This window comes from Cygnus olor, chromosome 24 (genome assembly GCF_009769625.2).
Source record: "Cygnus olor isolate bCygOlo1 chromosome 24, bCygOlo1.pri.v2, whole genome shotgun sequence".
NCBI classification, from domain to species: Eukaryota; Metazoa; Chordata; class Aves; order Anseriformes; family Anatidae; genus Cygnus; species Cygnus olor.
In genome coordinates, this window is record NC_049192.1 from 5,060,405 (window position 1) to 5,121,352 (window position 60,948).

Consider the following 60,948-nt stretch of genomic DNA (forward strand, 5'->3'; position numbering starts at 1 on the left):
TTTTATACATGCGGTTTTAAATAAAAACTTAAATCACTTAATGCCCCGGAGACACCCCTTTTCTTGCGGGGAGGGAAGAAGAAGGGGGTACCGGCGACCGCGCCGCGTCGTCCCCAGCATCCCGCGGAGAGGAGGGAGCGAGCGAACGGCAGCGCCCACCACGGCCGGGACCCAAATCAGTGCTCCTTAACCGGGACTCGCCGGTCCCAAAGCAGCACGGGGAAGGCCGGATTGGGCCCTCCGCGGGCGTCTCCAGCTCCTGGGAGAGAGATCAAAGGGGTGTGGAGCCCTTTCGTCTCCATTCATCCGCGGGCGGCCGCGCCGAGCATGTGCTCTCGGGCCGGCGAGTAAACAAACATCAAAGTGCCCTTGCGAAACGCCGGATGTTGTCAGCCAAATTAAATTTGGGTAACGCGGATCCTGTTGCTCCGGCTCTGTCAGCGAGGAGCGTGCGTTGCATGCCGGGTGCCGGGTGGGTGAAGAAAGCCGCCGGCGTGCTGTCCCCACCTCCAGCGCGGCTGCGGCCGCCGCCGAGCGAGAGGAAGTCGATCTCCGGATTACGAGAAGTCGGTCGCTATCAGGCAGCAGCGGTAATGCTTCGCTCGAGTTTTTACCCTCCAAACTGCCCAAGCTCACTTCCCAGCTCCTCAGCGTTTCAGTTTTGGGGCTGTTTTTTTGTTGTTTTTTTTTTTAATTTTTTTTATTATAATTTTTGCTTGGGACTTTTTTTTTTTTTATATTGACGTAAGGAGAATTTTCAAGCCCTGTTCCCACCCCCATGGTTGGCACCGTGATGGGTTGGAGGGCTCCTGCCCCCACGGAAAGGGGCACTGACCATCCTGCAAAGTACTCACCCAGACCCCTGGCCAGACCTGACACAACAGGGCCATCCTTTCCTTGGCTCACCCCACATATTTCTTGCTTAAAACCCCCCTCCCAGCGCGCGCCCCTTCCCCAGGTCACCCCAGGTGAGCTCTTCTCCAAGCCGTGGGGCTGCTGCGAGGGGACTGGGGGGCCCCACAGCCACGTCCCCAGCTTTGCGGTGACTTCGTGCGCTGTGTCACTGCTGCACCTCTGCCTTCAGCAGCAAGCGTTAACTCGGTTTGTTTGTTTTGCTTTTTTTTTCTTCTCTTTTCTCAGCTGCATCTTTCATCTCCTCCTCGAGGCTGCTCGGAGCAGGAAGCGCAGCTCCGAACGGCTTCAAAGTTCAGACCTATTTTGAGATGCGGTTTGCATTTAACCTCCTCTCTTGCTTTTTCCTCCGGACCATCCGGGAAGCTGCTCCTTACACGAAAGCAAACCTCCTGCCTCACCGCCAGCTGCAGCGAGGGGGCCTGAGCCCCCCGAAACGCTATCGCGGCCGCCCGGGCTGCGCACGGCCCACCCTTCCCGTAAACGCTCGCTAACTGCTGCGGCGTTTCTTAGAAAACTCGCCGCAGAAAGGCCGAGCGGGTCCGGCACGCTGCACGGGGCTGGGGCGCTGATAGTCGCCGCGTTTCCGCCTGCTGCTGACGATTTTGCTCGCACCACGGCAGGGGAGCGGTGCCATACTGTGGATGTGTCCCCCCCCACACCCCGGGCACCCAGCGCTGCCCGGGTGCCTGCTGGTGGCACGGGCTGGGCGCGAGTTTTGGGTGCTGGAAGCGTGCGATCCCTGTGCGCCAGCCTTGCCGAGGGTTAACGCCTCCTTCGTGTGTGTGGCTGAGAGCTCGGTGCCCACGTCCCGTACCTCTGGAAGGGGTGGGTGGGATGGGAGACCCAAAATCAGCCCCAGCACCATCACTGCCCATTGATCTGCACGCATGGGTTTCCCTTCTCCCTCCCGGAATGGCAGGGTTGGGCTGAAGATGAAGGGTTTTTTTGTTTTTTTTTTTTTTCCTTCTCCAGCTCTTCCTGCTGCCTTTGCATCAGGGTGAGGGGTGCTGGGGACTCTGTAAGGAATCCATCGCAGGCTGTGGGCTTCCTCCTTGCCTGCTTTTCTTTCTCCTTTTCTCTCAGCTTGCTCAGTCTCTCACTCTTCCTTCGCTGTGTCTTGCATGGAGCAAGAGACCCCCCAGGAGAGAGCCCATGAGCCACCTGTCCCTAGCCTATGAGTGGGAAAGAGGGGCTGGAGAGAAGGAAAAGGTCCTTTTGCCCCTATTTCTCCATGTTTTAGGGCTGTTTGCTGCCCCTTGGGGACACCAGCTATGATGGAAGCCACAGGAGCCATCTATCAGGAAGCAATCCAGAGCCAGCATCGCTCTCCCACCTCCCTTTCACGACTGCTCCTCGCTGCCCTTTTTCGGTGTGGGAAGCACCCACACTCAAAAATAATTAAAAAAAAAAGGGCGGAACAGGACCAGGATGAGATTTCAGGCCGTTCAATCTCCCCTTCTGGGAGCATTGGGGTCACGCAGACATTTGAGGGCTTGCAAAGCGCTCGGCACACCTTTGGCTTCCCATCCTCACAGCCAAGCACCTTGGCTGGGGATGGATGTGTAAAGGACTGGCCGGGGAAGCCGCAGCAAGAGCAACATTTCTAGTTTCCACATCCCTTTCTGGGAACGGGAGACGAGCGGCAGCCAAACACCTGACACGGCCGGGAAAGCACACGGGAGCCCTGCGGAGAAAAGGCTCCCGGCGAGCAGGAGCCGGGGAGCAGAGGCTTGGAGGCGGCAGCTCGCCCCGCATCCCACTGCGAGGAAAACAGCCCGCTGCCCCCGAGGCGGCGGCGGAAACCCTTTGGCCCTTCTCATTGCTGTGAGTCACAGGAGCTATTTTAAACACCTGCCTTAGGATGAGATGAATTATCAGCGAGCCGCGTGTCCCACGGCTCCAGCTCCTCGGTAATGAAGCCTCGTAGGAGTCGGTCTCGGAGAGCTTCGCTGACGTCCTGTGTGGCAAGAGGATTATCTCCACGGGGCATGTGGGGAAACTGAGGCACGGTGCCCCGACTCGCCGGAGACCTTTTGTGGTGGAGCGTAAGAGCAGGGCTCAGCCTGCCTGCTTTTCCCTGCCCTATCGCTCCCAAAAGTGAAATGACAGCAGCCTGGAGAAAGTGCGAGCGTGCGGCGAGAGGTTCCCGGGTTTGTTCATGGCTTGGGAAGGAGCAAGCTGTGACCACGAGGAGAGGTGGCCTCAGTGCTGCCCGCAGCCTTCCTCGGGTGGGACTGGCCACCAAGCAGCTCCCAGCCTCAGCCCCGTGGTGTCCCCACATCCCCCAGGCAAGGGGATTCGTCCTCCAGGAGCCGTGGCCAAAGCCCTGCACCCATCTCAGCTCTAGAAAACCGCATGAATTTGGGGTGAAACGCCCCTTCCCAGACCTCCAAAAACCCCGTGGTGTAAAGGCGAGCAGGGCCAGGTGCTGGTTTCAGGCACCTGGAGCCCTGCTCGGTACCGGAGCCTCGTGTTTCGGCTCGGTGATGCCACTTGGGGTTTACAACAACCTTCCCTAGAGCGGGATCTGAGCTAATGCTGCCTCCGTGACACACCGAAACTGCATCACGGCCCGAGAGTTGGTGGGGGTTTTTATGCGGAAGAAACACTTTATTCACCATAAAAAAAAACATACCGCAAAACCTTTCCAGAGTGTAACGTTGAGTCAAATTTAGCAACTTCAGCTAAAGAGGGATGTTTTTAAAAGAGGTCATCAGTGTTTTTCATCCTTCTCCAAGCTTTTTGTCCCCTTCCTCCAGGGTAATTTTCATGTTTTTAATCACCGTGTTTGTTACAGTTAGGAGGGGGTTAAGCGACCCGAAAAATGAAACAACAGCTCTTGTTTCACATTGAAGCAGCCATTTCAGTTAACCTGAAATGACACATGGGTGCGTGTCAGCGTTTGAAGGGAGAGAGGGTTGCAAGAGCGGAGATCTCACCCTGCTGCGAAAGCTGTGAGAAAAACAGAAGCAGCAAAATGTCATTTCAGGTCAACCCACACTGAAATCCTTCATGTTCTCCCCTAAAACGTGCAGGCAGGGCTGGTGAGAAAGCAGGGCAGGGCACCCCAGCACAGATATAACCCATCAGTACCGACCCCAATGGAAACTGCCCCTGTGCTCCCCACCGCTCGGCACGGATGTGCCACGGAAGCCGTGATCTGTACCAGGCTGCTGCCCATAGCTCAGTGCTTGCTGTAGCATCCCCGTGCATGTGCACGGGTGCAGGAGTGCACACGCATGCTTGGATGTATGTCGATGCCCCCTGAGCATATGGGTCTGGCTGGATTTGGCACATGCTGGCCAGCTGAGACCTGACAGCAATCAAAGCTCAGCCACGGATGTGGAGGGCTTGGATTTCAGTCCTTGGCATCCTTTTTGTCCCATCGCTTGGATTTCAGTCCTTGGCATCCCTTTTGTCCCGTCCCATCTTTTGGGGAGGGGAGCAGAGCCAGTGAGCCACCCTCCCTTGTCAGGCCGGAGAGGTCACTCTCCTGTTTCTCTAGCAGGGTGTTTCCAAACAGTCTTTGATACAGCCAGCAACCCAAGCATGAGAAGATGAGCTGTGAATTGCTGTTAAAAAGCAGGAGGGAGATCTCCAGGAAGGATTTATCCCTCAGGCTGGGGAGGGACAGCAAAGGGAACCCACCCTGCCCAGCTGGAGGGGACAGCAGGCACCTGGAGGAGGCTCTGCAGGGACCTGCAGGTGCCAGAAGTGACTCTAGGACAGCTGGACACACTCAGCCTCCCACCGACACCAAGGGCTCCTGCTCCGATGCGGGATGGTTTCCATTTCTCGGTGTGCAGACGCTGAGCTTTCACACTTCCTCACCACCGCCTTGCACGTGCGCGTGGAAATCAGCCCTGCGGTGCCTCGGACCTGCACGTCCCAAACCAGGGAAAATTCCTTGCATTTGGGCGGCGTTTGCAGTCGTGTTACGGGACGAGGTGATTTGCGGTAACGCTGCTAGTCACACCTTGTAGACCACACGTGTTTAGCCACGTTGCTCTGGCTGGAAGGAGCAGTATTTCTGTCCCTGTTCAGACCAGCCCCTTTCTGGAAGCCCTGCTTGCCCTCCTGACCAGGATGGCGCTGATCTCCCTGCAGCTGGGAGCCTCAAAATGCTCTATTTTTGCTAGTTTTAAGTTTCCTTTCTCCGCTTCAGCCTCAGGGTGGGAAAAGGAACCGATTCTTCTCTCTCGGCTTTCATTCTTGTTCAGAACCGAAAGCTGCCACGCTTCTGGGCTCGCTGCTCTGCTCCTGGCCACGCTGTGCCTCGAAACATCTCCCTGCGTCCCCAGAGCACCTGACAGGGAAATAGCAGCAACAAGTCGAGTTACACCACGGCACCCAGGTGCTAGGCCAGGCCTCGTGGCTGCGACGAGCCTGTGCCGCCCTCTGCCGTCAGCCCCGTCCTCGGAAAAAAATAATTTTCTGCAGAAACGTGCCTGCTATTTTTATTTTCCTCTCCCTTTACGAGCACACGCAGCCCTCCCGCACCCCGAAGGGTTTCCCCACACTGCTCGGCGGAGACGGGCGGCGATGCTGAGGGGACAGGGACAGCAGGGCTGGGGGTGGCAGCCATCCCTTGACTGACTCGGGTGTCCCAGCGCCTGAGGCATCCCCGAGGGGCTCCCATTCCTCTGCAGGCAGGGGAAACTGAGGCACGGGGTGCGGCACTGACTCATGGCCCTGCCAGCCACCAGGCGCTGCTGATTGAGGCCAAGGCAGCAAGGGGCCATTGCGCCTTGCCCCCAGGAGCAGGACGTCCCCATGTCCCCAAGGCCTTTGGTGACACAATGTGGCCTGCGCCTGCCGCCATTGAGGCCTGGTGCTAGGGGCTGCCCCCATGGTGGGGTTTTCTCCTCAGGGACGCCAGGGGGCTGCCAGGGTCCCATGATGTCACCACAGAGGCTGTTTGGGGGGGGTTATTTTTTGTTCGGAAGGTTTGGGGGGTTATTTTCTTTATTTTTGTGTTTAGTTTTTTGGTCTCTACAACTCCCTGAAAGGAGGAAGGTGTGGGGAGCTGGGGGCTGGCCTCTTCTCGCAGATAACCGGCGATAGGACCAGAGGGAACGGCTTCGAGTTGTGCCAGGGGAGGTTCAGGTGGGAAATGAGGAGACATTTCTGCTCAGAAAGGGTGGTCAGGCGTTGGGACGGGTTGCCCAGGGAGGTGGTGGAGTCCCCGTCCCTGGGGGTGCTCAAGGAGAGGTTGGACGTGGTGCTTGGGGACAGGGTTCAGTGGGTGACAGTGGTGGCAGGGGGTGGTTGGACCAGGTGATCCTGGAGGGCTTCTCCAACCCTACTGATTTAATGACTCTGTTTCTATTTGTTTTGACACCAGCGCTTTTTTTCCACTTCATCCCGCTTTATTCACCAGGTGACCTCTCACACCTCACTGAGGCCTCCCCTATAACGCCCGCCCCCGTTACGAGGGGACGTCCCCTGGGGGCTCAGTGAGATGCCCCCGACCCCCCCCCATCCCTTTGGGTGCCATGGCAACCGGGGGGGGCACCCCGGGGACCCCGCCACCCCTCAGCCCCCCCCTCTCCCTCATGGTTCAGCCCGCCGCCGCCTCCCCCCGTCGCGCCGCGGGTGGTTTAACCCGCTCCCCCTCCCCTCCGTGGTTTTGCCGGCGCCCCCCCACCCCGAGCAGCGGAATGGTCTCTCCCGGCCCTCACGGCGCTGTTTAACCCTGCCCGCTCAACCATGCGCGGGGCGGGGGGGGGGGCTCACGGGGGGGGTGTTTCCTCCCGCCCACAGCGCCCATTGCCAGTCCCCCCCCCCCCCGCTCCCCTCGGAGCTATATACTCCTCCCCACTCCCCCCCTACACCAGGCGAGATGGTTCATCCCACCCCCGCAGTAACCGAAATGGTTCATCCTTTCATCCTCCCCCCCCCCAGCAGCCGAGATGGTACATCCCACCCCCGCACAAGTACTCCCCCCCCTCCCCTCCTTCCCCAACCCCTCCCCTCCCCGTACAACGTCACTCCCCCTCCCCGCTCCCCATTGGCCCGGCCTCCAGAACCGGCTCGCGGGCGACCAATGGCGGCGCTCTCCACGCCCGCAACCAAAATGGCGCCGGCGGCGGCTTCAAGCGGGCGGCGGTGAGGGCGGAGGGGGGCGGGGAGGGGGGCGCCGGGGCCTTCTCAGCGCTCCGCCGCTGCGCCGGGGCCGGCCGGGCCCTGCCCGGCCCCGTCCCCCCCCTCCTCGGCCATGGCCGCCGAGAGCGGGCGGCACTTCTGGAAGCGCAGCGCCAAGCTGCCCGGCAGGTGAGCAACGGGCCCGGCCGGTAACGGGGCTGCGGGGGGGTCTGTGGGGTCTTGGGGGGGGGCTGGGGGGGTCTTGGGGGGGGGTCTGTGGGGTCTTGAGGGGGGCTGGGGGGGTCTTGGGGGGGGGTCTGGAGGGTCTTGAGGGGGGCTGGGGGGGTCTCGGGGGGGGTCTGTGGGGTCTTGAGGGGGGCTGGGGGGGTCTTGGGGGGGGGTCTGGAGGGTCTTGAGGGGGGCTGGGGGGGGTCTCGGGGGGGGGGCTGTGGTTTTTTCGGGGGGAGTTATGATCTTTTGGGGGGGGGGTCTGTGGAGCTTTTGGGGGGTGTTTCCTTTGGGGGGGGGTTGGGTTTTTTTTTTTTTTGGGGGGGGGGGGGGTGGGGTTTTTTGGAGGGTGGAAGGTTTTGGGGAGGAGGGGAGTGGCGTATGGGGGGGGGAGGGGGGACGTGGTGCTGTGAGGCAGGGAGGTCTGAGGGGGGGCCCCAAGGTTTGGGGTGAGGGGGGGCCGGGCCTTCAGCCCCCCCCGGGAGACCCTGCACAGAGACACCGAGGAGACCCCAGCCCCCTGCTGGGCCCCCCCCCCGCTTTTCATTAAGGCCCCCCCCCAAGTTTCCCACCGAGGCCTCCGCCTTCACCCGGGGACGTCGTGGGGAGCCGAGGGCACCCCGCTGCGGGACGAGGGGGCGGTGGTGCTGCGGGGTCGCTCCCTGCCTGGCCCCGGGAGCAGGGCACAACTCGGGGGGGGGGGCGGCTGCAAACCCCTTGCCCCAGACACAAAACCCCGGTGTCCTGGGGGGTGTGTGGGGGGGTGTGGGGCCGGGACACCCCCGCTCCGAGGAGCCTTCTGGGGTTCTGTGCGCGTCTGGCGCCCCTCGGGCCGCCTTCGTGCTCGTTTGCCTTATCTGAACCCTGCCCTTCCTCTCCCGGTGCCTGGGCACGGTGCGAAATCAGCCGTTCGATCCCGCCGGGCCGCCTAAAGCTCTCCCCGATGGGTTTCCGCTCGGGCTCTGTCCAGCTCCAGCACCCTGCTCTCGGTGGGACAGCCCGGCCGGGGCACGGCGCGTTTCCCCCTCTCCTCTCCCGGGGGAGGCCGGCGCCGCGCAGCCCCCCGGGTCCCTTCCCGTCCCCTCCCCGGGCCCGCGGCCCTCGCCCCGAGCTGCTGCCTCGGAGCCGCTTCGCCTTGGGACGCCGCAGCCAGGTGAACCGGTCTGGGAGGCAGGCGGCCCTCCCCGGACGACGCGCTGCAGCGACGAGTCCTTGGCAGAGCTCTCCCCTGCCTCCAGACAGGTTCGTAGATCCTCCCCCCCCCCCCGCTGTCCTGCGGGGCGGAGGAGGCGCGTTAACCGGCCCCGAAATGCCCCGCGCGCCGTCCTTTCCAGGGACGCTTACGGGCAGGGCTCGGGCCTCGACCCCGAAGGGCAGCAGCGGTACGGAAAGCGGAGGTGGGACGTCACCGGGCGTGGAGCTGCCCCTCGTGTTTTCGGTGTGAACTTCGCAAGGTCTCCCCCTGCAGATTCTTGGCTCCCTCCTTCCCTTGGCCCGACAAGCGGGCAGAGGGAGGCTTCGGGACGATCGGGAGGCCGCGCTTGGTCCGTTTGCCGCGGTGGGGTGAATGGGGTCGCTTGGGCTTATGCGCTTTTAGTTGGTGCTTTTCCCCTGTTGATTTAGGGTCTTGTGGCAGAAGCGGTAAGCGTGGTTCCACGTCTCCCGTGCCGCCCCGTGGCTCCTGCATTGGGATTTCTCCCCCCCTGTAATTTTTTGGGGTGCGTTGGCGGGGGTTGGTCCCGTGCGCTGTCCTATGCGATGTTTATTCCCTGCTCTTCAGAGAGGTGGGCAGGAAGGCGCTGTGTGTGTTATTTACATGCTGGTGTAAAAAGATGGGGGGGGGGGGGGGGGATCAGAAGCTGCTCGGGTAAGTTCTCTGGGATGGCACCGAGGTTCTGTGGGCGCGATTCCTGCTGCGGTGTCAGGAACCCCGGCCCTGCTGAGATCCCCGTGGCACCGGTACCGCAACACAGCTGGGTCACCGGTTGTACCGGGCGCTGAATGTAGAGGGGACGGAAAATGGCCTCGTCCTGCAGGGCTCAGGCTGCAGCAGGACAGGGGACGTGTCCCGGCAGCGTGGGAGCGCGGCGGAGGTCTCGCCTCCTCCCCAGGGGCGCTTGCTGCGGCGTGGTGCCTGCCCCGAGCCTTCCACCCGTGCGCAAGTCAGGCGGAGACGGCTGCAGGCAGGGTTAAGCCTCGGAGACGGCGAATTCGAGCCGCGGTAGGGGAAAACCACAGAAGCAGGGTGAGTAAATGAAGCGCTCGCCGAGTGCCGCCGGGCGCCGTGGCTGCCCGGCCTCGGGTTTCTCAGCCGCAGACGCGGGGCGTGCTGGTGTGGAGCTCGGGGGCCCGGACGTGAGCTCGGGGACCTGCTCGGGTCGGTTACGGGGACGGGAGCAGGCGCGGGGCGCCCCGCGGGCCCAAACGTGCCACCTGGCAGCTGTGGGTGTTTGCCCAGCTCGGAGGTCACCTGCCGTGAGTCTCAGCGTTGGCGCTGCTTCCTTCCCAGCTGCTTTGTTTATTTCTATACGCAGACAGCGCTGCGTGTGCGCGCGTGCCCGCTTCTCCTTCCTCTCCAGCCCGTTCCGTAGGGGTTGCGTGTGCCAACCTCTGCGTAGGTGCACGGGGAGAGGGTGGGGGGGGGGGGGGGAGGCTCAGCAAACCCGAGCGGTCCAAGCGTGGAAGGCAGCCGCTCCGTGCGGCAGCGGCGCTCGCCGATGCGGGACGGTGGCAGCCAGCTCGGCCCGCTGGAAGCGAGACGTCGCCTTCAGCTGCTCGTCTGGGAGCCCAGCCCGGTGCTCTCGGAGCAGCCCAGGGAACCTCCTGCCCTGTAAAGAGGGCTCCGTGGGAGACGAGACCCGCTGCTAGCAGGGAAGGCGTCGAGCGACTGCTTCGGAGCACCAGGGAAGGGTTTCCTCACCCCGAGCTGGCTCACGCCGTTCCCGCGGCTGGCGTGCGGACCCGCGTGTAGTTTTCGCCGGAGCGGTCTCCTGCTGGCAGCGGGGTCGGGGTAGGGGGGGGCTTTTCCTGGTCCCCGTGCGGAGAGCAGCGCTGCGCCCGCTCTCCCAACCCAAGGTGCTGCCAGCTCGGCGCTGGGTGTCGCAGAGGCTCTGCTGCGAGGAGCTGCCGCGAGTCAGTCGGAAGCGGCGCCCATCTCGGGGTGGTGGTGGGGGGGGGGGGGGGGGGTGCGCGCGTGCGTGTGTTTTCCTTACTCCCGATAATCCGCTCGCCGTGCCCACCCACGAGGGCGCCTCTGTTTAGCAGCTGCCCTGACTCCCCGATGCTAATTACCCAGCAGACTCGTCCCCGGGCCCGACGGCTGGCGGGTGAGCGCGGCGAGCCTTTCCAGCGCTCCCAGGCACGGAGCACGGCCGCCGCCGCAGCGAGCCCACCCCTCGCCGGCCTCCAGCGCCAGCCCCTTCTCCTCTGCGCTCATTTCCAGCCCCTGCCCCGGGTCTCCACGTCCCTCCCGTCCCCCCCCCCCCCCGGACCCGTTGCCGCCGCCTCCCTGCCACCCGCTCGTCCCCCGCCCGCTCTCCAGCTGCGCCAGGCTGCGGCCCCCCTCCGGCACGGCCGGGCTCCATCTGCAGCTCCTGGAAGCGCGGCCAGCTCTGGAGCCTTGTCCCTCGTGTGCCAGCTCTGAACGGGCCCTCGTCCCCGAGCTGCGTGCCGGGGGGTGGCGAAGGGCTTGTTTTTCCCCCAGACCCGAGCTTGGTTGGCGGGGCGGGGCGGCTGTGAGTAGTTACCCAAAGGGAGCTCACGGCTCAGGATCCGTCTCGCGTCCAGAGCCTGTAAAAGTAGCGGTGCGCACGTGTCTGCCAGCTCCTTTTCGAGGCCATGCTCGCCGTGCAGCCCTCGGGCTCCCTGTCCCCTCGCAGGCAGGGCCGGGGACGCGTCTCACAGCAGACCGCGCGGGAGGTGGCTGGTTGAGCTGGGATTTGGACCCGCGTCGAACCCCGGACCGTGCCGGCGGCTGCTCGGCTCTGGTGCTGGCTGCCAGCCCGAACGTCGGCGTGGGGAGCGAACCTCGAGCGCTGAGGTGTCCCAGCGTCACCGGACAGAGCCCTCCCCTGCTCCGGAGGGCTCAGGAGTGTGAAATCCCAAAGGCGCAAAGCCCTCTGAGGGAGGAGAGGCTGAACTTCGGGGTTTGGGGTGGGCGTCGAGACGCGGGGTGAGGGGGAGGGAGGCGGCGGTGCAGCACGGAGCAGATCTCTGCCCCCGGCTCGAGATCCCAACTCCCAGCTCAGGCTGGAGAGAACCTAAGAGTTTAAACAAGGCTTCTCTTTGCGGCTGCGAAGGCCAAATCTTCAGCCGACTGCGGCGCTTTGGATCTGAGGCTTTGAAGGCAGAAGCTTATCGAAGTTGCTTTCGGTCCGCGTTTGGCTCCCAAAAGCGCGCAAGAAGCGTGGCCCCGGTCTCGGCTGAGCAGACTGCTCGTGGTGCCCTGTGGCTTTTTGCACCGTCTCCTTTTTCTTTCCTCCTGCAGCATTCAACCTGTCTACGGAGCGCAGCATCCTCCTCTGGACCCCCGCCTCACCAAAAAGTGAGTGTCGCGTATCTCCCGGGGACGCAGCCCGTTTGCTGTGCAGGTTTGGGGCTCGGTCCTGCGGCAGGTGGAGGGCTCCAGCGTCCCCTGGAATTAAAATATTCCCCTTCCTCCCTCTCGCTGGCAGTCCTTGTCCCAGTCCGTGTTGCTGGGAATGTAGAAATGGCCCCGCAGCTTCTGTGCATCCCCGCGGGGTTTGGGCACGTGGAGAAAGAGCAGCAGGGGCGTGCGGTGCTGCCCTGGGCTCTGTGAAAGCTTGCGGGGGAATCTCGCCTGCTGGCGCCCTTCGCAGGCAGAAATCTGCCTCAGACACAGCGAAGGAGACGGGCACGTTCCTCGGCACCCGTGCCTGTGCCCTTTGGAGAGGGAAGAGCCGTGGGAAGGGCGAGGTGAAGGCGCCCGGCAGCAGGATGGCAGCATGCGGGGAGAGGCAGCGCCGCTCTGCGCGGCCTCCTCGTCCCTGTCCGGGCCGTGTAGCGGTGACGGTTCCCCTCTTTGTGACGCTTCAGCCGGTGGACCTTGACTTGTGCGGCGTAAGGGTGGATGCCAGGGCTCCTCCTGCACCCGAGGGAAGGAACAGCCCGGTCGGTCCCCTGGGAGTGTCGAGCAGCGTCGAGGGGCGCAGCCGGGCTTTGTCCGGGCTCTGCCATTGCCTCTGCCCCGGTCGCAGGGCTTTTTCTGTGTGTTAATCTACCTGGGTTTTTGTAGGGAGGCGGGGGAGGCAGAGCTGGGGGAGCTGTGCGCCTCCCTCTCGTTTGCCCTTCTGAGCCGAGGAGCCTGGCAGCTCTCCAGCTGCTCCTTGGCACCGTGGCCTTCCGTGCCCTGACAGCGCGCCGGCTCGGGCGGGCTGGAGAGGCTTGGCGCATGCCCTGCGTTTGAGAGGAGCAACCGGGAAGCTGGAAGAAGCCTCCTTGGAGCTAGGACACGGGGCAGGAAAGAAAATAGGCTGGTCTAACGGCACTGCTCTGACGCTGTTTCTCTCTGGCTTCCAGCTTCATCAAGGACCGCTCCAAGGTCAACGCGCTGCCCATGAAAAGCAAGAAGGCCTCCAGCTTCCATGAGTTCGCCCGCAACACCAGCGATGCCTGGGACATCGGCGACGATGAAGACGAGGACTTCTCTTCCTCCTCCTCCTCCTCTTTGCAAACTCTGAACTCTAAAGTGGCCAAGGCCGCGGCGGCCCAGGTCCTGGAGAACCACAGCAAGCTGCGGGCGAAGCCCGAGCGGGCCCCGTCTGCGTTCAGCGACGTGCCCACCAACTGCAAGGTCGTCAAGTCCAGCAGCGAGGCCCAGCTCTCCAGGACGGCTGGTAAGAGCAGCCTCCGGCTCCTGCGCTCTCCCGGCTGACTGCTGAGCCCAGCCCCTTGCTGCTTCTCGTGTGTGGTGGCCAAGAGGCTGGGGCACAACGCGTGTGCCCAACAGCGGCGTTCGCTCCTTCGTAGTATCCTGCGCTCCAAGGAACCGTTCTCTTCCACTTCCGCTTCGGTCTCTGCTTCGATATCCTGCATACAGGCATCCCTGTCCTCCAGGATCCCGTTTTCTGAGCTCTCAGGGGTTTTGGAAGCTTGTTAAATTCTTGGTCGCGATGTGCTGCCTTTAATCGAGGTTGGGATGGAGCCCTGTAGAGCCCGGCGGGTACAGCTCGGGCAGGGAACCGGGCATCAGCCCCTGCTCCCTCTGCCATGCCCCAGGCCGTGCTCCGGGTGTAGCTCAGCAGGTCCCCGCTGCCAGCAGGTGGCATTGGCAGCCCTCCGCTGCCTCCCTCTGCGCTCGCAATTAGCTCAGTTGCTGATTAAATGAGAGATGAGAGAGGCAGATCTGGAGGTCAGTTCCTTTGGGGTTCCCGCAGCTTCCTCCTGCCTCGTCTCGTGTGTCCTGCCCGCGTCTCCTCGCACGTGGTGGGGGAGGTCTGACCGCGGGCGGGGAGACGTCTGGAGGGATGCAGGAGGAAGGAAGGGAAAGAAATGAGGGGGAGCGATGGAAGGGCAACAGCAGATCTCTGCGGGCCACCTGAGCCGTCAGAGTGGGCCACCAGTGCTCTGTGCGCTGGGACTGGGGAAGAGAGGCGACACCTGCAGGGGCGAGCCTCTGGCAGGGGTCAGCGGAGCACGGTGGGGTCGGAGAGGTGCTGTCCCCTTCCTGCTCTCACCCTGGCCTCTGTTCCTCGCAGAGGAGGCCTGCGTGCGGACCCCCCTTCAGAAGCAGCAGTCCCTCCCCCTCCGGCCCGTCATTCCTCTCGTCGCCCGAATCTCCGACCAAAACGCTTCGGGTGCTCCCCCCATGACGGTGAGGGAGAAAACCCGCCTGGAGAAGTTCCGGCAGCTTCTTTCCAGCCACAACACGGACCTGGGTGAGTGGCAACGGGGGCGCCTGTGGGTGGGGAGGAGGAGGCGGAGGGGGGACCCGTGGAAAAAGCACGGTTCAGGTTGAAACAGCGTCTGCTCCAGGCTGGAAAAAGCTCCTGCCAGCAATGCTACAAGCGGGGTAGCTGCATGAATCGCTCTGTTGGCAGACGATCACCTCTTCCACCTGCTGCCTGCCTGTTTCCGGCCTTTCTCCGTCTCGCAAACGATGCTGGGGCCACGGGGGGGGCTGTTGGGTTCTGCATGAGAGCCGAGCCCAGCTGTGAGGGGAGCGGTGGCTCGGAGCCCCGGCAGCCCACACCGAGCTGGAAGCGTCCCTGCACACCCACGTCCCCGGTCGCTGCCGACCTGGAGCCTTCCTGGGGGCTCAGCGTCTCCGGAGCCTGCAGGAGCAGACTGGGCTTTCCTCTCCTTCTAGGTGTAGTGGTGCCTGGACGTGCCTAGGATCTAATCCATTGCCACCACTGTCCGTTTGCAGATGAGCTGAGGAAATGCAGCTGGCCCGGCGTGCCCAGGGAGGTCCGGCCCGTGACGTGGCGTCTCCTCTCAGTGAGTACTCGCAGCTGCGGCGCGGGAGTCGGGAGGGGAAATCTGGCAGCCTGGGCTGAGCTAGGGACACGCGTTCCTGCGCCTTCGTGTGTCCCAGGGCCGGGTTTGCTCGTGTTGTTCCTGTGCCCAGCCTGCAGGGGAGCTGTAGGTTTTTCGGCCAGGGGGCGTAATTGCCGAAATCCTCTTGGAGCAGGTGCTGGGAACGTGGTTTGTTCTCTTTTGGGAAACCGAATCCTGGAAAGTTGGGTTGTGCCAGATCAGAAAAGGCACTGGGGGCTGGGAAAAAGCCCAAACCCACAAACGCTCTTTTCCCCAGCCCCAGGGTCCGCGTACCCGACGCTTCCAGGTGCGCAGCAGCCTGGCGGGATTTCAGGGGCTGGTTCGTGGCCAGGGTTGAGGGTCTGCCCTGACGTGGGGTTTCCTGCCGCAGGGTTATCTGCCCGCCAACATGGAGCGGCGGAAGCTGACTTTGCAGCGCAAGCGGGAGGAGTACTTTGGCTTCATCCAGCAGTACTACGATTCCCGGAACGAGGAGCACCACCAAGATACTTACCGCCAGGTACCCCCCCTCTGCCCGGCTTTCTGCCCCGCTGCGTCCCTTTCCTCCCCTTGGCTGCTGCTTGCCCGTGCACTTGGGGTCGTGCTAGGCTGACTTCTGCCCGTTAGCTACTAGGAGCCTTCTCCTCAGGGACAGGGCGCCGCGTTTCTGTCCTTTTCCTTACAAATTCTGGATTAATCCTCCCCTTAATAGACCAAATAACGGGATTTCAGGCCCCAGCTCTTTCCCAGCCCGCCTCTGATCGCCAGACCTGAGCAAAGGAGACTGGAGATAAAATTGTAGATGACTTTCTCAGTGCAGCTGCCAGCTGTACCCTCACAATGCTCGTCAGCAAGCCCAGCTCTTGCCTGGGGGGGTACTGCAGGGTAGCCTGTGTTGTTATTGTGCCCCTCGGAAGTACGGCTGGTGCGTATAACCCGTGCTGTTTTCCAGATCCACATCGACATTCCAAGGACCAACCCGCTCATCCCCCTTTTCCAGCAGCCGCTCGTCCAGGAGGTAAGGGGGAGCGAGGCTCCTGCCCCACGTCGCCGTGGGGTCGGGCTGTTTGTGTGCGGGGTCAGACCAGCGCTGCCCTCAGACTGAGTGAGCTTTGTAGGATCTCCCTGTCTGACAGCTCCCGATGGCTTCTGATCAGCAAATTCCTGCTTAAAGTGCCTGGTTGTGCCCCAGGTTTGGGAAACGTGTCAGCCTTAGAGACTGAGGATTATGAGGTCAACCTTTTTTTTTTTTTTGACAAAACGTAGCCAAGGGTTGGTCGGAGTCCTGAAGCCGTCTTTTGGAAACACATTTTTGAACCAGAGCAGGACATCGCTCGTGTTTTTGCTACAAAACCACTTCTGTGTGAAGTGGTTTGTGAGGAACCCGGGCAGGGCCGGGTGCGAGAGGTGGCCAGGAGGTAATAACAGACCGAGGTTGTTGGCGGAGAAGCTGCTGTGGGGGAACTGCCCTGGTCCGTGACGTTTTGCTGGGAGCACTGCGCTGGTAGCTGCTGCACCAGGAGCCCAGAGAACGACCGTAGGTGTCCGTGTGACGTTCAGCACAGCGTGTGGCTCTTGGAAAGCTGCCTTCTGCGGCTCTTCAAGCAGAGGCTTTGAGGAGGAGACTGGGGCTTCTTCCTCTGGGAAGAGTGGATTGGCTTTGTGGGAACCTGTGGGTCACAGAGGGTTCTCTCTTAGGGCTGGTGTGCTTCTTACCTTGGCCACACTGCTGCAGAAGAGCCTGTCAGCGCATGATCTTTGCTCCCTGAGCTTAGCAGTTTTGCTTTTCTGCCTTTCCTTTGTGCACGGCTAACGCAGGTACCTGCTTTCCTTCCTTCTCCCCTAGATCTTTGAAAGAATCCTGTTTATCTGGGCCATTCGACACCCAGCCAGCGGCTATGTGCAGGGCATCAATGACCTGGTCACTCCATTCTTTGTTGTGTTCCTCTCTGAATACGTCGGTAAGTGACATAAGTGACGATCGCTGCTTGAAGCTGCCTCTCAACCGCAGCGTTTGAAATGGCGTGAGGTGCTGGCATCCAAAAAGCTCGCCTTGCTGGAGGGGATGTGTTCTTCCGCAGCTCTGGGGTCACGCTGGGGATGCGTCTTGACCCCAGAGTTATCTTTGCTGCCTGCTTCAATCGCCTTCGGTTTCGTAACCTCGCTGAGCTCCTCGCAAGTTGAAGTGCTCAGGGTGGATTTGCATTTGAATGTGCTTGGCTTGGAGGAGGATGGGGCCTCGGAGGCACCGGGGGAGTTTTGTCAAAGGCCCGATGCCCAGAGCTGGGGGAGGGGGAGGATCTTCCCCTCAGAGCCTGAATTTGGAGCTCGCTCTTGCTCTAGGGAGAGCGAAGTACCAAGAGACCCCGCTGAGAATGTAAAATAAACCATTTAAAGAGCGATTCCTGTCCTGTGCTGCCAGTACAGGTGTGTCTGTCAAGCCGAGAGTTTCGACTTTTCCCTGCTGCTTGTGGCTTTCTTGTCAGCCCGGTGCTTTCAGCCCGAGCTCAAGTCCTTTTCACTTAGAGGGTTTTATTCTTTCCCCAGCGCTAGCTGTGTTTTGGGGCTGACGTAAACGCCAGGGTGCCGTAATCCTTATGCCTAAAGTCTCTTATTTTTCACTGCGAGGAGAAGGAAAAAGGATTTCCCAAGACTCCATTAATGACGGAGAAATCCTGCCTGACAAATATTGTAGGGTCTGATCCAAAGCTCGTTGAAGTCACTGGAAACCTTCCACTTTCTAGCCAGGGCTTTGTGAGCCAGTGGTGGTCTGTGGCTTTTTGAGGATATCGCAAAGAGGAAAGCCACCTTGGTTTCCCCCGTGGTAGTCCGTGTGGCCAGGGCTGATCTCCGCGACCTGCCATTGCTCCTTGCAGTCCGAAGGAGGGAAAAAAAGCACAGCGTGGGGCTCTGCTACCGCCTGCAGTGAATTCTCTTTCCTGGGAGGTAAAGAGCGAGTTGTCCGTGCAGGAAGAGATCTGCCCCGAAGTGCTGGAGCTGCCTGCGGGTACCTGCTATGACTTCTCCTAACCATGCACAGTGTTCTTGGGGTCACGATAGGGGCTCACCTCTGTGCGTGGCTGCCGAGCTCGTGCTGCACTGACCTGACTGGGGCTACGCTTCTTGCCATCCTCCAGCCCTTTTTATCCTCTGAAGCTTTCTCGCTGAGCGTGGCCTTCCAGCTGTCTTTGAAAGTTGTGCTGGAGGGGAAAAAAAAAAAAAAACTCTGCTTGTGACCTCTGCATTTGAGTTGAATTTAGTGAAGCAACATCTCAGCAACGTCTCCCATCCCCTTCTGTCTTAAGAGCCTGGGATTCGAAGCCAGGCTTCAGGTCAGAAGCCTGAGGTACGTCTGCCTCGGTGGTTACCTGCTCCTGGCCTGGCCGTGTGGCAGGCTGAGTTTGAGGACAAGGTCAGCAATGTAGGCGGAAAAGAACCGGTACCGCTCGGTGCTGTGTAGCTCCTTTTGCTCCGTCATTAACCCATCGGGTTTCCTGTGCCTCCTCTCCTTCCTGAGCGGTTTTGTTGTCCGCAGGACGCAGAGCCTCAGGTTAGAAGGGACCCGCTCTGCTGGCCCCACTGCTCAGCTGCCTTTCCTTGGGCGCCAGAGCTTTTGAAGGGCTGCCTCGGCAGGGCCATCGCCGCTTTCTGGGGACCGTGGGGTGCGTGTGTGACTTGCTGCGAGCTGGCAGGCGGAGGAGGGAGCTCACAGACTTGGGTTAGCTGCTCGGCACGAGGCCAGCCTGACGCCTTGGTCTCCTACTGTTCTGTCTGTTGGCGTCTCACGTAGCAGCCTCACCTCCAGTAATGGGCTGCTGGCGTGGCTGAGCCTCCTCTCCCTCCGGTCCTGGCTGTACACGTGTGGCCTCAACCCAGTCCTTAGCATGTCCCTGCTCCTCCTGCTCTGGGGGAAGCTAATAAGGAAACGAGATGGATACCTGCTACGCAGAGGCTTTGCCTGCCTTGCTAATTACCTGGAGCATTTGAGGGTGCTGCGGAGGAGTGACTGGTAATTTTGGATGATGACCTACAGCTGGGAAACAGCTTTCTGCAGTATGAGATCAGACTACTGCAGCTGAAGCCTGTGCCTGTCCTAAAGCTCTGCGGGGCAGCGTGCTCCAGAGCTGAGCGCTGCCCCAGCTGAGGAGCAGAGGTGGGAGCAGCGCTGGAGCTGTTTGCTCCGTCCGTCCCTTCCCATCCCATCCTCTGCCACCAGGATCTGGTGGCATCGGTTTTCACGGTGCTGCCAACTTGTGGCAGCGTATCTAAGCCAAGACGGCGGCCCTGAGCTCATCCTCTTCATCTCCTGCTCCTTTCCAAGCAGGATCAAAGATGCCTGTTCAGATTTCCGAACATCTGGGTTTGGAAATGAGCCCGTTCAGCCCTGCCATCCGTTGATTCAATTTAGCGGTGACGGCTCCTGCAGATGCCTGTGCCAGTGGCACGATGGCTGCTGTCCTCCTGGGGGCCTCTCTGCTCCAAACGCAGCCCTTGCAGCAAGGCTCTTCCATGCACGGGGCTGCTGCTGCTGGCTGGAGCTCTCCTCTTAGCCCAGCTCGAGGAGGAGAGGTTCTGCAGTCCCTCCAGTACTTGGCACTGCTGTCAGGCTCCGTGCTGGAATGAACTTGGAAACTTTTGCTGTACAGAGATGTTGGGCAGCTGCATGCAATCAGCCTTAAAGCCCCTGGCTGTCCCCGTGAGCCCCCTGGTGTCCCCCACCCTCCTGATTCTCTTCCCCATCTGTTTTGCAGAGGAAGACGTGGAGAACTTCGACGTGACGAACCTGTCGCAGGATGTTTTACGGAGCATCGAAGCCGACAGCTTCTGGTGCATGAGCAAACTGCTGGACGGGATACAGGTGAGCCTCTGGGGCTGCAGGGAAGCCCCCCCTTTTTGGGGTAGGTACAGCACCGTTGTCTTCTCTCTGTCTCTGGGTGAGAGAGCTCTGTATCCCTGGCGCAGCCCTTGAGTAGCCAGGCAGACCTGCAGCACCCCTGGCGTTTAAAATCGAGGAGGCTCTGCCTGGATGTTTGTCCTCTGACAGCAGGTCCCAGCGTTTCAGAGATTTCTGCTTCATTGGGCCTGATCTGGGGGCACAGTCCCGGGGAAATGAGAGGCTGCAGTTGTACAACCAGTGCTGTCCCACCGGGGACTTCACAGCAGGCAGATCCTGGTGCTCAGCAGCCACGTCTCGCTGCCTGGTGGCTGCCTTGGCTTCCTGCAGAGCTGGGGGTCTGGCCTGGGTCGTTTCTAGGTGTTAGATCTGCTGCTTCTGACCGATAGCCTCTCCCCCCAGGATAACTACACTTTTGCACAGCCGGGGATCCAGAAGAAAGTCAAAGCCCTGGAGGAGCTGATCAGCCGGATCGATGGTAGGTGACGAGGGGATTCGGGCAGGGCGGGAGCCCTTCCAGCAGCATGAGGCTCCCTTTGCCAGTAGCACCCTTAGCACAGGGGGTTGATGCTTGCCTACAAGGCGTGGAAGTTTGGGTTGGCCAAAAAGCCCCTGGGGATGGGACTTTGCTGGCGAGGTAGCACAGGGTGAGTAGCGGAGGCGTTTGGGAGGAGGTCTCAGCCTTGGAGTGTGAGGAAGCCGGTGTGCTGGGGGCAGTGCCTCGCCCAGGAGCTCGGGCACGGTGCTCCCCAGGTGTGTAAGTGAAACGTGCTGTTTCAGAGCAGGTACATAACCACTTTAGGAAGTACGAGGTCGAATACCTGCAGTTCGCCTTCCGCTGGATGAACAACCTGCTGATGAGGGAGCTGCCTCTCCGCTGCACCATCCGCCTCTGGGACACCTACCAGGTACGCAGGCCGCTCGCTGCGGGGCTCATTCCCCGTGCAGCGTGGGGAGGAGGTCTTGTGCAGCGGGGAGAGGAGGGAAACGAAGCAGCGTGCCCCTGGGCCTTTCCCAGGTAGCTGGGGACAGTCGGACGTCTGTGCCTAGCGGAGCTGCGGGAGCTGACCCAGAGCTTTTTGTTGTCCGCAGTCGGAGCCGGAGGGATTCTCGCATTTCCACCTGTACGTCTGCGCCGCCTTCTTGATCAAGTGGCGGAAGGAGATCCTAGATGAGGAAGACTTCCAAGTAAGTCCCTGGGAGTGGGGGTAATTCCCTCTGGGGAAGAGGGGAGGGAATTGCCCTAGGTGGGAGCCCAGCGTGGACCTGGTCACCCACCATCTCAGGACTGGCTCCCAGATCATCTGGTCTTGGGATCTTTGCCTAAAAGTAACTTCTGAGCCTCCGTGTTCAGCTGGAGGCTGCAAACATCAAACGCCAGCTCTTGCCTGGGCTCAAGCTTCGGTCTCAGTAAGCCCCATCGTGGTTTGGGGGCATCTGAGGCGCTCCCCTCATTCAGAGCGGGACACGAGCACTCCTTAATGCTGCCTCTGAGCCTTTTGGACGAGTGAAAGTCACTGAGTGCTGCTGCCTCTGTGCCCTGAGCCTGCTCTGGAGCTGTATGCTGCCTTCGACTGCCCCAAACTAAGCATCTTCCCCTCTTTCAGGGCCTTCTAATGTTGTTACAAAACCTGCCCACGATACACTGGGGCAACGAAGAGATCGGACTCCTGCTCGCTGAAGCCTACAGACTCAAGTACATGTTTGCAGACGCTCCCAATCATTACCGCCGATAGGTGCCAGGACTCGACTCCCCCTCTGCCCTGTACCCGCCTCCTCCTCCTGGCCCAATCTGATCACTGTGGCATTTTGTCGTCCCAAGTCCCTCGGACACTCCAGCCGGGAGCTGCTCCTCGCTGTACAAAGCTCACATCGATTTGTCTTAACTCTTCTGTGTGCCTGTCTGCCACTCCACGCGCCTGGTGTGCCACTCCAACCACCGTCAGTATTTCATGCCGTGCCGGTGGCCCGAGCCAGGGAGAGAGGCTCGAAGGGGCTCGGGGGCAGCTTTGCAGAAAAACTGAGCCAAGGACGGAGCCCTCCTGTCCTCTCCCACCCCTGCCCAGGGCTTGTCCAGCTGTTGACTGCCTTGGCTTTGCTGCCGCGTGTTCGCCCACCGCTGCACACACATACACACGTGCTCGCCGCCTCGCACCCGTGTGCGCTGCCCCATCCCGGTCCCTTCTCTCTTCAGACGCAGTTTGATCCAACTCCCAGACGAAAATGCCTTATCAGAGACTGCCTGGCCGGAGACCTTCCCTGGGGCTGCAGGGCAAGAAGTTTCTCAGGGCCTGGCTTCACTCCGAGTGGCCGAAGACCCCAAGCACTTTGTGGGTTCACGAGGGAGCTGCTCGTGCTCTGCCCTCTCCTCTCCATCCTCTTTGCCTTCCTCCAGATGGCGGCGTGGTGGGCACGGCGGGGGGACCACTCCACCCACATGTGCTTCGAATGATGCTCGTTGGCTCGCCGAGACCTTCTGCGACTGACCTGCTGTCGGTACAGCCCCTCCTGGCGTGGGGGGGAGCGGGGGCCTCCTCAATGCCCCCTGCAAAGCCCCCACTCCTCCAAGGCGTTCTGTGTATATTGTGTTCTTGTGTATATGGGTCAAAGATGTACAATATAAGTCTTCTGTTTGTAGCAGATATGATTTTATATTTATAACATGCATCCCTTGTCCTTCCCATCCTCTCCACACCTGTGAAGGCTGCCTGGGTACGGCGTCATAGGGCTTTGGACCCCCCCCCGGAGCTGAGGGGGGAGCCCAAGCCACAGCTATTTCTACCCTACTGTGTTTTTGGGGTGCTGAGTTTGTCAGGGAGTTGTGCGGTCGATATATCTCAAGGCTTCACGCGCAAAGGGGATTTGGGGGGGTTTAAAGGAGAGGGGAGCTCCCAGCGGGCGCGGGAGCTGGGGGAGAGCAGGGCGAGGAGATACAGGGTACGGTGCTTGGTCCCGGCACCGCAGGGCACAGCGGTGCCAGTGCCGCCGGGGGCTCTCCGGGGCACAAATGGTCCCGGATCCGGCGCTGGCTGCCCCCAGCGCTCCCCAGGGAGTGCACGCATCCGGGGCTGGCCTCACCTCCCTCGGTTCTTAACTGAAACCAATTGTGAATGTTTTATTGGGCTGGTTTCTTCCGCAGGTGGGTCCTGTCCCTGTCCTGCCGGGGTTGGATGCGGGAGGGTGCAGGGGACAGGTCCGGACCCCAGTGGGGTTTGTTGGGGCAGGATGGGGGGGGTGCCCGGTGCGAAGAGGCAGCGGGCCGTGAGGCCGGGGCCAAGCATGTGGAAGGCAGAGCCTTGTTGCCAATAAAACTCCAAACAGTGTCTCAAGAAATCGCTTTCCTGATCTGGAGTTTTTTTTTTTTTCTCAGGCATTTGGACTTTATTTTCGTGTGTGCCTTTTGTTGTTTTCTCCGAGACAGACCTGGCGGTCGGTAGTTTGACATGACTAATTAAAAGAAAAAAAAAAAAGGAAAAACCAAAACAACCCAACTGTGGGCTGAGCGGCGTGGTCTGGCACGTGTTTGTGCTGGGGCTGGGGGCGGGGGGGGGGCAGGTCCTTGTTTGGCCCCAGGGGGCTGCGGGCAAGTCATTTTCTTCCATTGTGCCTCAGTTTTCCTATCCATAAAATTTGGAAATTCTCCTTTTTGTACCATTCCGGGGAGGGAAAGCGTTGTGGTTTTGTTTTTTTTCTTCAGAGAATTGAAACCACACAGAAGGGGTCGCCCAGCAAGGCTGGGGGGGGCGGTACTGAAAACCCAGCGGGGGGGGGAGCCCCGGGGCTGCCCCGCAGCGCTTGGGTCGGGGACTGCACGGGGGCTTGAGGTTTGTTCTCCATCCCATGGCCCCCGCTTCTCCCTGGCCCTCCCTGCTCTGCCCCCCTGAATCTTTCTCCCCATATTTCGCCCCCCAGGTGTCCTGACAGTGCCTGGTGGCCAGCGTGCGAGCCACACCGTGCCCGGCGGGGACGAGGGGATGAGCCTGGGCTGTGAGGGAGCTGGGTTTGCTCTGCGTGGGCGCCTGGCTCGGGAAAGGTGTTTCCACCTGGATTTGGACATCGGAGGGTGCAGGGGAATGCAGCAGTCGTTCGGGGGGGGCTTAGCAAGGGGGGGCTTAGTAGGGTGCTTTGCCCCATGGTCCCCTCTGGCTGCAAGGGGCCAGCAGAGAGAGAAGCAAGGCCAGGAGCCTCGAGGCGCTGGCGTGAGGCAATAAAGGCCTGGTTCTTTACACGGCTATGGAAGGCGCTGGTTTGTTGGTGGCCGCTGGGCTGGGGGGATCGTCTCAGCCCGAGGTCTCAGAAAAGGGCCGGGGGGGGGCTGGGGCAGCCCCGAGCCCCCAAATCCCTGCCCCATGCACTGCAAGGGGGCTGCGGGGTATTAACTGGGGGCTCAGCCCTATTACCCCCATGGGATTGTCAGGACCTGTTGTTCGGGGGGGGGGGGGGGGGCCACGCTGCCAGGGTCTGCAGGCAACGCTGCTGGGGCCCCCAGCACAACCCCGCAAAGGCTCTGCCCCCCCTGCTCACGGACTACCCAAAATAAAACCCCACGAACTCGCTTCACCCTGCCCTTTGGGGCTACCTCCACCACCAGGGCTGGCTCCCTGCCCTGTCGCAGTTTAAACATCCTCACCTGGCTCCTTGGGCTCCTTTCCCCGATCCCTGGCCCACGTGGAGAAGCCGGGGGCGAGCACCAGGGCTGGGGCCAGCTGCTGCTGGAGCGCCTGGAAGGTGCCATTGTCATGGAAACCTTTTAGCCGCAGAGTAATTCCCCAAGTCATCATTTCATTTGTTAAGAGGAAAAGGAGGAGGTGGAGGGAAGCTATTTTATTAGTATCTAATAATTCCAACCGAAACTGCCAGCGTAGAACTGAACAGGCGGGTGGACTGATGTAGGGCCACGGCTGCTGTTTTTCGGTGCTTTCCTTCTGGGAAGACACCGCGTGCTGCTCCCGCGTCGCAGCCTTCCCAACAACCCCGCTTGCTCCTAACTCCCCATTCTCCCCTGCTTCTTGCAACAGGTAGAAAACATTAAAAAGAAAGTTAGGAGCTCACCTTTTTTAATGCCTCCTCACACATCTGCAACGCTCGCTGAGCCAGAACACTTTGCCATAAAGCCTTCGCAGCGACCCATGCGGTGCTTCACCCATCCTGTCGGGTCAAGCTGTGCCCAGAGAGGGTAGGGACGGTGAGCCGGGGTTTGTTTCTGCTTTACACGGCTAAGGAATGAAAGCTGCAGTAAGACAGCCCCAGCAAGACTGCTGGGAAGGCACAGACGGGAGGGCTGAGGCATCCCAGGGTGGTGCCCGTGGCCAGGCAGCACTGGAGGAGCAGGATGGGTGCTCGGAGCAGTCACACACGGGACAGCTGTGCTTTTTTTGTGCTTTTTTTTTTTTTTTTTGGTGTGTTTTTTTGTGGCCTTCAGGTCAGCCATGCCCAATGCTGCTGCAGCTCCTCCCTATCCCTCAGCCACAGCTGCCATCAGGCTCACAGCCCTGCCCAGGTCCAGCTGCCCCAGGTATCGTGTTCGAGCTCTTCAGGCTGTTCCCTTTAAATTAAATTCAGGTGGAGACAGAGGCAAGGCTTTGTTTTAACCCACCCGACCCCTTGCAAAGCCCAAATACCCTTTTCCTCGTGCACACCACCCCCGTGCCATTTGTGGTGCTGTGGTCCTCTGATAGCGGCGTGGGGAAAAGGAAGGGAAAAAAGTCCCTCGGCTCCAGCGGGGCTTTGCATCAGAGCAGGAAATCTGCACCGCTGGCCCTGCACGGGGAGCGCTCGCAGTGGATGGGAACCGTACCTGTGTCTCTCCTTGGAGAGCAGCCTGCAGCCAAAACCAGGGGCTCCACAGAGGGTCCTGATGGTGTGCCGCTGCCTGCAGCAGCACGGCCCTGTGCAGGGAGGAAAAATGCCCGTTAGGGAAGATGGAAGGGAGATGCTCGTTAGGGGAGATGCTCGTTAGGGAAGGGAGATGCTCGGAGGAGCCAGGCTGCAGAGCCCAGCCCTTGCTGCGGCCACTCGCTCGGCTCCTGTCTCCATCTGCTGGCGAGCCTCCCTGCCTGTCGCCCTGCACCGCAGGAGCCCCCGGGCCCACTAAGGGCCACGAGCACTGCCAGGAGATGGTATTCGAGCCCCAAATTTCCCACTTGCCATCCCTCTGGGGCTCTGCAACTGCCCCAAGCAGAGGGCTGCCTTGCACGGTGCCGGCTGGGATCCCATCATGCAGAACCCAACGCTTCCATGCATTGCACAGGGAAAAACTCACCTGCAGGAGACGTTTGAGGCGACACAGGGCTTAGTCCCTGCATGTCTTCCTTCCCTGTGGATCCTCTTCAGGGCCATAAGCCCGTCCACGTCGCCTGCACTGGCACCGGGCGAGCTGAGCATCCTCTGCTGAAGGAAAGGAAGAAAAGAGCCCGCGGCCGCGGGCGTCCAGCGAGCAGGAGCCGGGGACACCCTCGCTCTTCCCCCAGCCAGCCCAAGGGACTGGGAAGGCTCCTTCGGCTCCCATCAACCAGGGAAGAAACAGCATTTTCCAGAGCAGAGCCCGCAGTATCAGCACCCTCTGCCTGCCATCCCCATGCACCCGAGAGGCCCGGACGTCAGGACAACACTAGCACGGACTCTTTTTTTTTTTTTTTTTTATACATTAGAACATTTATTTCTCAGAGAGAAAATATAGTCTCAGACAGTCAGATTATAGTAGGTAAAATTAGCATTTGTTTTTTTCTTTACAAGCATAGATTTTCATATTACCTCTCTTATACCATCTGATATAAACAGTTCTAGAAAGCAAATAAACTCACTTTCTACAATAAATAGAGCAATCTGTGCTTTACAGCAGACTGACAGTAACGTTTAGGTCCCGTAGCAACAGCAGGATATTAGCCAATCCAAATCCTAAAATGTCATTAAAAAAACAAAAACAAAACAAAAGAAAACAAAACGAAACAAACAAATCCCAAGATCTTAGAACATATACACAGGTCACAAGTCCACAGCTGAGCTACCACCTGGAAAAGTGTATGTTCCTCGAAATAAATTACACCGTGTGCATATAAAAGACCCAGCAACACAACTGAGGACTTCAAGAATGGTGACAATAGGTCTAAATAATTTAGAACAATATCTTACAACTATATACACAACATCCTTCCCTAGCCACACTCCGTAGGCATTATTATTATTATTATTATTACAAAATCCTATGCCCCATCTCTATATGTTACAGGAATCTTCCTTAAAGTGTGGTTCCATGTCCCAATGTATAAGAAGTGGTATTTTAAAAAAGTAGACCAAGTAGAAATGGCAGTGATTACTCCCCACTATTCATTATTATTAATTATTATTAATTATTATTTTGACCCCACATTCTCTTCAGTATGAAAAAGTTAAAATAATAAAAAAATATTGAGTTAAAAAGCGAAATGGTGATATTCAATCTACAATCTTGCTCTGCACCTTTGGTTCTTAAAATGGGAAAGCAAAGAGGGATACACAACAGAAGAGATCAGAGAAATCAAAAGTCCTTGGCTAATAGAAAAGGTTTTGTCATCTGTTTCCGAACATCGTTTGTCCCTGTTTTTGCCGTGCAAACCCAGAAAAAAACAGGGGTTGTCAGCAGAGCTGGGTTTATTTGTTTTTTAATGATGACAACGCTGGAGACCCACACACTAGGGAAGGGACAGACGTGTGTGAGAGAAGGCGAAAAGGCAAAATGGTTGTGTGCTCTACTTGGTGCCTGGTTTCAACCCAAACCAAGCCCGAGGAAAACTTGAAAGAGACAGAAAAGAAGGAAGAAAGGAAGAGGAGCCTCACACCAAATGTGCATAAAACAACACAAACGATGCATCTCCCTCCAACCCTGATCAACCTCAGTGCCTGTAAAGCTGCTCTAGCTCATTGGACACCTCCAAAATTAGTTTTGTTTCTTCAAAAAAGGAAGTTATCTTTGCTTATAGACTCAATTCTGTACTAAACCACGATATGAAATGTGACTGGAACAAGCACAGTCATGGAAATCAGAATTTAAATCTGAAACTACCAAAGAAATTTCTAGGACATAAACACACACCAAAAAAAAAAAAAAAAGCAGATAATTTGCTTTTTATATTTAAAGCTCTGTGCATCTGTGCATGTAAGTGTGTGTAGCAGAGGGGAAGGTTACCAAAATATCTCAAACTTTTCTAAATGCAATGCAAGAAATCGAACATGAAAACACTGTACGTAGGCAGGAATAGAGTGATACTAACTCCCAGCTACAATTCCTTGAACATGATGGGACAATCAATGTCATCTAAAAAAAATAAAAAGGCCAGTGATGGTCAGGGTAAATTTGGCACGAGAAAGTCCAGTTGGGATTTCCATAAAGGATCCTGGTTTGCTTACAGCGGTGACGGGTTCCCGGGAATCGCCCAGGGCTGGCTGATGACTGCAAACCCTGGTGGCACGGGGGAGGCAGGGGCGAGGGTCCGAACATCCGAGCGCTGGGCTCTGCTCGCTGCATCAGCTCACCTTGGCTCCCGCCGCCCAGCAGCTTTTCCTAACACCTTCCTCCCGGCCCTGTAGACTTACACATCTCATCTCCTGCCAGCTCTTCAGCGAGACACATTCAGAAAGAAGCTGGACAGGCTTTTTGGCACGTGTCAGGGTACTTCGAGGAGTGCTGACGGCTGCTGGGAACGGCGCACCTCGCACGAGGACACGAAGGGGGTGGCAGCCGCCCCGCTCCCCGCCGGCAGCGAGCCCCTGGCCGCTCAGCGCCCGAGCGGTCTGCTCTGACCCCCCTGGCGAGCGCGGGGTCTGGAGGAGGAGGACTGGCTACCCCGACCCGTTACAGATAATTAGACGTAACAAAGGGGTGATCTCCCCGCACGCGGCTCATGTGAATCATGGCTCGGTCGTACGCCACCTGCACAGACTTGCGGATGCTGGTTTTTCGGCCTTCCATCATCTTTAGTTTGTCCACGGTGTCGTCCACGCCGAGGGGGTACACTTTGTCACGCGGAAGCCACTGCCTGCGATAAAAGGAGAGCACAAAACCCCATCACCAAGGGAGAAGAGAAAGGCTGGGGAACGAAGAGCAAATACCTGGAGGAATCCTGACCTCGCAACATCACACCTGAGCTCTCTGCGGGAGGCTGACTGCCACGATGTGCCTGGCTCAGGACAAGGCGGTTGTCCCAAGAGTTCCAAGACAAGGCCCAGTGCTCCAGCTCCTCAAGCACTCCCCACAGGTCTCAGCTGCAATTAGTCACTGGTTGTCATCTCCCCAGGAGCAGCTATGTTCAGATGATCTACTTTTTTTTTTTTAAATTAACACCCCACAATGATGCTTTGAAGGTGTAAATGCCTGCAATGGCCATGGAAGAACTGCAGCCAAAATGCCTTCCTACATGAGCACAGATTTTTCTCCACTGTCCTTCCTCGAGGCTGTAAATTCTCCTTGGAGCTCCAGGGAAACTTGGAAACTTTTGTTCCGCACAGAGCAAGTACAGGGACTTCCACTGCGGAAAGTTTTTATCACCAAGACAGCTCTGCCTTCTTCCAGGAGTCTGTAAGCATCACGGTTTGGGCGAGTACAATCATCTTAGTATCATCCAAAACAGGCAGCTTCCAGGAGACACGCTCCAAGCCCAAGTTGACCCCAACCAAACGATGACTAACACTGCAAGTGCCTTGTCTACACCGAGTTTTTATTGTGCAGTCGTTAGCCCAGGTTAATTAGCACACTCAGAAACACGACATCTTTCCTAATGAACTCCAGCCCCATGGAGTTAAATCTCGGCCACGGTTCAATGCGTTTCCCAGCCAGCCAACACAGTCAACCCAGGGCAGCAAAGTGCATCTTCGCCATGAAGATGAGGGGCTAAGTTTTGTCTTTGTGACCTTTCTGCAGCCTCACTGAAGTCAGCAGAATTTGGATCTGGCACTAAGCGGGGTCTTAAGACTTTCCTGAGATGCTCTGGCTTTGTACAAATTGCGTTCAAGGATCTAAGAAGTGGCCACTTAAAAATGTCAGGAACCACTGGAGCTCTGTCTTCAATAACAGCAAGGCAAAATAGAGGAAATGTTGATTTTTACTGGGCAGCTAGTTTCAATTACAAACTTGGAGTTAGATTTTTCAAAACTGATGACTACAGTAAGGGGAAGTGTGACATTGCCATTGATTTCCAGCTAAAAATCATTAGTACCTCTTTGAAGAACATGCCCTGTTATCAGGAGGTTCTGGTAATCAGGGAAAGTGAAACAATGCAGCGTACAAATAACAAGCCTCAGATGTGTGCGTCTTTACACCTCTTTTCTCCAGAAGACATGAAGATACTCATCAGGTGATGCAAACGTGACCCCCCCCCCTTCTCAGCTTCCCAAGAAGAGCACACACTTTTCCTGCCTGTCTTACCCCTCGCCTCCACCTCTTTAACTGCACAAAGCGCTGCTGCAGTCCCAAAACGTAGGAGGCAAGGCTTCCCTTGCTGCTTTACCTGCTGTGCATTTGGCTCTGCTCTCTCCCATGAACCTTCCCTCCAGCTGCAGCACAACCTCTGGGCAGCGTTCGCCCCCTTCCTCCAGCCCTCCCCTGCCCTCAGGAGAAATATTGATCCTGGCAGGGCTGCTACCTCCCTAGAATCCCTTCCAGGGTGCAGGTAAAGACGATATCAAGGAGACGAAGGAGGAGGAGGGCTCTTGAAGTACTGTGAGGCTCCTTTTTTAGACTGTCGGTGTCTTGTTTTATAGAGGGAAAGGGAAGAATAGGCAAGTCTACTCTCTCCTCCATTTGCATGTGCACCCCAACTGCTCAGCATCTGCTTTGTCCTCAGTTTAAACCCTGCAGATCTTTGATCCCAGCAGCAGGCAGACACCAACTCCTGTGTTACTGTTTATTTGCTTGGTTCCTGTTGCATTTGCTGGTTAAATAATCCAGCAGGTTCAGCAGACGGCTGCCTGCCTCGTTACGGGGACTCACCTCTTCCAGCACAATGCTCCAATTTTACAAGCTTCCCATTGTTTCACATGCTGATTTCAGAGCCTTACTGCTCATTTTTAAGGCACTTCATTGGTTTGTAGCTTTTTGTATCTGTCTGGGTTATTGCTACCACACGAGCCTGGTCAGCCCCTGACACTAAAATCAGCAGATTCAGTCTGTCTGAGAACAGTGAAAGGCCTTGAGATATTTCACTTGCCCTCAACCAGGTGCTTACACCTACATTTTCCATCTTAAAACAAATGGCTTCATTTGAAAACTGCAGGTATCGCTACCTCTGAAGACTCAGGCTGTTAGTTTAGGTCTAAATATGGAAAAAAATCCAGCATTTTGAAAATGTTACCCTGGAGATTCTTGGCAAATCTTTTGTGCAGCAGGGAAACTGGCGGCTGAGTCTGCTTGTGTTTTGAAGTAAAATGCTCCCTATAATTTGCCATAGATTTTGACCACTAAATTGGCTCTTCATGTGTCTCAGTATTTTTGTGGTGCTGTGACCCCTGGGTGAAGGCTGTCGTGCTGCTCAGCATGGAAATGGAGCGGTCAAATGTCATGTTCTTGGGCCATGGAAAAGCAGACCGGCTTCCCCATTTAGACTTTTCTTGATTGCTGCATATTTAAATTCTGATTTACACATAACATCATCATAACAATAACTCGTGTACGCTCCCATACACCAAAGATTATGTTAAATCTTCCCTCTCTGTCACAGCACTCACCACGGGCCCCCGCCTGTCTGCATGCACTCACCAGGTTCTCTTGTTGTCAAAGAAAAGGACGAGGAAGAGTTTTTCGCCTGCCTCTGTCTGCCTCTGCTCCCCCAACTTCAACACATCCATGGGCGGGACTGGGATGGGGACTCCATTGTGAAGCAAACCCTCACGCGGCATCTTGGGATCGATTATCTAGTGACACAGGGAAAGGATATTTAAGCACAAAGCGCTTCAAGCACTGCAGAAAATGCATTTATTTTTCCTGTTCTTTCCATCTATCCAAGCTAGACGATTAAAACCTACTTAGGATGGGTAAGCAAATTGCTCGCTCTATCTCAGCAGCTCTTTTTAACAAATTCTCTTATCCTCAAGGCTTCAATTTGGAAAGGAAACCAGTCAGCCCAACAGCCAAGCACCTGATGTTAAAAAAAAAAAAGTGAAAGGACAGAAGTATGTGGCTCTGTGTGGCTGCAGATGCATTTATGCTAATCGGTAATTAAGCACAAACTCAGCATGGTTGTGTTCAGCAAAGGATTTCCCTCCCTCTCTCCAAACCTGTGCAATAAATTTAAGACCATTGCTGTACTCAGCAGGCATAATGTTATTTCACAACAGCTCCATTCTGGTGCAATTCGATTGAGTTTAGTGGCATTGCTGAGATTTATGCTGTTATTAGATCAGAATCAGACCCAGTATTTAAGAGAACTGACAAGCAATGCTGGCTTTATCAGGCTAGGGGAATGCAGACTAGAGTCATTTTGGAGAGAAATTACAACAAATGCATCAATTGTCCCTATATCAAGCAGAAATGTCAGTGTCCAACATTTGTGCTAGATGATCACAGGAGGGGAATGAAGCAGCGAAAGGTGGATATAATACTAGGTCTTCTCTTCTCTGCCTCCTGATCCTGGCTTCTAAGGGCTAGAGAAAGCAGCTTGGCTTTGACACTGGCCAGCTGTAGGATTTTATTAAGCCACTTTACCACCACGACACATTGCTATAAAAAAAAAAAAAAAAAAGCTTTATTTTTGGGCAACCTTGCCATGCTAAAGCACAATCTAACTTTGATTGTAGCCACATCATGATCAACAAAATGCTGTGGCTGGCCAATAAGGCAAGCAGACCCAAATTTGTTCTCTCCTCTGGATTCCTACCCAGAGTAAAAGCACGGATGAGGGTCACTCTTCTAGCAGAATCTGCTCTTTTTGACAGCATCAGAATTGTACTCAGCCACGGCCGGGCATACATGCTGTGTCAGCTTACGCACGGTTTCACAGCTCTGCTGTTTGGATGCAGAGACCTGTATAATTTCCGTGATGACTACGCTTGCTTTCAACCCCCTGCAATTTCTCAGCAGTCACAAGCGCTGTCTCTCTTAGTGATCCCAACCATAAAGGTACTTCGGGGAACGGCTGCAGCCATGCAGAAACTACACGGAGCAGAGACGGCTGGAAGAGCCGTGTCTCAAGGGATATATTTAAAAGGAGCAGAAACAAGAAGACACAGTCAGACTACCTAATGTTATATACTTACTTCAGCAATCTCTCTCTGCTGATAACTTAACAAGCACTTAAAAGCCTGCAGTGCTACTGGCACTTCCTAGCAATAGCTGCATGTTATCCTACTTTGGAACTGAGCATGGTGCTCACTGAAGCCAAGTTTATGGATTTCACAGTAATAGTTAAATATCTAAAAAGGGATAAATATCAATTAAACACTTTTTAAAGGACTAGGTTCCAAAACATGCATACATTCTCATTTTCAAGTCAAACATACAGCTATTGCAAGAGGATCTATATATACTATAAGGCCAGCTGGGCACCTACGTATACAGCTGTACTCACTGGGTAGGAAAATGTAGGGGCAGTGAGACACCAGTGGCACCCAGTGCCTGCCTTTACAAAATTTAAGTCTTCTCATTCCTATAGTACTGTGGAGAGGAGAGGGAGAGGAGAGGGCTCTGAAACAATGAGCACAGGGAAAATAAACTGTGAAAAGGGAAAAAAACAAAACCCACATATTGCATGATTTTGAGAAGCTCTCCTTTTCTGTCTGGCTACACTGCACACTAGAACTGTGTTCTGGGGTACCTGCGCTGCTGCTACAGACTGCAGGAGAGCAGAAGGTACTTACCAAGGCAGGGTAGGAGGGATAGCCACGGCACTTGGCCCACACGAGCTCCAAGGGCTCCAGCTCAGCCTGACTCTCAAAGGCCATCAGGAGAGTCCTGCCTAAGGGACAGAAGGAGGCATGGCTTACAAGGGCCCAGGTACCAGCACGGAGGTTGCAATAACACAAGAAACCACCCTGTCACCTAACCCAGTCCTGATGGCTCGCCTTGTCTTGGTAGCAATCAGCTAAAGCAGCTGAACGACTGTTGCACTTAAAACACGTTGACAATATTCCCATTTCAACTTCTTTTATCCTGTTTGGTTAGGCAGAAAGCAGAGAGATGGAATTTCACTTTTACTGAGAACAAACCTACTGTCGACTTACTTGTCACACAAAAGCATACATTTAGTCAGTGACGTGCACAAATGCACAATTCCAGACCATTTCTCTTAATAAAGACAGAGAGCAAAATGGAAAGCCACTTATTGTTTGAACCTACATACATTTGGTATCCACATCCATACATGATAAGACACGCATCTCTTCTGCAGTAAGTTTATGATAAATGTAACGTGCGATGAGATACAGCTTGGCTACAGTGAATGTCCAGCCTTTTTTATGGTCTGTCCATAAAGTTATGTTCTGCCTTAAGACAGTTGTTCTCCTAAATCATAGGTCTAAGTCCATGCACACATGTGGAATCATAATATCAGAGAAATCATAGAGTGGTTTGGGTTGAAAGGCACCTTAAAGACCGTCCAGTTCCACCCCCAGGGACACTTTCCATTAGATCAGGTTCACCAAACTCTGCTTTGAAATGAATAGCTGTAACATTTTTGAAATCAAATGGGTATAAAAGTGATGAATTTGGTCCATTACACTCCACCAAGCTAAATCCACCCTCAGTGGAACTGATGAAGCTGTATCTGAGATTGATTTGGATCTCCGCTCAGAGAGCTCCTTTTTATTCCTTGTAAATACAAATATCCAGCCAATTCTGATGTCACATACGTTGAGAGTATTTGATCTCTGTAGGAAATGCCTGCTTCTCATTGACAGAAGTCTGTTAGCTACTGATTTTTTCAAACTCGGGTCAGAAATGTTGCAGGAGATCTATTCAAGACATGAGTAACTCATCTGCTAGCTCCTGGCCCTGGAAAAGGAGCAATCTTCTTTACTGTGAATTTTACAGCAAGCAGTGCTTCCTCTGGGGGGAATGGTCAATATTCCGACTTTACCACAAGTCAAACTGAATCTAGAATACGCAGAATACAACCCAAATGAGTGCACTGCCAAGGCAGATCTGATGTGCTTCTCCGTTATTACATTCCAAGTGCATTCTTCTGTTAATGAAACAATGTTATAAAGCACAGAATCATGTGATTCTAATTCTCCCGATACCAGCCCCTCTCTGTAAGCTTATCTCCAAAGCAGATTGCTGAGCACAAAGGGTCCAGGATGATAACAGCTCCCGTGGAGACAGGAGCCAGTGCACAGGAGCTGTACAGAAGGGCACGGGCATACCGCGATGCCAAAGCTGAATTCTTCTTTCAGAGACACCAGCGTAAACCGGCAATAACTCTATCAATGACACACCGTAACCAAGATGAGAATCTGGCCACGTGAGTGCTGGAAGAATGGTGTGTTGCCTTGGGGAGCATTAGAGGAGTGTGACTTAATTACACTACTGGACAGCGCAGTCTGACAAAGACAATGACTCTGTTACGAAGACCTTGAAAGCAAGGATAGCAATACAAGAGGGAAGAGCTATGAAGTCATCTCCAGAGAGACCTCTCTTGTAATTATCATTTACTGTTTGTATTGCAGCATCATTAAAGAGAACTAGTCCCTTATCTGAAGAAGGCAGTGCCAGACACATTACACCAGACCAACAGAAAATCTGAGGAGAATACAGGGCACAAGCAATCAGCAAAAGTGAAAGCAGGAAAAACCTTTTATGCAATAGCATGGTAAAAGCAGGGTGGTAACATGCAGGCAGGTTAGCATCCTGACTGTGCCATCTGCGTGCTTCCTGGGGCTGGTTCCCAACACGCCCTGAGACCTGCTCCCCCTGCTTCAGGTGGGGTCTCAGCCCTGTCGTGCTGTGGGACAGGAGCGAGGTGTTCTCCAAAGCAGAGTCCCTGTGAGCCACTCTCACCTGAGCTGCTGTAATCAGAGTCTCCGTTCACACCGTCCAAGAAGGGCACCCGAGAAAGAGCTGGCTTCCCTCGACTTCGCTTGGGAGGCATCAAACCACTGTTGGAACAAAAAGGAAAAGCAGGGCATTAGGAAAAACCAGATTACCCTTGAACACACAGCCAAATAAATGGATTCCCCTGTTTAAAATAGTGGAAAATTACTGCACTGGTGCATCCCTGATGTGAAAAGAACACCGAATACTTCAGCAAAACGTCTCTTCTGGTGCAGGAATGCTGGACGTTATCCCAGCTTTTCCGTGAGTGATGAGGGGGGCCTCATACAAACCTCACTATTAACGTGAGGAAGAAACCCAGCAAGGACTTCATGCTGGAGAGGTGATGCCGTGATGTTTGGCACTCATGTGGGCTCACCCAGTCGCGTGTAGACTTCAGACAGGACAGAGCAGCCCTCTGGTACGATGCCAATCTATCAGCAACTGAACTCTATCAGCCCAAGCTCTGAACATCCTTTTACCTCCCTACTACGCACATTTCAGAAAACAGACCATCTCCATCTTAGGCAATCGTATTTTTTTCACTTCTTGTAATTATTTTTTACAATTCTCTAATAACCACCCCATTCTGAGTGTACCTGGTGCTCAGAAAGAAAGAGTGGAGAAAAAGCAGTAAACAGAGCTGCTCCTAAATAGAATAATTGTACAAGTTCTCCATGAGACATCAGCTTGTTTTTAATTCCTTGTTTTGTGGGTGTCACATAGCTCTAATGTAATTTTTGCTATGTGAATTGCTTGCAATTATTATAATAAGCACTTACATCGCACTTTTCATCTTCAAAGTACTTTGCAAACATCAACTAACAAGCCCCCACGCTCCCCTGTGAATTCAGTTTTGTCTCTCTCACTTCCAGATGGGGAAACTGAGGTAAATATAGTAGGGCCATGAGACCGAGACACGGTCTGAAAGCAAGTTTCTGGCTCCTTGTCCTGTTCTGAGTTCATCCTCACCCCGTGAAGGATTTCTGCATGACTCAAGGGCTCCCATTTAAATGACATTACAACCCTGCATGAATCCAGCTCTCTGCTTTTTGTTCCCATCGATGCATCTTCTCGACTTACAGTATTTTACTGCAATAGTTTCTTGTGAGATCTGCATGGGGATCGTGGCAATATCCGACTTACAGGAGAGGCAGTGATGATCAAGCTGTAGATTTGGGTACAAAACCCAGAGAAAAGGGGAGAGAGGAGGAGGTGGGTGGATGTCAGCTCTGAGAAGCGTCAGAGGCCCTTTGCCTCCAAGGGGCTCAGCATCTGCTAAGGGAGATAACTCACTGGGGCGCTGCGTGCTCCCCTGGGGCTGCCCAGCCCCTGGCAGCGGACGTGGGATCGCTCTGCCACCACTTCCTGCCCTCGCAAAGAGCTCATTCCCTCCAAACCCAGGCCTGGCCTCTTTCCACAGGCACAGGCACCACGAGGCCCTCGAGCAACACCAGGAAAGGAGACAAAAACACAGCTCTGCATACCTGTAGGACACTGCTCGCACTGCCTGCTGCCCCGGGCCTTTCCAAGTACTTGCCGAACCATTTGAAGGAATTAAGGCACATAATGGCTTATCCTTCCGTCCAAACCATGTTTTAAACAAAGCTGTTCATGAGCTAAAAGGCCAACTAACAAAATACCAGCTCCTCTTGTTTGCTGCTCCACAATGCACACATTCATTTTTTTCAAAAGTTCTGGATGAAGAACACAGGGATTCCCCCCAAAGTTTGCTCCAGGGTTAAAATGTCAATTTCAACCCCAAACCAACTGTGCTGTAGCCAAATTTTAAGCCTCTGAAAACTGATTTATGATGGAGACACTAACCAAACCTTAGCTATACAAGTTATACACCTCTTTTGACAGCTAACATTTAGGATCACTCTGCAAAGCAGAGTGAAGTTTTCATTTCAAAAATGCTCCTGGGACTCAACCCTGCTGCAGAATAATTTGTTACACAGCAAACTGTAGTCTCAGTCCTAACAATGGGTGTGCACGGGGAATTTTATGATCTCAAGTGCCCAGCTACCAGTGCACTGGGGTTTTACAGGACTAACTGAGCACACGCACTGGAAGGAAGCATAAAGTGACTGAAATGTACTTCCCTACTGACAGGCCATCACCCTCAGGACCATCAAAGACAAGCAGAGGGCAATGACCTGTTTAAGGCACTGAAAATATTACTCACATCAACCCTAGTTGCCCCTGTAGCCTGCACTCACAGCACACACTGCACACGATTTTGGCACAACGCTGTTATGACATGGATTTCACTGTGCAGTGAAAGGGTTGTGAAGTGTAAAGTCAGTGTGAGGAGGGATGGACAGGCAGATAAGACCGGAAAATGGGTATGGTACCATGGTACCTGCTGCGTCTGACCAAAATACTGCTTTCAGTCTGTTCAGTCCTGTCTGAAAGTTCTGCTTTTAAACTTCTGGGAGGAAGAAAGCAGCCGTTCAGTAGGTGGCAGAGGTTCAGTTTTGCCTGTGGTGCTGGGCTGGCCATTTCGGATCAAAGGGTTTTCTGGCCTTGGCTCTCAAGGACCACAGGAAGATATGCATCAGCCAAGAGGATGCCTACATACTGAGAAAAAGGAGCGTACCAGATGCCCATCTGCTTGAAAAATCAAGCAGTGCTCTGGGACCTAGAGCTTAAGAGGACAGGATGGAGCCTTAGCAGCTTTTTTCTTTAGGTTCAACACATAAAATAACTAACTATTTGGGCTGGGTTTTAAACAAAGAAGTTGAAAGACAAACCCAGGCCAATAAATCCAGAGAGGAGATACTCTGGGGGAGCAGCTTAGGCCAGGGTCTTACCTGCAGGCTTCAAGCACCAGCCCACCACCCAGGCCTGAGCCACACTCGGAGTCGGAGCCGTTTTCTGCGTGCTTCGCAAAGCCGTTGGTCACTCCTGCCAGGAGACAAATGGGAATCAGCCCCAAGAAACAGCAACAACACACAGAAACGCTGCCAAAACTCGGGTAGGGTCCCTGCCTGCTGACCTGGAAAGGCAGGAGCAGTCACAAAGATGCTGAGTGCTTCAACAGGAGAGGGAAATTCTCAGTTGCCCAGGCTCAGCTGGAACCCGAAGGTGACCAGTGAGAGGTATTTCTGCTCCCCACACGCGGGAAATTGGGCTGCCTGAAGAAGCAGCGAGTGCTGGAGGAGTGCCTGGGGATGGTACAGGAGAGCTCCGTGCAGCACACAGCTCACCGGGCAAGGCCAGACACATAGGCTGGGAAGTGGAGCCCTTGCTCATCTGGCTTCAGGTGCTTTTGGAAAAGACGTGGAAGCTTCACACTGACTTATCCCTGCCTCACCCCAGGCCTGGCTCCCAGGCTGGTCCCATGGAGCAGGCACAGGAACCCATCACTTATTTGGTTACAGCTTCCGTGCTGAGAACAAAACTTCTCTAGGAAAAATTGTTTGCTTCAATATCTGAAAATGAGATTTTCCAACAGGCAGAGCAGACACCGAGGAAGCAAATTCCCCCTGGGTAGGAGCCCCCCCTCTTCCTCTCAGGCCAGTACAAATGTCACTGCAGTGGAATATTTCAATTCCTTGCCCCAGGCACTGACTGCACTGGAAATCTTACCTTTGCTGCCAGGTTTCCTGCTCCGTGCACCAGAGGGATACCTACAGAGGGAGCTGGCTTCACCTCTGGGCTTAGACAAGAACCAAATCTCCCAGCGCAGGCAGGGGTGCAGAAGGAAAAACCCCCAAGACCAAGCACCAACCCAACACTGCCCCAAGAAAAGCAGAGCAGGCACAAGCAGGCAGACAACCATTGCCATCCTAAACAGAACCTAAACATCCTAAACACAACCCATCCTAAACACAGCACAGGGGTCCAACAGTCCCCAGGTTTCCTGCGGGCTCCCCAGAAGTCCGTGAGCCACACAAAGGGCAAAATCGTGTCAAGGCCACTATTATTTTTCCAGCTTTAACATTGCAGCTGCCACAGGGAGTGTATTTTTGGGCAACACCTTGGTCTGACAACCCCGATCACGCTGACCTGCCTCTGTGGTAACACTGACCTGGCATACCAGACACTCCCTCCAGTTAGGAGGAAACAATTGTGTTTGAAACAGTCAAAGGCACTGAATCACCAAAGCAGTGCTGCGATTCAGGAAATAAAAACAACACCAGTGCTTCTTCAGCAGAGGAAAAATAGGACTGCCTAGTTATCACTGATTTTCCAGCACCCTTCCTGTATTTTTGCTTTTTTAATTTCAACTTCTCATTCAGAGCTTTATCCACTGTGGGTAACTCCTCTCTGCTTTAATTACTGGCACACAATGACAGTGTGTCCCTCAACTAGCAGCCTCTCTTTGGAGAAGACATTCACGTTTCCTTTAACCTGTCCTGGTAAGTCAATCCCAATGTGCAATTGCTTTCCTCCCACTCTCTATTTGTGAACAACCTTCGACAGCCAAATAACTTTAAGATGGTATTTGAGGTATGGGCTGTCAAGCCTTACACATGGGAGCTGTCCCACGATGGCTTTTAACACAGAATTGGAAAGAAATCACATTGCTGTCACTCAGATGTTCCTTTTCACCTTGAATCTTTCTAAATTTGATCTCAGCTGCTTATTCTTGTTTACAGGTCTCCTTCGAAAAGGAACCTGTTTGGTCTTCCCACTAATTTTATCTGAGTCTCAGAACTGAGAGTACAGCTTGGTTTAAAAGCAGTGTTTACCATCTCATCTTACACGAGTGTTGTGTTACTGGTCCACTGCGCACTTCCAAACAAACACATCACTTCTGCAGAAGGAAACCCTCACTCCTCAGCTCAGAGTAGAACTCGACGCAAAGTTTCCCATGAGGGCAGGAATGCCAACACTTCTCAACCCTTACTACAGACCCTGGAATCTGCAGCCAGGCCATTCAACATCTTTGCAAGCAGCTGGGCATGATGGCTTGCTCTACAGAAAATGGCAAACTCCTTCTCTCAGCAGCCCTGCTGACTGGTGAAAGGGAGAACTACTTGTAACCCAATCTGGGTTTCATCTCGTTACCTTTAAATGTCTAAAACGGAGCTGTCTAGAGCTGAACTAAGTTACTACAAACTCCAGGATAGTCAGGGGAGAAAAGAGGTGCAACTCATCGTGGACATGCCTTGTCTGCCCCGTTTTAGGAACCTGCAGAAGAGGTGAGGCTTTCCTCAGGCACCTCTGGCTCTGGCGACTGTGTGTCTTCCAAGCACAAAGTGAGTTTCAGGTGAGCAGTTCACATGCAAACACATATACCTGGCCTCCGCACTCCCACTCTCCCAGCCCTACCTAGCAGTTTCCAGGTGTACAAAAGGAAGAGAACTCCCCAGGAATCACCTCTCTGTCCTGCCTGCCTGGGCGACTTCTCTCCATCGCTCTCGCTGTAACTCCTGCTCTGCGGCCGTTTCCGGGCTTGTCGCTCCCTGTCGCTCCGCCCGTGGTCCTCCCCGTTCTCCAGGGAGCAGTCCAAGCCCCTCTGCAGCTTCACCCCATTCTTAGCTTTTTTAAAAAGGACAGATGTCCGTCGGCCCACGCCACTGAAGGGGGGGCTGGTGGGGGTGTCTGCAGGCGGCAAGGCGAGTCCATTCAGGCCATTGTCACTCAGCAGGCGCTGGAAGGCTTGGCTCTCCCGCTGCAGCGCCTTCTTGTCGAAGAACTCCCTGTCCGACACCACCTTCTTCTGCAGCTGGTTCAAGGACTTGCTTTCATTGATGGGTTTGAGCGTCGGAGGGTCCTGTAGAGACTCCAGCTCCGAGAAGGAGGGTGCGGGTCCTGTGGGCTCCAGGGTGGGAGGGTGCGGGGGCTTGGCATCATCTGATAAAGGAACAAAGAATCTGCTTGAACATTTTAGAAAGAGTTATTCTCAAAACTAGCCAGGGTCACTCCTGTCTTCCACTAAAGCCATAGACAGGAGGAACAGCAGGTGCTGGCTCTCAACATGCACTAGGAAAGTTAGAAGTAAAATCCTGTTGCAACCTCTCACCTTTCTCCCCTTCCTCGTCCTCTTCCTTCAACGTTTTATCCAGCCCCGCTTCCCACGGCACAGGCTCCCCGTTGGGCATGGTCTTGTTCTGCTGTTGGGCCAACTTCTGCCGAATGGAGTTGATTTCCCGTCTCAGGAGCCGGATGCGTCGCGTCCGGGCACCACTGGACCGCATGGGGCTCACCATGTCTAGCTTCTCCAGCAGCTCCTTCAGCTGGGCCTCCAAGGAGAGGTGAGCCCGGTTCTCTGGCAGGAGGATGTTATCCACTGCAGCAAAAGAAATTGTAACAGTGAAGGGAAGGAGCAAGGCTTTTCAGAGAAGGGAATTCCACTGCTGCTATTTGGGACCAAAGCCATGCCTCATTACCATCGATGCTATTTATGAACCAGTTGCTTTAGTTTGGGGATTTACAAATTATTAGCCCTGGAGCTCGGACTTCCTTCCACCGGGTAAAGAGCTGCTGATTTAACTTGCACTGCCCTCCAGTTCCCATTACTGTCCCAGGGATGGCAGTGAAAGAACACGTGTCTGCACCCTACACAAGACAGCTCACAGTCCAGGTCCTTCACGGGCCTGCTGAAGTGCCAGCAACTGCTGGAGCAGGGCAGACAGCTGAGGGCTGCCCTATCATACACTAACACGAATTCCGTAACAGACTATCTGTATTTAAGAGGGTTGAAACATTTAGGAAATGAATCACAGACTGCAAGCTCCGAGTGCTGGATGGCAGCCCTGTTCTGCACTAAGTTTAGCAAAGCAATTGTACACCATCGCCAGCCGGTGCTTGGGATCTGCCTCTTGAGATGTTGATCTTGGCTGTGGGCATGGCTGGGGTCATGTTGTGAATGGAAAGTCTCACCTAGAAGGATTGCTTGGGTCCCAGTACCGTAATGCCACATCATCTCCTCCCAGCCCTTAGGGCTCCATCTAATCTAGCTGGTCTATACTTTGCCAATTTGTTGCCTACCCTGAAAGGCTTTGCACCTCCTGTGCAATCCTCAAACAGGGGTGAAACCACGTTAGTGTTCTCATTCAGTTCTCCCTCATTATTTGTCACATTTGCAACCAACAGAATCACAGAAACTGAGAAGGAAAATAGTCTCAACCCCTGAACAATACAGAGTTGGCTCTGTAACAAGCCACAAGCATATAATGATTATCGCTTTGATTTACAATGAAATATTTGATCTTTCCTTAGAGCAAAACTCCTAGATCCACCTTTGCATTCTTCTTTAAAATACCAATTTATGATACACCCACGGCACAAATCAAATAACACAGGCAGGTACAAAGTTCTGAGGCAGATATGCACTAAAAGAGCTGGAACTAAGTTGCACTTAGCTTTGAGAGCTCAACTCACCTGAAAACCTGCTCTTTGAGGCTATGAAGGAGTTAGATATATGCTTAGGTAAATACATGGATAGGAAACATTTTTTATGTTGAATGATGGCTATGATTTTCACACAGGCTGTGTGACGTGCTCAGAACAAAGTACACGGTTACAATCTATCCAGAAAGTAAAAGTTAATCAACACTCACCATCCTCCCAAGAAAAGCGGTAAAAGTCCTCAGTTTTGGGTGACTCGGGCAGGTGAATCCCCACATCAGTGTCAAAGCCGATGTTTTCAGCCTGCCGCCGTGCATGACGCAATATCGCTCCTCCGAGGTCTCTGAGCCGGACAGCTGCTCGGTGGAAAATCGTGTCTTTAGCATTATACCTCATGCAGTTGGTAACTATAAGGTTAAAGTCTTCCTCAAACTCATCCAATGTTCGGTACAGGTGGGACTCCAGCTTCCGCCTCATGGTGGAAAAATCCATTGGGTTGGAAATGAATTCCAGGTAATCTGGAACCTAAACATATAAAACCTGTACAATTACAAAAACCATTTACTAGCCAACTAGAGCGCATCCATCTTAAGCACTCTGAACGCCCTTTCCACCTGCAAGGGGCAGTGCCAGCAGTTTATTTGTGTGTCACCCAGTCAAGGCAGACACATCCTGTCTCCGCAAAACATTACTTGTCTGAGATGCGCTGAAGCTTCCAGAAAACAACACCCTGTTTTGGCCTGGAAGGATCCCCACACTGTGAGTCCTCTTTGAGATATTCTTCACTCCACCAGCAGCTTGGGACAAGGTGGTTTGTGCTGCCCGGGTTATGACAGCACACGAGCTTCTGCCCAGCAACACCTCATCTCCAACCCGTTAGACACCCCTAGGAAAGAGACTTGCCTCGTTCAGGTTAACAGGCTCTGCAAAGATCTGGGCAGCATCCTTCTCCTGCAGCAGGTCCAGCGTTGTGCGCAGAAGGACATTGAAAGGCGTCAGCTGTAGCTCCATAGCAGCCTGCTGAACCTTGACCTGAGAACGGGAAAACGGCGATGAGCACAGTTATCGAGGACAGGATACGCAGATAGCGTCTCCCTCTTGTTTCTCCTGAATCATCAACCCAGCCCCACCCAGTGGTGGAGACCTCAGGTCATCATGCCACTGGCCTGGTAGACTCACTGCTGAAGAATTTCTGGCAAACAGTTTGTTTTTTCCACGTGCACGATGCATATTAGCAGACAGCACTTTGCAGAGCCTAATTTCAGAGTCCAGACTTTTTGTATGGGGAACTCCTTTTCATCCCATCTCATAAAGCCAAACAAGAGGGAACCCCATAAAATTGAAAGAGAATAGAACTAAAAATGAAAACAGGAAGAAGTTTTTCATGCCTGGTAAATTATCCTATAGAACTCCCTGCCTCGAGATATTATGCCAATTAGCAACATTACAAAAAAGTTAAAAGTATGTAGGTGTTTACACGAACAACAACACTCATAATTAGACAAGTGAGCATAAACAAAGTTCAAGATATAAGCTCTCACCCTTCAAGGCAGAAACCACACCACAATAACGGTTAGAAGTACACGAGTTTCCTAGCACAGTTTCTTACTCCATTCTTTATGGAGTCCCTAATGCTGTCTTGATTTCAAGCAAACAAGTTGTAGCACCAGTTCGATCTCTTACACTGAAACTCTATTCAAAGGAGACTGGGAAAGGATAGAGGTATTTATTTGTCCTTTAACGTTTTAATTTCTTTGATCTTGTAATCCATCATTATGTCATTAAATCAACCACTTCAATAGGAAAGGAAAGCAAGTCTGTTTACACAGAGCAAACTGTATTTGATGTGCTCAGCAACAAGACAGCATCAATAAGAGAATGAATGAAGGCAGACAAAACGACCTTTAAATCAACAGCATGACCACACTCTTCCCCCAAAACAGGAAAGAACCTGAACAAAGAGTCAGAACTCTGGAACATCCCCGCCACTCATCTAAAGGCTGGGCTGGGCTGGAGCTCCAACCAGATACACTTTTCTGTGATACCATATCCATTTCTAAAGCACGCTGGAGTTTCAAAAAGCTTTTATGGATTTATCCAGCTGAGATATGGATACACCGAGATATCAAAAGCAAACAGATACAAAGCTCGAGTGATTTTTTTTTAATCCTCCTACCTAAAATATGTCCACACAGCAAGCAGGACTGAGCCACTGCTATAAATCAGAGATATCACAGCAGATGAACCAGCGCTGGCATCAAAAGGCCTCCAGAAAAGCCGTGGGCAGTTTCTGGACATGAAAAAAACAGCTTGCAGAGGGGCCATGATCACAGAGGATGCTGCTTTCCCTCGGCCTGGGTCCCTGCAGTGCCTAGCAGCAGGGAGAGCACCCAGGCAATGCCTGAGGGCATGCAATCAGGCTCTTATGTGCAGGTTGAGTCTTTCATGAAGCTGTCCTTGAAGATACATGTGCCAGAGAGCACAGCTGTGGCTGCACCGTCCGACCAGGCGTGACAAGGGAAGACCCTCAACAGGCAGAGCTGGCAAGCAGAGGAGGTAACTTTAACCAGTGCAACTGCACACAGGTCAAAGAGGGAATTGGAAAATTTAGAAAATGGTCTCCGCCTTAAAACCGCTTCTTCTCGAAAAGGATACCTAGAGGGCAAAACATGGGAACTTTTAGATATAGAAATGATGAGCAGAATTGTGATTTAGGCCTTTTTCTGGAGAGGGTGTTACCAAAATCCTGAAATAAACATTAAAGGAGATCCAATTTCTACTCTGCAGAACACCTAGTCCATGCCCAGGACAGAAAAAGGAGGGGTGTTGGAGGTCATGAATACAATTCACTGTTAGTGTGTTAGCAAACACATTTCCCCAGCATTCTGCAGCCCAGCACTGGTCCTGGGGCAGAAGCTGTTACTGACATAGATGCTGAGCAAGAGACAGCTGCCCTGCACATCCCCAAGTCAGACTCTATGAAAAGAGGAAAAAGCTCAAAAAAAAAAATGCCGTGCTCCTCTGCCTCCTGCAACACAGGGTGCTTGCACGGGACTGAAGCAGCTGCCTGACAGTACCTACCTGCTCCCGTTTGAGCTTTTCCCTCTTACGGATGAGCTCGATGAGCAGCCGTGCCCGCTCCAAGTCATGCCGCAGTTTTTGCCAGTACTTCAGCTCTTCCTTCACTGCGCTGGTCTTCTCATCCTGCTCCTTCTGTAACACATAACAGCGGGGCGAGATGAAAACCACAACTGGCTTCCTCTGTTTTCTCCTCTTTTCTAGGTGTCCCCCATGCACTGCTGTAATAGCCTGACTCCTCTCCTTGTCTCTTGTTCAGATTATGTCGCCTCCTCCCTACAGCGTTTAGCTGTCTAACAAACGTAACATCAGCCCTTCTGGATTTTGCATTATCTGTGAAGTTAGGCCTAAAGCATACCGTAGCTACACTCTAGGAAAACACTTCAGTGCTTGCTCACTTCTGCTCTCCGTGCCTTTATATCAAAGTTCATTACAGAGGCTGGAAATTCTTTTTGTTGGCTGCTGTGCATTGAAGAGGCAGCCCAAAGGGTTTACAGTACAAAGGCAAGGCGAGCAAAAGCATTGGAGAAAAAAGCTATTATTATCCTCTTTGTAACCAATAGGAAATTGAGCCACAGAGAGATTCGCCAAAACACAAAGGAACAGCCAACGCTGGGAGATGAGCTCACACCTTCCAAGGCACAGTTCAGTGGTTTCACAATGCAATCATCCTTCCTCTCCTAAATCTGCAGCTTTTCACATGGTTTTGAGGATACAGCTGAGGTGCACATACTTTTGCCTCACTGCCAAGGGAAGGATGATAAATGTTTTGCATGATCTCAATGGCTTGTATTCGTAGAACATTTGTCTTTAAGAACTTACTTATGGCAAATTGTTAACTTAATACAGCAAGGAAATGCTGAGTTTCCCCAAGCTCCAGGCTGATGAGCGGGAAATGTTTGTTTTATTATTCATCCAGAGCAGTCTTGATGCAAACTGAAAGCCTATAAATTGCTCCAACTACAGTAAAACTAAACGTGCACAACACGCACAATACCTACTAACTGGCTGTGTCACAGGGTAGAGTCTTACTACTTCATTACTTCACCAACTACCTCTTGTGCCAAACACAGAGCTGTTTAACAGCATCACGTCACTCTGGATGCCAGCTCAGAGGAGGAAGCAAAGAAGTCCAGAGCTGATGATTATGTGAATGTCCATGGGAGGGTCAGAAATTCAAGCTGCAGGAAGAATGATCCAAACTGGAATTTAGCCAGGACTCTGGAGCTAACACCCATTTTCCTGAGGAGAGGATCTTTAATCACGAGAGAGGAACGTGGTTCTCTGACTCATCTGAGAGATGAGGCTACCGAGGGCCCGTCATGCCTCTGCACAACCCCAGGTCTCCTGACTCAGGTGGAAAACTCTCACCTTCTGGCTCATCAACACCAATCCTGGTGGCACAGCGGACATCCCACTGGTACACTAATTCAGCTTTTCAGGCATGAGCATACCAAGAGAACAAAAGTAACTCAGGAAGAGCCACTGTCCTCCTCCACTTGGAGAGGGACTCTTCATAAGGGAGTGTAGTGATAGGACAAAGGGTAACGGCTTTAAACTAAAAGAGGGTAGATTTAGATCAGATATTCAGAAGAAATTATTTACTATGAGGGTGGTGAGGCATGGGAACAGGTTGCCCAGAGCTGTGGATGCCCCATGTCTGGAAATGCTCAAGGCCGTGTGTGTTTGCCATCCTCCCGCGCGGGCCCAGCCCACAGCACGGTACCTGCTCCGCGTTCCTCTGGGACTGGAGGTGCGAGTGCAGGCGCCGGATCAGGGGCACCCCATTCCTCGCTTGGCGCTTCAGCAGCCAGTAGTTGTGGAGCCTCTGCATGAACTGGTTCTTCCTCTGGAGAGAGAGGCCGCTGCAGATTTTGTTCAGCCTAAAGGAAGCAAAGAGGCGTCATGGAGCCAGCTGCAAAGCAACGGTAACTCTGCACACCCTGGTGATGCCACCAGGTTCCTGATGAGGCTTTGTGGTGGGCAGTTTTGAGGCTGTATGTTGATGCATGCTCCGATCCACACCTGCAACTGGTACAACCTGGGGCCTCTCAGCCGTGAAGATGTACGTGCTCGCTTTTCAGAGCACATCCCTATCTCAGTAGTAGCTTGGCTGGAGGCTCTTACCAGGTACATCACCGCACAGTCGAAGTACGCAATCCCCAATTCAGCTCCAAGCAGTAACTTGGAGCTGAAAAAACTATTTTTCAACTAAAGCTGAAAAAGCAAAAACTATTTTCAGTGCCAGAGTAACTTTACTGGGGTCATTAAAGTTTTAAGTTATAAAGCTGGAGTCTGGGAAACTAACTTGTCAGGAGTCCAGGAATAATATAGTACCTATTTTAACCTTTTCAAACCATTCATTAGGTTATACGCAGTGCCTTATCAGCAGTCTTTCAAAGCTAATCTGTTGAAATACCGGCGACACATCACCGCAATTCCTCAGGCACCAAATGAGAATTCAGCACTACCTAATTCTGCATGAGAGAGCTGGGAGAAAAAACACACAGCCAGATTCAAAGCTGCTTGCAACACTGACAGGCTTGACATGCGCTGTAGTAAAAGGAGGAATTAAAAAAACTGTGAAATGAGAAGTTTAAATGTTTGCCGGTTAGGGACCACCGAAGATACTGCATTACATGACAGTTTGGGATTGCTGCTTGACAAGGCAGGGAAACCAGTGTGCCGCTGACACAGGGAAGAACGCTGGTGAGGAGCACAATCTGAACCCAGTTATTGCTAGGTCTTGACTGAAGAGAGTGCTTCCAAGTTCAACAATCAGAGGGACCGAGTCCTCAAACAGACCCCGTCCAGTTCCTGCTGTCCAGCTCCAACACTCACCTGTAAGAAGGAATTTGTGCAACTGTCACCATGGGCACAGACGAACGCCCATCAGTCGCATCGCCAGGCTCCTTTTTGATCTTCTGCTTCAATTTCACTTGGTTCTTTTTCAAGGACCCTTTGGGAGGGCCAGAATTGACTTCCTCCTCTCCCTCCTCCTTCACAGTGTCCTCCTGCCTCTCACCGGCAGCAGCTGGAGCCCCTTTTCTCACCATGCCAGGAGGGGAATGGCTCTCACAATAAGCAGTCTTGCGCACGGTGAACGTTGTGCCGTTGATGCTGGTCTCTCTCATGGGTTCGATCTTCATGAAGAGACCGGCCCGCTGGGCACAGGTGACATGGAAGGCAGTGTAACAGTTCACCTTGTGGCACTGGATAGCAGCCCCCATGCCCTTCTGCTTGCAAATATAGCACGTGAGCTTCCACCGAGCCGGGGGAATGTTGTTTATCCCTTCGATGGGCTCCAGGAACACAGTGTTTGCAAAGCAGACCTCTGGGATCCAGATGGCACAAACCACGTGAGCCCAGCGGCCATCGCTGGTCTGCTTGAAAGCTCCACCTTTGTTCGGGCAAAGGACACAATCCACGGGGCGAGAAGGAGACTGTAGGCAGCAGCGGCAAAGCCACTGCCCCTCGGGGATGTAGGGCACGCCGTAGCACTCCTGGTGCACGGCCAGATTGCAGATATCACAGAACAGGATGACGTTGCTGTTGTGACACTCATCGTCCATGCAGACGCAGCAGAAGGCATCCTCATCGATGAGGGACTGCTGAGCCCCGTTGTTCCGGCTCTCGAGGTACGACTCCTTTTCCAGCCGGTCCACCAGCAGCTCAAAAGTGTCGGCAGAAACTGTCCCGTAACCATCATCCCTTCTCTTCTCATTGACCATTTCCAGCCAGGCCAGATCCTCCTCATCCATGTCATACTCCACCTCCGCATCGAGGTCCTCGGGAGGTTTTTCAATGTATCGGTAGTAGGCAGCAGGGAGAGGGGGGGCATCTGGCTGGCTGAGGGAGTCCACCACACGAAAGTTGGGCTGGGGTAAGTGTAAAGATGTCCCTGGTGCATGTTTGGAGCAGGACTCCTTCTTCTTGCCTTTGGAAGGTGTTTTCTTCGATTTGGAAGGGAAAAGGGGCTGCTCGCTGTTTTCCTTGTTGCTGTTGCACTCTGTGATGTCCTGGGCAGTCAGCTCGTCCTCGGTGATGATTTTTAAGGGATCATAGATGCTGATGCGGTGAAGCCGCCCATCGATGTCTACTTCCACGATCCGCTGGGCCTGAGCATACGTCAGCGTCTCCCGAGTCGGCGAGCACTTGAGGCTGTAGGGTGAAGGAGAACGCCTCCCCTCCAAGTTCTGCCGGGACCTCCTCCGAGGCTTCCTCATTGCTGCGGCCCAGAGACCCTGCAACAAACCAGCACCGGCGTAAGACAAGCAGACAGGAGCAGCACAGATTGAAAAAGTCACACGGCATCTCAACAGAAAAACATTTCCACTGAAGACCCCAGCAATTTCAGGCTTGCTGAGGTTTCTTCACCTTCTTAGATACAAGCAAGGACTAGATCTATCAATCATTTCTTGCAATGCATATCACAGCAACGCACAGCACCCTCCAACTTTCTCTACAAGCATGCCAGGAAATGTACATACCCCCATAGAACCAGCTGAGAAGAGCTGAAATGTGTTTTACAGCACAGCATCTAAACACTCTGACGTGCATTCAGGTCAGCAACCTGCTCAGATCCCCAGAAACTCAAACAGTACTGATTCCATCTGCTGGCACCGTTCACACACTTAGTTCACACAGGCCAAGTTCTTCTCTCTGTTCTTTTGCCCGTGACTTTTCTTTTATATCCCCAACAGCACACACAATGTGCTGGATGTTTTCCAGACCTAAATGAAAGCGCTGTTCCTGCCCTATAAAAGCAGTTCCTTTTTTTTTTTTGTGTGTGTGTGTGTGTGTGGCTGAGCTCCACCTGGGAAAACCAGCAGTGCTCCCTCAGTCCTGGAGGGAGCTCACCCACATTCCCCACCTCAAGGCTGCCACTGCCACTTCTTCCTTTCCCACACTGCGGATGCAGAACATGCTTTTTGCTCCAGTTTTGCCTTCCCTTCTCCTGCAGATGTAGCTGTTCCTTACACCACTCTGCAGACAGAACATGCTGAAATGACCCATGTCCTTCACATTATGCAAAAAGGGTCAGAGAAGCCTGAGAAGAACCACAGGATGAGCTGAGCAATGGGTGCTAGGTGTGCATCCCTTCTGCTCTTTGGCAGGATCTACAAAGAAGCAAAGGGGAACGAGCAGCATGGATCCAGATGGACTTACTAGCTCTGGCTCAGCATCAGCCCCTCTGGAGCCACAATCCATGTTCAGGTACCCGAGCTGGTTCTGCATGCAGGATCCCAGGGGTACAAGCAGGAAAGCAGCAGGACACCTTCTGGACCGAGCTGTCCCGGGAGCTGTGCAGTGGTATTCACACAGAGCCTTAACTAAAAGCCGACGCCAGCTCTGCCCTCGCAAATGGCTAATCGGCAACTGAGATAATTATTTGAGAGTCAGCTCCTGACGTTAAGGAGGTGCCCGGCAAGGGGGAGTGAAGCAGAAGCCTGGAGCGATGAGAAGAGCTGGGGGAGGATGGAAACACAGCGGCGGGAGCCCAGCGGTCTCAGGGTGAAGGAGGGAGGCAGCAAAGAGGGAAAGTGGAGAGGAAGCCAAGTGAGTAATGCAAGGGAGAAGGACAGCATCAGGGATGGGAACACGAGATATGGGAAGAAAAAGGCTGAGGAGGAAACAGGCCGAGGAAAGAGGGAGAGGAGGAAAAGAAAAGCAAATGTAAAATCTCCCCAAGAAGATAAGCTGGCCCAGAGCTTATCTGTTGCTGCGCAGAGGCCTGAACCAGCACCTCACCCTCATTTAGAGCATTCCACTCTTGCAGCCCTTTTCTGTGGGACTTGCAGACAAGAAAAACCACTACAAAAACACAATTTGTGTTTAGCTGTTGCATTATTTCTACTCTGTGATGGATATAACCTCACAAAACCTCATTTGTGTGAGTCAGAGCAAGCAGCACCTCACGGGACCAGTGCCTACAAGAATTCATGAAGTTATTCCAAGAAAGGAGTAACAAATTCCAGGAGTGACACATTTCTCTCAAAAGTACTGGCTGTGTTAACCATGAGAGTAAGCCATGGTATGACACGTATGCTGAGAAACAAACAGGCTTTGGGAAAAGTTTCTAAACCCTCCTTTGCATCCACAGAAATAAGCTGCACGTGCCAGTTTCAGTAAGCACACCCATAACGATGGAGTCTGAAAGCACAGCTTAAGCTCAGATGCAAAATATGAGAGGGCAATTTCCACCTGCAAATATAGATACCATGATTTCCAGGATTTTTGCCTTAAAACTCTACTCAGCCACTTGATCAGCAGACTGCAGAAATGCAACTGAACTTGTCCCAGACAAACTCCAATTGCTTTAGCCAGGAGGAAAAAAAGAATTTTAAAAAAGGGTATAATGGCAGCTTGATGTACAGATGAAAAATCAAGAAAACCCTGCTGACATACGGCTCTCTTAACTGAAGAAGATATTGGAGGCAAAAAGTTACATGAACAAAAAGATATTGGAGGATAAAGGAATTTGAATGACCTGACCACAGTCATTATTAATATTGTGTTCAGGAAAAACAAAGCATTAGCCAATTTCTGGGAGTGCAGAGAGATGAGAGACTTTTTTTAAAAAAAAAAACAAAAACAAAAAAAAACAAGCACCCCAAGGAAGGGTTATTTTACCTGTTGAGGGAAACAACAAGGGTACTGCATTCTTGTAGCTTTAGTGAAACAATCGGTATATTGTCTGGAGAAATTACCCCAAGTGGGTTTTCTACCACAGCAACTGACTGTTACAAACCAGTCCATTTGTAAAACACACAATTACTTAACACTACACAGAAGGATCTAAAACGGTATGGAAATTGCTGCCAGCAAGAACTGAGTGCCTGGTCTAAGACATGCCAGCTGATTTCTAAAAGGTATATAGATATTAGGAGAGACACAGCTACCCACCTCCAAAATGCCTTGAAAGCAGCCATGAAATGAACTCAGACACACCGCACTGAACACTGAGACCTTGTCTGCAACACAGAAACTTCTAAGAAGCAATCTAGGAATGTTTTGATCTTCTTGGCACACTTGAAAACATCTCTCAGCCACATATAAAAATAATCCCTCTGCAAACAGCATCCGTGCACGCTGAAATGCTAAAGAGACTTGACTTCAGCAGGGTTAAACGCTATTTCAACCCATGCTGTTTCTGTCCTACCATGGACAAAGGTTGTTGATGTAAAAGCAGAAAGTTCAAAGAGTCGTCCTCTTGCTGTCGCCAGTGTGCTCAAGGCTTTCCAAAAACCTCCCATAATCCATTTCCGCTGGGTATTGCGCCAGGAACAGGGGGATAGGTTCCTAGAGAGCACAACTGAACAAACAACGTGGCTAAAACGCACAAAGCTGCCAGAGCTTAATTTAATTCTATCCCACCAGTTTGCTCAGAAATGGCTCAATTCTCTCGAGCAGCAGTTTTCATACCTGTGGCCCAGAAATGCCTGGGGTCTAAAAAGGGAACTAACAAAAACAAGCCCCATCAGGAGACTTAAATGTACTATAGAGGGGTAGACAGCTCCACATAAAAAATGGGAGAGATCCACATTTTATTGCAATACAGGCCCCTATTGTATATGCAGCCTGGAAAAATCCAGCACAAGTGGATCCTCTAACAGGGCTGAATGTCGCTGTGGTTTACACCCATGCAACGCTCCTCTGAGGACCAGAGGCACCCGCTCACACCTCAGGAGCCCTCAGTCTACTTCCCAGCCCTCCTTCCTGCTGCACTCCTTCTTTCTGGCCTCGCCATGCAGACGACCAAGGATTTTCTTTCCAGCACCAGCTTCCTTTGCTAACCTGCAGAGGTCACAAGGCTGGAGCTCAAGGCAGTGATGCTGGGGGAGCTTCTGGGCCATTTCCAGCACGGCATGTGGATCCCAGAGAAGAGCTAGGTCCCTTGCTGATGAATATCTTAGTGATTTAGAGAGAGGAAGGCTACCTGGACCTCAGCGGGAGGCAGAAGATGGGTACAGTGCTGCTCTCACTCCACTCCAAAGCATCCTGACCATGTTGACTACAGCTTATACAGCCCTAAACAGCCCAGTTTTAGTTAAGGCTTAGCCTGGTGTTAGCAGCAAGCACCTCTCCCTGGGGCACCAAGTCAGACACGAGGCCTGGAGATGTTCGTCCTCCTGCTCCTCAGCGCCGTCCCGCGCCGGCAGCGCCCCAGCCCTGGGCAGCTGCCTGTTGCTGTTTGCCCTGATTTTAAATCTGCTCCCGCGCAGCAGGGAACTAGCACCTACAGAGCTATTTAAGAAACGTATCCGTGAAATAACAGCAACAGATGCCACAGGAGAGAAACCGCCTGAGGCAGCCATGTCCCCTCTCCACCATGTCTCCTTCTCTTGCCAACCAAGAGCACCAAGAGGGACGAACTCCTCCACATGCCCGCAATGTCCATGCTTCTCCACAGACCCACACGGACCCCAGACCCCGTGGGCCCACCCCGATGCCTACGAAGCAGCCTCAGGAATTGCTGAGCGCTTTCGAGCTGGGGCGTGCTCCAACACACCGTTATCACTCCCTGAATATTTCTGTAACCTAACGGAGCCGCGGCACATGCCGGGAGTTGCGCCAGGCCGCAGGAGGGGAGCTCTGTGTGGACATGGTTGGGTGCAACACGTTTATGGCAGGCTGGGGATGAAGTTTAAGGGGAAGCCTGATCACAGCGCCCTGAGGGGAGCTGTGGCATGTGCCAGCTGGGGGCAACTCTTGGGAGCTCCTGGGTGCTGCCAGGGCCATGGCAGCCCCACAGGCAGCCCCAGCTGCAGCCAGAGATCTGGGGCAGGGCACAGCAGGGACCCTGCACAGCCATAAGGACGCGCCCATGGGTGCAGGGGGCGAGGCGGGCGGCTGCGACGAGCTCTGCCCGTTCTCAGCACCCCGGGGTGCGAAAAAAGTCCCCAAGGAGACACGGAGCGGGCCGGGAGGGGGAGCGACAAAGAGCGCACGAAACGCCAAGACGCTATTGGCTCCCGCCGCTGTCCATCCCGGCCCCGCCGCCAATCCCAACGCGAGGCGCCGCGGGCCTAAAGGAGGGCGCGTTCGGCCCCGCCTTGGGCCAATAGCGTGGGAGAAGGTGGGCGGGGCCGCCACCGGCGCCGTGCTGAGGGGGAGCCAAGATGGCGGCCAGGGGGGGGCTCGGCGGCCGCGGCGCTGCTCGGCCCCGCTCCCCGGCCGCGCCGCCGCCGCCCCCCGCTCGCTGAGGGCCGCGGGCCGTTAAGCGGAGACCGAGCCGGGGGGACCGGACCCGCTGCCTGAGGCTCCCCCCGGCTCCTTCCCGCCCTGCCCGGTCACCTTCCCGCGACCCCAGCGCGGGGGGTGCGTGAGGGAGGAGAGCCCCTGAGGGAAGGGGGGGGCCGCGGCCTGCCGCGCACCGCGTTACCTGCCCGCTCCAGCGGTCTCCGCCGGTGCTGCCGCCTCCTTTTAGGATTTTTTTGGGGGGGGTTCTCCCCTCTTTTTTTTTAAAAAAAGCAAACCTTTCCGCCTCCCCCCCCCTCCCCCGTTGGGGCGGACGGGCTCACCCAGCCGGCGGCGGGAGGGGAGGGCACAAGATGTCGGCTCCGTCCTCTCCGGCAACCGCCGCCTTCTCCTCAGCGCCGCCTCCTCATGCCGCTGCCGCCGCTCCGGCCCCCCCGGTGCCGCTTCTTCTTCTCTCCCCCCCCCCCCTTCCCTGCTCCCCCCCACCCCAAAAAAAAAAAAAAAAAAAATCCCTCCCGGGGGCCCCCCAGCGCCCCCCCCGGTGCTGTGTGGAGGGGATGGGGGGGGGGAGCAGGGGACACGGGCACAAGATGGAGGCGGCGGTGGTGGTGGCGGCGGGAGCCCGGCCGAGCGGCGAGGGAAGGCGGCGGGCAGGCGGGGGAGGGGGCTGCTGTGGTGGTTCTCCGCTCCGCTTTCTCTTCTCCCCCCCCCCCCCGCCGCGGGCAGGGACCGCCCGCCCCTCCCCGGTCCCTTCCCACCCCCGGGCTGCGCCGAGCTGGAGGCCCCCGGGGGCTGCGGGGTGATGGGGAGGAGATGGGGGGGGGGGGGGGGCATGGCTGGGGGTGCTGCTTGTGGATGTTGGTGGTGCCCCCCCCCCCCAGACACACTTTGTGCGTGGTGGAGAGGGGGCTGCAGAGCTGCTGCTGGCTCCGGGTGGCTGGGGGGGACACAGTCGTCGCGTCCCCCCAGCTTGGGGTTTGCCCAAGGGGCCCATCTTAGGTGCCCCCGGAGATGGGCAACCCAGTTTTTGTCCCAGGTTTGTGAGCGTGCCTTCCTGCTACGCCCGTTTTTTTAAAAAAATTATTTTATTTATTTATTTGCAGGAGGTGTGGGGTGCTTAAAAAACACGTGGGAGCCTGCTTGGGAGCAACGCCAGGCGCCGGCTAGCCCGGCTGCTCTGCCCGCACGGCTCCATCCCCCAGAGAGCATGTAAGCCTTGTGTCTGCCACGGTTCGACCAAACAAGCAACATCAAACAAATGATGAGAATAATAACAGTTCGTATTTATTTTCTAGTCTAATACTTCGGGTCCAGATGGCCTTCTAACGTGCGGGGGTGTGGCAGGGTGGAAGGACAGAGAGAGGGACCGAGAGGAATGAGCGAGGAAGAAGTTATGCTTGCAACTGAGATAAGTGGTGAGATAGGAACTCCAGAAGCTCCTACACTTATTTTTTATAGCGCGTACCACATACTTGTGCATATGTACACTCCACCTCCCACTCACGATCATGCAGAGTATTGCATAATATTACCATCTGAATTTACAGAATTAACTGAATTGTTTTCAAAGGAAAAATTGAATGTTATTTTCCCTCGTTTACAGTCCGACTATAGATCTTTTGTCTTTTAACGTATGTTAACTGCAGAATATGAGAGCAGCCAAACAGCCTGTGACAAGTCTGTTCTGCACAGTACTCCGGTTGGACCAGAGCTTGTTGAAGCTTAAAAACACGGGAAAACATGTTACTTAGTGTGGAACAGTAATGCTGTGACAGATTTTACATGGCAACCTCTTAAGTACTCCTTTTGTCTATATTTTTTAAAGAATCTGTTGTTAACGCATCAGGACTCAATATAATATTAAATATTCTATGATTTTTTTATGGATGAAAAATAATCAGAGTTATAGAAATAAAATACTCTTTTATATAAGATCCCACCTAACCCCCAGAGAACAACTGTGCAAAGCACAATTCTATCTACGAAAGATAACAAAAAAAAAAAATCTATCAAATAGGTGTTTCAGCATCTGAGTAGTGTTGGGAAGACGGTTACACCGTAAGTAAAATCATTTTAATAACTGCAATGAGCAATTTCACTAGCTCATTTCCCTTCTTTATGTGAGAACTTAGTTTTGATTTCAACAGAGGGTTTTCTTGGTTTTTTTTCCAGTGTTTTTTTTTTAATATGACAAACTTATGCAACTTCTTTTATTTTGACCTCAGTTTTGAAGCTCTTTATACTCTTAGATTTGCACTGAAATTGGCTTATTATAATCACATTAGGTTCCAGTCTTGCAAAGATTTGCATACATGCTTAACGTCAACCGTGTGAATAGCCCTATTAAATTCGGTAGGATGACTCGTGCACAACATGAAGTATGTACAGACATTTCTAAAGATTGGGGGCCATATGTTAGAACATCAAAACAAGTTATCCATCATTTAATTTTAAAATAGAGCTGTGGAACTAATGTGTTATTTGAAAAAAACATCCTGGACTTATCTCAAATCCCAGAGGCACAACTTAATTTAATTTCTTTGCTCTCCTACTTTCTAAAGGGTACGGGTGCAAAACCAGCGATGTCGCTTGAAATAAAAAGAGCAGCTGAGACAGTTCAAGCAGAGCTGGGCACCTTCAGTTGTAATTTTCTTCATATTTATTCAATTATATAAACACACTTAAAAGGGGAGAAAACTATCATTTGGAATTGAAAACTGAAAAGTGACCTTTTTTTTTTTTTGTTGATTCATTAAGCCTCAAGACGAGTATGCTTTTATATCTGTGCCTCAGTTTGTTCTGGGGCTGTTTTCTTCAGAAACACTGAAATTAATGCAATTGCTAAAAAGGACCTGCGCACCTTAAAGGTCAAAAGCCTGGTATCTCAAAGTGATTAGCCTTAGCTGCAGTATATTGCAGCTGGATTTGCAAGTGCTCAGCTGTACTTCCTAAGACCCTGCTTTTGTGTAGAATATTTATAACCCTGTTCAGTCCCAGTAACTTCAGAGGGGTGACACAAGCACCCAGCGCTGTCACCCCAGTGGTAATTAATGGTGTGTTTTTTTTAATCTTAACAGGCAAATCAGTTTTAAAAACCCTTTTCAGGTAAAGTTTCTGAGGAAAGATCTGACATTATGGTTAATAGGAGGAAGATTATAATTTTTGTAACCAAATGTGGCTAAAGGGAGTCAGCTGTCTCTCATTCAACTGAAAATTAATAGGGGTTTAAAGATAAATACTAACCTTTCAGTATTATTTAATAGAGCACAGCCCAACAAAAAAGGAGTTATCAATCAGCCAAAGTGCTGACTGCATCAATTGTGAAGCAGCATTGGCTGAACATGGTATTTAAAGCTGTATAAACCCATGTGATCAGAAAATGACCTCGTAGAGAGAAATCAGGCAAAACATCCCATATATCACAATTGCTTGGAATCACTGACATTTTCACAGTGGAGTGATGCTGATGGCCTTGAACATAACTGCAATTAGTGAAGTAAGTGTCCATCCGTTCTGGGGAAAAAATGAATTAGTACAAGCTATTTTGGGTTTCCTTTCATGTCTTGTTTCTCTTAGTTGGGGAAAAAAAAAGACAATCATATTACCAGCTAGCGCTCCACTGACCCATGATACAGGCAACTGCAGAGGATTAGGAACACTTTGCCTGGTTACGTAGGCAAGTGAGACATGGAAATAAGAAAACATCACCATCCTTCTTGCAGTATTGCAGAGTTCTCAGATGTGTTTATAATTTCCTGTGTTTTTTTTTCTAACCCATTATCACACACTTAAAAACTGAAAATGATTCGTCTGTTTAGTCTTACTTAGAATGTGAAAAGATTAAATACGAAAACAGATTCTCTTTCTTTTTCCTCTGGGATAAAAATAAGTGTATGGTTTTCTAAGAAGCTGCAGATGCTTCCAAAGCTCTGCACTGAAAGGTTTCTAGGTAGTGTCCAAAATGTGGTGAATATCGTGTCCTTGTTAAAAAAAAACAAACAAAAACCTGATAACTTTGTGGTGTCTCTTAAGAAAAAAAGAAGGAAAAAAAGTTTCATCCAGTTTTTCTTGCTCACTCTCAACAGTAAGTACCTAATAAATAAGATCTGTCCCATAAAGTTGCAACTCACAGACCTAATTTGCTGTCAAAAACTTGCTCAGAAAGATTGTTTATGATGAAGGTTTCACTCTCCAAGTAACAGTAAAAATAATGCTTCCTAAACTCAGAAATAAATGCAGAATGAACGCAAGTATTTCATGATGGACATCTGTACATTATGTGAGGTAGGCACAAATGAATTGTATCAACGTAATTTTTTATTGTACATCCTTAATATAAATAGCAAGCATATTTCTGACTGGCCTAATTTACAGAATTTTGGATGTTCAGTTAATAGCCGAGTGATTCTTACCACTCAACTTTGTATTTTAAAGTATGTAAAGTACACAAGAGGAAAAACTAACAAAAGGAATGTACATCAATTATGTGTCAGTGTGGGTCATCTAATAGATGCACCTGCGCCCCAGCAGAACATCATTTCTTCTTTGACTAATAGTGTCTGTCAGGGTCACACACCCCATGTCTCTTGTGCTGATTTTAAAGTATTTTATACCTTGGCCTGAGTCGGTGTCTCTGTCAAGTAAGTGTTTTTCAAGCTCCTTACATGACAAGTGAATATGAATTATTTTTTTTCAAGTAGCTCATTTTTCTTCAGTGAAAAATGTCTTTAAGTGCCATATGTACGTGGGGCAGTTGGTCTCTGTAACTGAATGCCGTCTTTCCACTATCATCCAGCTACATTTCCTGCTATCTCGTACACACAACAACAACGTGCACACCTCCCTGGCTCTTGGGCTTGCAGAGCACCCACTCGCCATGCTTGTCAAGATACTGGAAAATGCAGAGAGAAATAGTATTTAGCTCTTGGAGGATGTGTGGCATGCTAACGGAGTGCTCAGCGGGGTCAGTGAGTGAATGAATGACTCTCAGAGTGTGGAGCCCACACAGGAAACTGTTAAGATTGTTCTATTTCAGCGTTCAGTGTAAACTCACAAAACAGAAAACATAGAAACCTGGTCTGTGAAGCAGGCGATACTTTCTGGAAGTATATTCAGTAGAAAGACTGATAATGAAGAGATTTCTATGTGCTACACCTGAAACAAGTGAACTAGTATTTGCACGCTTTGAAAGCAAAATCTGCGTACCCCCACTCTGTGGTGGTCACATTTACTCTTCTCATGCCCAGTGGTACTGGAAGTTCCTAGTACCTCTTCTGCTCATCCTCTGGTCAGAGGCAAGTCCTGAATGACATCTCAGGTTATTTAGAGCTATGGAGGCTCCTTTCCAACTGCCATTAGGATGTTCAGTATATTACTTTATCACAGAAATGTTTTCTCCCTCAGTCATTACGGAATGCCAGCAAACTCCAGTCCTTTTCAGGTCTTCCTAGCCTCCCCCTCCCCCTTTGAAGTGTGGCAAGACGGTTAAGTCACGCTCTAAATTCCCATTTAAAGTGGTCTTCAACCTGAATGGGTCCTTTCTGAAAGAAAGCACTGTACTCCAGAAGTCTGTGCTGCAGATTTACTCCGTTTCAGACCCTTGTCCACCCCCGCTGGCCATAGCTATGTATCGTCAGAAGACCAGTGTGCCTTACCTGCAGTCCTGAGCCATCTCCCCATACGTTTGCGCACACTCACCTGCATGGTGAACCGCCTCTGCTAGACACCGAGCCTCATTTTTACTGGGGCGTAA

General features: G+C 53.3%; 3 protein-coding genes and 1 long non-coding RNA gene across 11 annotated transcripts in view; 3 read left to right on the forward strand and 1 right to left on the reverse strand.

Annotated features, from left to right (window-relative positions):
• Window positions 1-41, forward strand: part of PIM1 (Pim-1 proto-oncogene, serine/threonine kinase) — a 4,161-nt gene extending 4,120 nt beyond the window's left edge. The window contains exon 6 of the mRNA XM_040535640.1: window positions 1-41. This exon is cut by the window's left edge and continues 1,390 nt beyond it. The gene's annotated coding sequence lies outside the window, so the exon portion shown is untranslated.
• Window positions 42-6,949: 6,908 nt separating this feature from the next.
• On the forward strand, window positions 6,950-22,255 carry TBC1D22B (TBC1 domain family member 22B). Of its 5 annotated transcripts, XM_040535634.1 has the most exons (14): window positions 6,961-7,188; window positions 11,714-11,770; window positions 12,766-13,082; window positions 13,944-14,123; window positions 14,615-14,685; window positions 15,116-15,244; window positions 15,677-15,742; window positions 16,571-16,685; window positions 19,476-19,582; window positions 20,021-20,096; window positions 20,399-20,526; window positions 20,711-20,806; window positions 21,226-21,314; window positions 21,813-22,255. In XM_040535634.1, exons 1-14 carry the CDS (start codon window positions 7,133-7,135, stop codon window positions 22,102-22,104), a joined length of 1,779 nt encoding a protein of 592 aa, XP_040391568.1. In that variant the 5' UTR covers window positions 6,961-7,132; the 3' UTR covers window positions 22,105-22,255. The 5 variants fall into 5 exon arrangements, with proteins under 5 accessions (XP_040391573.1, XP_040391570.1, XP_040391568.1 ...); XM_040535636.1 differs by lacking the exon at window positions 11,714-11,770 and having other exon boundaries at window positions 6,960-7,188; XM_040535637.1 differs by having other exon boundaries at window positions 6,967-7,188; window positions 21,226-22,255.
• Window positions 22,256-24,795: 2,540 nt separating this feature from the next.
• BRPF3 (bromodomain and PHD finger containing 3) lies at window positions 24,796-55,640 on the reverse strand. 3 transcript variants are annotated; one of them, XM_040535730.1, is made up of 13 exons: window positions 55,520-55,640; window positions 48,837-50,239; window positions 47,722-47,878; window positions 45,999-46,130; window positions 43,821-43,949; window positions 43,130-43,442; window positions 41,590-41,856; window positions 40,944-41,420; window positions 38,429-38,522; window positions 35,580-35,677; window positions 33,443-33,540; window positions 31,347-31,501; window positions 24,796-28,632 (listed from the first exon to the last, which is right to left on the reverse strand). In XM_040535730.1, exons 2-13 carry the CDS (start codon window positions 50,219-50,221, stop codon window positions 28,449-28,451), a joined length of 3,489 nt encoding a protein of 1,162 aa, XP_040391664.1. In that variant the 5' UTR covers window positions 50,222-50,239; window positions 55,520-55,640; the 3' UTR covers window positions 24,796-28,448. The 3 variants fall into 3 exon arrangements, with proteins under 3 accessions (XP_040391664.1, XP_040391663.1, XP_040391662.1); XM_040535729.1 differs by lacking the exon at window positions 55,520-55,640 and adding an exon at window positions 55,381-55,494; XM_040535728.1 differs by lacking the exon at window positions 55,520-55,640 and adding an exon at window positions 51,165-52,504.
• On the forward strand, window positions 55,126-59,985 carry LOC121059215. 2 transcript variants are annotated; one of them, XR_005814463.1, is made up of 3 exons: window positions 55,126-55,316; window positions 56,300-56,405; window positions 56,492-59,985. It is a non-coding gene; the product is annotated as an uncharacterized LOC121059215 (long non-coding RNA). The 2 variants fall into 2 exon arrangements; XR_005814462.1 differs by lacking the exon at window positions 55,126-55,316 and adding an exon at window positions 55,515-55,633.
• Window positions 59,986-60,948: the final 963 nt, after the last annotated feature.

Coding starts and splice junctions, on each gene's coding strand:
- BRPF3 (XM_040535728.1), bottom strand. CDS start 51,233: ATGCAGAACCAGCTCGGGTACCTGAACATGGATTGTGGCTCCAGAGGG. Junction 43,443..43,820: donor AGCCTGTTAACCTGAACGAG/GCAAGTCTCTTT, acceptor TTATATGTTTAG/GTTCCAGATTACCTGGAATT. Junction 28,633..31,346: donor TTTGACAACAAGAGAACCTG/GTGAGTGCATGC, acceptor CTTTTATCGCAG/GCAGTGGCTTCCGCGTGACA.
- TBC1D22B (XM_040535634.1), top strand. CDS start 7,133: ATGGCCGCCGAGAGCGGGCGGCACTTCTGGAAGCGCAGCGCCAAGCTG. Junction 11,771..12,765: donor GACCCCCGCCTCACCAAAAA/GTGAGTGTCGCG, acceptor TCTGGCTTCCAG/CTTCATCAAGGACCGCTCCA. Junction 13,083..13,943: donor CCAGCTCTCCAGGACGGCTG/GTAAGAGCAGCC, acceptor TGTTCCTCGCAG/AGGAGGCCTGCGTGCGGACC.